This window comes from Vigna unguiculata, chromosome 11 (genome assembly GCF_037176805.1).
Source record: "Vigna unguiculata cultivar grain cowpea cultivar isolate G323 ecotype 2 chromosome 11, ASM3717680v1, whole genome shotgun sequence".
Taxonomy (NCBI): domain Eukaryota; kingdom Viridiplantae; phylum Streptophyta; class Magnoliopsida; order Fabales; family Fabaceae; genus Vigna; species Vigna unguiculata.
This window is the reverse complement of record NC_140802.1, coordinates 38,859,627-38,931,715: the sequence shown is the minus strand read 5'-3', so window position 1 is coordinate 38,931,715 and position 72,089 is coordinate 38,859,627. Positions and strand designations below refer to the sequence as shown.

The 72,089-nt window shown below is 31.8% G+C and overlaps 3 protein-coding genes, 1 long non-coding RNA gene and 1 pseudogene across 6 annotated transcripts; all 5 read left to right on the top strand.

Moving 5' to 3' along the window:
• The first annotated feature begins 20,233 nt into the window (after positions 1-20,233).
• LOC114169766 (BEL1-like homeodomain protein 1) lies at positions 20,234-24,853 on the top strand. 2 transcript variants are annotated; one of them, XM_028055064.2, is made up of 6 exons: positions 20,234-20,480; positions 20,832-20,910; positions 21,028-22,031; positions 22,742-23,115; positions 23,286-23,346; positions 23,538-24,853. In XM_028055064.2, exons 3-6 carry the CDS (start codon positions 21,075-21,077, stop codon positions 24,354-24,356), a joined length of 2,211 nt encoding a protein of 736 aa, XP_027910865.2. In that variant the 5' UTR covers positions 20,234-20,480; positions 20,832-20,910; positions 21,028-21,074; the 3' UTR covers positions 24,357-24,853. The 2 variants fall into 2 exon arrangements, with proteins under 2 accessions (XP_027910865.2, XP_027910864.2); XM_028055063.2 differs by lacking the exon at positions 20,234-20,480 and adding an exon at positions 20,489-20,703.
• Positions 24,854-43,201: 18,348 nt separating this feature from the next.
• Positions 43,202-46,888, top strand: LOC114168357 (coiled-coil protein). Of its 2 annotated transcripts, none has more exons than XM_028053140.2 (6): positions 43,202-43,559; positions 43,661-43,800; positions 44,391-44,639; positions 44,905-45,066; positions 45,811-45,900; positions 46,611-46,888. In XM_028053140.2, the coding sequence occupies exons 1-6, from the start codon at positions 43,300-43,302 to the stop codon at positions 46,799-46,801; spliced, it is 1,092 nt and encodes a 363-aa protein (XP_027908941.1). In that variant the 5' UTR covers positions 43,202-43,299; the 3' UTR covers positions 46,802-46,888. The 2 variants fall into 2 exon arrangements, with proteins under 2 accessions (XP_027908941.1, XP_027908940.1); XM_028053139.2 differs by having other exon boundaries at positions 43,207-43,559; positions 43,658-43,800.
• A 2,487-nt stretch (positions 46,889-49,375) lies between these two features.
• LOC114170387 (uncharacterized) lies at positions 49,376-51,409 on the top strand. The gene is made up of 3 exons (XR_014986100.1): positions 49,376-49,516; positions 49,633-49,820; positions 49,936-51,409. It is a non-coding gene; the product is annotated as an uncharacterized LOC114170387 (long non-coding RNA).
• A 14,513-nt stretch (positions 51,410-65,922) lies between these two features.
• LOC114170386 (cytochrome P450 703A2-like) lies at positions 65,923-67,626 on the top strand. Its single transcript, XM_028055865.2, has 2 exons — positions 65,923-66,849; positions 66,988-67,626. The coding sequence occupies exons 1-2, from the start codon at positions 65,923-65,925 to the stop codon at positions 67,624-67,626; spliced, it is 1,566 nt and encodes a 521-aa protein (XP_027911666.1).
• A 2,080-nt stretch (positions 67,627-69,706) lies between these two features.
• LOC114170028 (E3 ubiquitin-protein ligase PUB23 pseudogene) lies at positions 69,707-71,182 on the top strand (annotated as a pseudogene).
• Positions 71,183-72,089: the final 907 nt, after the last annotated feature.

Below are 72,089 nucleotides of genomic sequence, written 5' to 3'. Positions count from 1 at the left end.
AAATTAGATTGCTATAACTATTTATTTACAATAGTTTTATTACATTAAAAATGCATACTTTTTAGTAAATTATCCAAACTTTTTCATTACTCCTCGCCTGTTTAATACGTAAAAAGTGTACACAAATTAATGAGGTAATTTAAAATGAAAATAAAATGTTAATTGCTGACTCGTTTCACGATAATGAGTTTAAATATTCATTTAATCTTGTCGATAAATAGACTGCAGAATGAAAGAAAAAAAAAATAACATAAAGATTATAAAACTAAAAATATTCTTAAAGGAAAGAATAAATGTAACTGTTACTATCCTTTGTTCACTCGGTCCTTCATGTTTTTAGTATATTATTTTATTTCATTCCTCTTACTACTTTGTCATCAATGGTAACAAAACAATAGCAAAATTTTTCGCATGCACGAAATTTTTTTTAATTAGTCTTTTAATTCATGTTTTCATATAAAAAATGTTAAATATCCTTCGGTATTTTTAGTCGTAATTTTATCTTAATTTTTAAAAACCTAATGCAATTTAGTTATTTTTATTAACTCTATTGAAGTGTATCAATTATATTTTCATCAAAAATTGACATTAAAAATATGTTCAATACACCACCAAAACAAATCATCATTTAATTTTGACAAAAAATCATTGATTTCTTTCAAAAAAATTAATAAAAAGAATTAAATTGCATTAAATTTTTAAATTTAATAATGTAAATTATAACCCCTTAAAATATTAATTATTAATTATATTTCTATATATAATTATATCCTAAATAATAAAATCATAATAGAAATATATGTCATTTTTTTATTTTTAGTAATTGAATAGAAATATATTTAATGTTTCATTTATTTTAAATAAAATTACAAGATATTATATTTTTTATTGACATTTATAATACTTCATAAATATAATATTTTTATTCATAGATTTTTGCAAAAGATTATTATACTTGTAAAATAACTAAATTAAAAAATTATATAAATATTTATTTTATTATATTTTATATATTTATCTATAAAAAATAATGATTATTTTAAAGAATTAAATTTTACATTATTAAAAAGCTAATTAAATATAAAAAATTACAAACATTAATAATTTTATCTGCAACTGATAATATGGTATTAAAATTTGATTATTGTGAATAATATATTATATAACAATATTAAATTATTTACTTGTTTGAAGTTTAAATTTCTCGACATGAAATTGTTTTCTAATATTTTCTTCATTAACTAATTATTGAATTAATACTTATTAATAAATCGGAGAGAGAATATTGTAATACTCAAAAGTATATCGTAAAAAAAGTGGTTAATGATTCTATAATAAAAATTAAAGGCATGCATTATTTAATAATTTTAAAAAAGAAAATAAAAAATAGTCTATAGTAAGGGTGTAAGTTGAAGTTGGTTCATAAAAAAGTCACACAAATTTTCAGTTTAGTTGGATGGGCAATATTGCTACAATTAGTCCATCATATTTTGGATATTTTGTCCATTAAATAAAAACTTAAATAAACAATTTTTAATGAATAATTAAGTTATATTTTCTGTAGTAAAATTGTAACTCTGCCTATCGAATGAAATATACGTGTTTCATTAATCTGTTTTGTTAAAAACATATTTTCCCTTAATTTCCTGAAAAAGTCATTGAGAAGAAAACTATTATACTAAAATAACCAAATCTAAATACGCACCAAATCGACCGACTCAATGAAAATCTCATTTTAAATTAGACTCACTCAGCCTTTCAATTTTTTTAACAACCTAATTATAGGATTTTGGCATCTCGTCAATTTTTTTATTTAAAAAATGTATTCTTATTAATTTATTTGTATCAGAAATTAAATTTATTTTATCACAACTATAAACTATTTTATATCTTATCATAATAAAATAAATATTTTAAATCATATAACTAATAAACCATTTTTATTTAAAATATTTAATAAACTTTATTTATTATTTTTAATTATTATAATTTATAGGCTCTTACACCCAAACCCAACTTTTGAAATCGTTATCTAAATTTAATAAAAAGTTAAAAAAGAAATTAATGATAATTATTTTTCGTTAGTCTTTAAGGTTCTGTTCGCTTTGATGGATGATACTGTATATAATGATTTGAGGATGGATTTAAAAAAAATTTATGGTCGCATGGCATGATTTGAAAGAAAAATCAGAGATAGATTTGCAAATAACTTTCAAAAATTCATCCCACCTATTTTGCAATGATTTGAGTAGATCAGTAAACATTTCTCACTTATACCCTCTATAATTTTATATAAATATATATCTGCTAATATAATTATTAATCATAATATACTATTATTTAATCTATTTACAATAAATATTTTATTGTATGTTATTAATTATTAATAATTTTAATTATTTATTTACTACTATATTATATTTTATATATATACATATATTATTTATTATTATTAATTTATTATATAATATATATATATATATATATATATTATATAATAAATTAATAATAATAAATAATTTTATTTAGAAATGATTATTATATTTTTTTTTCTAATTAATAATTCATTTATTGAAAAAAAAATATATATATATATATATATATATATATATAATAATTATTTTTAATAATGTATATAATATTTAATAAAACTAAAATTTGTATAAATGTCTATAATAATTAATAATAGTAATAAAAATTTTGTTAAGATTTAATATTTTATTTTATTCAATAATAATATTTTTATTTTTATTATTGATGTTTTAATGTATTTAATAATTTATAATAATAAATGATAATATATTTGAACTTAATAATTAGTTATGTATAAAATAATAATTAATATTAATAATAATAAAATATATGAATATGTATAATAATTAAAATGTTGTTAAAAATAATAATATATATAATTATTATTATTTAAATTTATGTATAATAATTAATAATATATATATATATATATATGTATATGTATGTATATATATTAAAATATTGTTAAATTTTAATATTTTTAACTCTTCTAATAATTATTTAATTTTATTTTTATCATTAGGACTAATTTGGCAATTTTAAAATTTTATCTATTAAAACTTTTTTTTTATCTATCACATCACTCAAATCATTCACTAACTTTTATCAAATTTATCTTCAAATCTAATTATTTTAACCTCTAAATCTACTCAAAAAACCACATATATTCATCAACTCAAATTCATAGAAGTCCATCTTCACACTCTCCCTCAAATTCATCTACACATAGGAACACGGCCAAAAGTCTAGAAAATATCAATTGCAAAAAAAAAAAAAAACAACCACAATTTTTCGTTTAAACTTCGTTAAAAGTTATCTTTTAAAAAATAATATTACGTATCTTTGAGATTTAATGACGGATGAAGCTATAAATAACTTTGAATAAAGGTTCCTGAAACGACAACGGTTAATGTTATAACCTTGTTGTGTGTAATTTTTTTAACTTAATACATTTTCTTATATTTTAGAACCCTGAATTATACACTCACATTTGGACAAACAGTCACAAATTCACTATTCTAAACAAATGAATGAATCAGTACATGGTTATAAAATATTTGGCCCAAGTTGTTCTAACATATTTCCAATGCTTTTGAGTTAAGTAGTTATGAGCCATCGAAAAACATAATATATATATATATATATATATATATATATATATATATATATATATATATATATATATATTGAAGTTAACATAATCTAATGTAATTTATAAGCTTGGTTATAATAATACATTACCTTATCTTAACATATCTATTAATATCAACTTGTATAATGATCATTATTTACGGCATTACATTAAGTGTTAACTTAACTCATAATCTCCTATTTGTTTATTATTATAACTTAAAATAAGTATGATTAGATTATGAACCTCGATATAAAGGCAAGTGAGTCTTTATAATCTTTTCCTTTACCTCAATATATTATATTCAAATTAAACACTAAAATATTAAGATTTAAAATTAAAATACAAGTCATTATGCAAAATCTCAAATGAAATAATAAATGTTAAATAAAATTAGCTTACTAATATATTATTTGTTGAAAGTAGGTAGAAAAATCATGCCATGAGAAGAAGTGTGCAATATAGTATACTCATGAATCGATAGAATCAATAGTTCTCGTTCGATAGGAGTGACACCTAATAATGTCCAAAAAATTTTGTTAATTTGATATTGTGTTAAAAGTGGAGTTTAAACCTAATTCAACCTCACAAAATTGACTAGTAATGTGAGGTTTATACCTCATTTATATACTATGAAATTGTGTTATCTCTAGTCGATACGAAACTTCAAACAACTCTCTAAATTATTTAAATAAATTGTATCTTACAAAACAAAATTAACCTAACAACAGATATTCTAAACCTTTTATAAATATGGCACATAAAAACTTCAATTTGATTCTTTTTTTTATAGTTATAAGACTATGTTAAATTTGTCACCTATGTGGATGATTGAATACATGGAGCAGTGGACCACTTGCAAACACCCTTCAAGCACTTTAAGATCAAACGGTGCTTTGCCTGACACGTCTGACACATTGTTACACTTTCAAAATTCCTAGTTCTTACTAACAACATCACTCTGTTCAATTGCAACAATTCCATGTCTAAAAGAAACTTTGCTATATTTTTATGTCACAGTATTCATAATTTTAGGTTTGAGCCTAGATTCGTTTTTGGACGTATTTCTTTTTCCATGGTGAGGGAATGCCAGGATCAACCATCGAGGAGCTGCAAAAGTGCTTTTTTTGGCTGCAAAAGGGATTTTTTTGGAGAAAGCAAAAACACTACTACGATGAGTTATCGTCATTAGTTCAACATCACGCCACTCATAATTATATAGTACTGTTGCTTTCGAACTTTAGTTTATACTGTAACTTAACCTTAATGAAAAGACCATTTGACTTTGCAGAATAACCATCGTGGAAGAAAAGTTTTCGCTTCCTTCATCTAATTTCACTGTTTTCGAACCAAAGTACATTACTCCATTAATGTGGCTTCCCAAAAAGGACGAATCAGTTTGCCACACAGATATAATCCTCATTCCCAGAATCCCATCACACTTTTTATCCATTTGATACATCATTTTTGTTTGTTGCAAAAATATGTCCAAAGAAAGTGAATAAAATAATAACATATGAATTAGATATAGTCATTTTCTTTCAATGTTTAATATAAAGTGCTTTTATTTGTCTTTACACAAGCATGTATATATATTGCAATGATTTATGCTATATTTGATAGTGTGAAAGAAAAAAAGAAGACTACAAGAAGAAGGCAGAAGTTAAAAAAATTGTGCAAAGTTTGAAAACAATGAAAATTGTGCAAAGTATATATATGGTTAGATTTTTATTAATTATAAATAAATATTTTTATTGTATTTGTATGTTTATTTCTACTTCATAGATTTTATATCAGCATAATTTTTCATATTTCATGAAATATTTTATATCATTTTTGTTATCAGAAATTAATTTTTCTATGAACTTTGTAAAACCTTATAACATATTATCAGAAAACCTCTCTCAAGTTGAAAGTCCCACATCGATTAGAGATAAGATCAATTCACAATATATATAAGTGGATGTAATTCTCACCTTACAAACTGGTTTTGTGAAGTTGAGTTAGGCTTAAAGTCCATTTCTAACAAAAATATAGAAAATCACAATAGAGTTACATGCTTTTCTTCTTTTTCATTTTCATCTCTTCTATTGCTTGAACAAAACCCAAATAGATATCTACGTTACGAAATATAGATCAATCTCCAGAAACTAAACAGAAACTAATAATAAAAAGCTTTTATTTAAAGCTTGTCCAGAGTATACTAAAATCAAAGTGAAATAATTAATTAATAATACTCATTTTCCTCTTTTTTTCTTAACTTTTTAATGATTGTCCTAGCAACATTGATTATTGCAGCAAAAGCTAAATGCAATTGCGAGAAAAGTAAAGACTTGTTAGTAGATACATGCGCAGCAAGGACATGTTGATATATAATTGCAAGCCACATGCATATATATGTATATATCTGGCTATAGTTATAGTTAGGTACTTATTATTAGGTCAATTAAGCTAGGACTAGAATTAGGGCTACCTTTTTTGTTGTTATTGTTTGTTTCACAGAGTTTTTTTTCTGAGAAATATGCGTGTAGTTTGAGATAAGTGTAATAAGATGTGGTGTTGATGAATTAACAAGAGTTGAATAATGAAGAGGAATGCATGCTTGGCCCGCTACATATACGACCACAGCCGCATTACTCGGTAACTTAGGTTGATTCTCACGCGTTGCTTCATTAATACAAGGACGTGAAGACAAGGTTGTTTTTGTATAGTTATGGTGTGTACTGAGTAGTGGTGGTGACACTAATTAGGTTTCATATATATGTACTACGTTAAAGTCAAGGTTTTTCAAAACAAGAAGAAGACGAACGTGATGAGAGAGGCATGATTTACTCGTGCAATAGTTCTTCCATTTGGACTCTTTCTTTTGTCTTCTGGAGGAGGGATTTCATGCTTATATATATTCAATTCAAATATATATATATATATATATATATATATATATAATTGTTTTTCTCAACACTATATATACTCTTACAAGAATGTTTTAAGGAGCCATAACTAAAGTATCTGAAAACTACTTATAAATTTTGTTATGAAAAAAATTTGCAAGAAATTACTGTCATTTTTGTGTAAAATATTTTGTATAAAATACTTTTCACAACAAATTTTGTAAGAAATACTTACTAATTTTATAATTTTATAAAATAATTATCTACCAAATAAAATTCTTAGAAAAAATAGCAGGAAAAAGTCTTTTCTTGTAATTTTTTTAAAAAAATTTACAAGAAAAATAACATGTAATATTAAAATTTTTAGTAATATGATTTGGTCTTTGAAAATTCATATAGATTGAATATTTAGAGTGTAAATTAAATATTTATGAATGATATTTTTGTGTAAGAGTAAAATATGACATGATAGATTTAATAAATTTCAGTAAAATAAACTTTGATCTTGTATCATGAAACCTAATTTAATCTTGTAAAACATATTTGTAAATAAGATTTATATGCTATGATTTTAATTTTATTTGTAATGAATATATAGAATAAACATTAATCTGACTAATATATACTAAAGATGTGTAGTTGCAGAGTTTTAATGGAGTTTGGGATTGAGATTATGACATTGAAGCGTGGTGATAGTGAGTCCCACAATTTGTAAGCTTATGAATGAGCCAAGCGAACAACTACCTCAGTACCTCTGTGGTCCAATGGGCGTGCAACTACATATTTGGAACTAGTTAGGATATGGCTATTTTTTTTCCTCTTATATATGTTATATAGGCTACATTATTTCCTTAGTTTCTATTTTTGTTATTTTATTTTATTAAAATATTTGAAATTCGATTTTACTCCAAATTTTTGAGATGTTTGGTCATCAAACTTTTAAAATGATATAATCTGCTACGTTAATTTAGTTTTCTGACCTATCCAAAAGGATGATATTTGACTGTGTACACGATTTGAGATGAATCCGATTCAAATGTTAACCTCAGATATCATTTAACATATAAAGAAAGATAAAATCAAAACATTATATCATCTATTTTTTAAATTTGAATAAAATTGTATACAAATTTTAAAGTTTAAAATACATACAAATCTCAATTTCGCATCCAAATTTAGGACTACAAATAATAAAGGAATTGTTGTTACAATTATTATCATTTTAAAAACCTAATTAATAATTTGGTCCTACATTTTGTATTTTTCTGTTTATTTTGTTTCCTATATTTATTTTACTGAATCGTCCTTAAGTCTTTTTTTAGAAACATAGAGATTCAACTATGTAAAAGAAATAAAATAAAAAACAAAATGAATAAAAACTTAAATAAAAATTAAATTACTAATTTAACTAATTTTAGAATTTTAAAAATATAATTATAAAAATTAAAATAGAACGGTTAAATCTGAATGTTTAATTTGTGTGAATAATTAAAAAAGAGGATAATTGATATGTGAAAGCAGAGGATAATTTTTGAAGGAATGATGCGTTTTTTATGATAATTGATTTGAGGTACAGAAACACCTTTTGTGGACCAATAATACAATCATTATTTCGGCCACCATGCACATCACACTGTTATTGCTTCCTTCCGTAACCGTGACCACTGTTTGCTTATCCCTAATCACTACTCTATTTTTTTTATAATTAATTATGCTTTAAATCTTTTAAATTAAGCTGCATACTCGGTTCACAATCTTAATTATACAAGTTTTATCTTTGAAAAAATTATTTCTTTATAACTCAAAATATTTACTTCTCTGACTTTTATTTAAAGAGAAATGTTTTTTAACACGTAATACGATGCGATGCTTGACATTCACTTTTAAGAGTAATATAATTATTTAAAAAAAAAGAAGTTTAATATTAATAAAGAAGGAGATAAAGGTAAAAAAAGAAGAAGTGAAACTGAGGTGATGTAAACATTTGTGCGGTGTTAATGAAATGGAACCGTTATTTAAAATAATAAAATTTTCAGATAAGAAATTCAAATATATTAAATTTGAAATAATATTATTTTATCTTTAATTTATTTTATTTTTCAATAAGTCAACTTAAATTTAGGAAATTTAATTTTTTTAGTTAAATAAAATATTACAATTATTACCAAATTTAATTATAAATTAAAAAAGTTATTTAATGTTAAACAATCATAATTGATGTTTTTTTATTTTTTAATCAGCAATTAAAAAATTAAAAACAAGTTATTACTAAATAATAATATTATAATAAAAAAATCATTATATAAACTGAAAAAAAAAACATGAATTCAATAAAATAAAATTTAGTTCACATATGTCAAAAATAGTATAATTTACATTGGTAGCTAAATTCTTTCTGTTTTATTTTTTCTAAATATATTTATCTCGTTGTTTTTCATAGGTTCAACAATGTTAGGATCTTTAGGAATTTTGAACATAGGAGATATAATAGATATATTAGTTATTATTTTATTATTTTTATTCTATATAGAGAAAATTATAATAAAATATAAATATTTACAATATTTCAATTTTGATTTTTCTAAATCTAAATAATAATTAAAATAGTTTTTTTTTTTATGAAATATAATTTAAAGTTAATACTTCCTTCATCAAATTCAAAGTAGATCAATTATTTTCTTATGAACTTTGAATACTTATAAGTTGTTTGTATCTTTTACATTTTCCATTATCAATGTTTACTTTCAAAATGCTCAATTATGAGTCATATGGTTTGTACAACTATTATCTATAAGCCAACATTTTGTATATTTGTTTGTCGTAACACATGATATTGCAAGTAGTTTATTTTTCATTATTCCTCTACAATCTTGACATCTTATTTGAGATCTTGCGATTTGCATATCTTTTTCACATTTTTCAAATGATAACATCTATGGCGTTCTGCATCTAGCCGCCACCAACACTTGTTGTGTTGATAAATATTTTTCTTACAATAGGGACAAGATTAAAAAACTTATACATTGTTGTATTTGTTCCTTCATGTTGTTCTTGACTTCAAAAGTACCTTTACCAGTATGAAATATAAAGTACCTTCAACTACATGATATTCTCTTATTAATCTTCATTGCACTTGTGTTTGTAAGGTATGTATAGGAATGTCAAAAAAATTTGTACCAACGAGTATCTGCGGATAAAACGATACTTGTGGGTAACGGGTACGGGTATTTCTTATACCTGCATATTAACGGAGCGAACACGGGTATCATAGTATCTGTACGCATGGATACACGTACACGCTATACTCTAATTTAAATTTAAAAAAAAAATTAAAATATTAAAAAAATGATTAAAATATTATCACATTGATTTTGAATTGGTTATTTTTTATCATTTGGTTTTAAGAAATCTTCATCTATTTGTAAATTATCATTCAACACTATTTAAATGGGTTATGTGTACTTTGTTTGAAATTTATAAATGTTATGCATTGTATTTTTATTTTAATTTATAGTTAAAATTTGTCATTAAATATTAAATTTTTATTTTTATAAATACCCGTGAGAACACGTGGATATCCGTGAATTTTAAAAAAATATGCGGGTACCCACATAATAGATACCCGTACGGTATGGGTACGGGGGACTACTACCCGTACCCTACCCGCCCCGTTGACATCCCTAGGTATGTATCACTTATGTCAAAGTAGTTGTAGACCAATCTTGTGTATTTCCCAAAAAGCAATATGTAAATTTTCTCAACGAGTATATAATTTGGAGATTTCTTTTCTAACAATTTGTTTGAGTGTTCTTTAATGGTCTCAAACTCTTTTATTCTTCGCCTCAAACTCACATATCAAGTTTAGAACTTTCATGTCCTTAACCTTTTGATCGTTTCCTTCATATTCTCCTTTCAAATAATCCCAAAACTTTTTTGGGTGACTTCATGATCCTAGTAAGAATCATTTGTGAAACACCTATAAACAAGCATGATTTTACTTTTGTCTTCTTTGCCTCTTTTTTCTTTTGCATTTTGATTTGGACCATGGTGGAATTTTCAGACAACATATCATTGTTTCCCTCCACAACTTTTCGTAAATATAGTCTCTCTACATAATTTTACATTTTTACTAGTCATAACTACATCACTGAAGTTAAATAATGACTTGTGAAGAATTATTTTTCATTCTACAAATCTCTTAAGAACGATGACTCTTAACACTACTGATAAAATTTATAAAATTTTTGACAATATAAAAGATATAAGAGATATATTAAATGAAATAACTTTTTGTTTTATTTTTTTAATATATATATATATATATATATATATATATATATATAATTATAAAAAAATATAAAATATTTATGATATCTCAAACATATTTATACGAAAGATATTTCTAAAATAAAGATTTCTCATCAATGAATTTAAATATAAATGATATTAAGTAGATATTATCGATAAATAAATCCTCCTAGTAAGTTTAATTAGTTGTATGATTGGTGATCATTCTACATGCAATTAATGGAAGTAAAATAAATGGGATTTGATATTGTAAAGAACTAAATTGGATCCCTTAATTTGAATTAGTTATTATATTAGCATCTGTTGTTGGTGTCGTGTGCTTTTCTGAACTGTTTTCTTTTTTGATCATTGGGAGACAATCGTAAGTAACTCAGTGTCTTTCTTCATCATTACATTAAGTGTCGTTCTTAGCATTAAGATGGAAGCACGAATCATAAGAGTATTTGAAAACCATAAGTAACTCAATAGGTGAAAGCAAACATCATAACCTTTCCGCAACTGAATAGGTACATTAACATCACTTCCAAACCCATCTTACCTGTTTCTCTAATTTCGGTACAGCTATAGTACTATAGCAAATATTATTTTAATCATTCAAATGCTATGATTTTAAAGTTAAAAGTCACATTATTATTTCTATAACATTAATATATTCATACTTTAGATAACAACATTTTGTGGTCTAGGGTTTTTATACTCATTTTCTTTCTCAAATTCATTCAATTAGTTAAAATTTTCTCATTAATAATTAATTTTAGTGATCAAAAGTTATTAGTCACTGTAATGACCAATTTAGATACTAATTTACAAAATAAAAAAATGATTGATTACTAAAATAATCATTATTATGAATAAAAAATTATAATTAATTGCTAAATTGGTCACTAATTAATTAGAGACTAATTTAGAAACCAAATCCTTTTGGTAGCAAAAACTTTAGTAGCTAATGTTTAATGACCAATTTACTTTGGTAACTAAAATCTTAGTAGCTAAATTTTAGAAACTAATTTAGAGATCAATTATAATTTTTTATTTATAATGATAACTGTTTTAATAATCAATAATTTATTATTTTGTAAATTGGTATCTAAATTGGTCACTACAGTGACTAACAATCTTTTGTCACTGCAATTAATTGTTAATGAAACTTTTTCCAGTAGTGTAATTTCAATTACTAAAAATATTTTAATTTTTTTTTATTTTTTTCTCTTACTTTTTTTATTAGTTCCACTCTACCTTTTGTGTATTTAAACTTTCATAATTTTATTAATGTAAATAAAAATTTATAAGGACTTTTTTTTTAATATTAACCCGAAAGGGAGAAGATAGATTTATTTTTCTCTGCTTCTACTTTTTTTTATTACTTATGTTTTATTTATTTATATTTTTTATTTGAAAGTTTTTTACTATTTTCAATATTTTTCGTTTAAAGTTAACTCTCCCTAATGGTTGCTTTTATAATATAGTAATTGAATAATCTATATATTCTTTTCCGCATTCTATTAACATGTTTTCAGTATAAATGAGTCATTAAGAAAGTACATAAATACTTTATAGCAATAGTATTACGACTTAAAAAAAAAAAAAACTCATTACTATTTTTCTTTTGTAGAGATACGCAACATTAAAGGCAAGAGTGATGATTTGTGAATGAAAGAAGAGAAGTTGGACTACAAAAATCATAATTGCATTGCTTAACCGCTAATGACAATTAAGTCACGAGATTCATAATTTGATTAATTAATTAATTAGATATTATGGTGGGGTGGTGCAAAATGAACATCATGGAGAGTTATTGGTGAAAAAATATATTTAAGGAGGGAAAGTGACAAAGGTAGGTTGTGCCCATCATGGGTATCCTAAATTGAAAGTTCTAAGGTTAAATTATGCGACTAAAGACCTACAACTATCTTCTTTCAATAATCTTCCTTAATCCTGTTTTTAATAATGACTAATAGATTCCATCTCTTAATTGCCTTCTTCATTAGATATTCGATTTCAAAAGCGATGCTAACCATCGTTGAATAGTTGTAAAGTGAAACCACACCTGTCGTCAACCAATTCGAGTTTAAGACATCAATGGCGTACGTGGTTGTGTTTTAGGTTTTGTGGATCAGTTAAAGCATTCAATCATGTCTTTTTCTGTTGTCTCGTGTTGTGTTGTCAATGATTTATGTTATCACAGTTAAGGAAAATTTATAGTGTGTTTAGAAGAGGAGAAGATGTTTGAAGATTTACATCAACTAGAGATCATGTCAATTCATAATATGAGCGAGGTACAAACCTCACCTTACAAGCCGGTCTTTGTAGAGTTGAGTTAGGCTTAAAGTTTACTTCTAACATAGTCAAGTTAGAACTAAAGTGAATTTGCTTGGATAAAGATTTTAAGTGGATTTTCTAATTTGAATTTTCTATTTTAAAATAATAGATAAATGGTTTCATACATGATCCTTGAGGATCTTATAAAAATCACAGTTATTTGAATTATGAATTTCATAAATGATTAAAATGTATTTGAATGATTATATAAAAAGGTTTGTAAAACTAATATATAGTTTATATAAGTGATACTGTACTGAATTTTCTTAAATAAGGTTTAAGGATTATATTTATTGTGAATGAGGAGAAAAACTGTAATTAAGAGATAAGGTTTCATTAAAAATGGTCAAACGGTTTCTCCATGCTAATGAATACTTTGTATAAATAACATGGTTAGTCTAAATATATTTTTAAAACTGATTTAGTTTATTTTAAAATAGTAAATACACATACGCTATTGGATGTATTTACTTTTTTCATTTAATAAAAATTAATAAAATTATTATTATAAAACAATATAAAATTATAATTTTATTATATAGTTTTTTTATAGAAAAATATAATTAAATTTTGCAATTTTATTATAGATAGTATTTTTTTTTATTTTAAATATTTATTCTAATTTTAAAATATGGTTAAATTTGAAAACAAACGGTTATATTAAAGAAAAGTTATTTAAAGAATAGAATAGGAAATAAAATGAAAACTCCAAAAAGAGATAATTCTCTTTATTATATATATATATATATATATATATATATATATATATATATATATATATATATATATTAAGTCGAAGAAATTATTTATCACGTTTAATAAAACTTTTAAAAAAAATATATATATAATTATAAGCGAGGTAGCGTGATATGACCAAAAATAAGGAATATATGTATAACATTTTTTTAATTAGAAAAAGTTAGATCGTTGGAAAGTTTTGTGAGAAATATAAATATATAAATTTATTGAAAAATAATATTTCATGGAAATGTAATTTTTTTAATAGTAACAAAAAAAAAATCCTTACCAGACGTTCGTAACACTTAAAATTAATGATTCTGATTACAGTGGTATTCACTTATTTTCATATATTATGTTTCTTATAACCTATTCATGAAAATTTGATTTCGATCTCTTTTTCAATATTATTAAAAATTTATTTGAATAACAATAACACTGACGGATCTCAAACATTTGAGCATCTATATTATGAGTTTTTTTTTTTTCCTAAACAATTGTCTTTATATCAAGTGTTGATTTAGCTTATTTAAAAATAAGAACACAATAACGGACATGATAACAGGTAAACGGAATCTTCATTTCCTGTCATTTTCTCTCAATCATATATTTTAGCTTTTTCTGATATTTAATCATCATACAATTAATAACAGAGGTTTAAATAAATTCAGGAAAGTATCCTAAATGTAACATTTTTCTATCCTACATCCTTAAACAGAATGTGATAATTTAGATGCTGCAGATCACATTTTTTCAAGCTGTTTTAGAATAAAGTAATACATTCTAAGCTGACGGGTTTAGTCTTTTAAATAAAAATTTCTACTTAATTAATAGTATATACATAAAATATGAATTTAATTAAAATATATCGATAGTATATGTAAAAGTTGAATTTTTTTACTAAATATTGCTACTCAGTTGTTTAAATTCTAAAAAAAGCTAAAAACTTTCTTATCATCTCTAAGATAACATCCATATCCTTTACAAGCATATAAGTAAAATCAACTTCAAATATTTGTCCTTTAACAAACATCAAATAATCTAGATAAGCAGAAGATGAAATTACGACACAGAGGTTAGTATACATACCAATAGATTGAGTTGAAACTCTCACAAAGGCAATCTCAAATTTTCAACAGATAAATATAACATAAAGAAGTATGTTGCTTCAAAATTATATAATGTTTTCAATGTTGAACATGCAAAACAACATGTAGCTTGTATTGAGTTATTGAATTGTGAAGTCTCAACTCCACTAATGGTAAACACTTAACCTATATAAGGCTTTGCTCATTACTTTGTGTTGTCATAAGTGGAAGTAAATCTCTTATTAGATCTAAAATCTCTTCAAAACATTCATCTATATCTCATTGACCAAAACAATGTTTACTCCTTTTATTTTAGAAAAAAACACTAATGTCTAGCTTAACATTAGCAAAGAAAACTATACCAAATATGAGTAGAAAGTACTTATCACGTGTATAAAGATATGACTCGAGTTCAATGAGTCAATATTTTTAACCTTCAAATATGCATCGATTCAACTCACCTAGTCCTTTAACTTAGTTGGCCATAAGTTAAATTATTTGTAGTTAGAGTTACCAACTATCTAAAACACGGTTCAAATTATAGGTTTTTTTACGACCATTTATCATTTAAACAACAAAAAAGAAAAAGAGAGTTACTCAGATCCATTACAAAATAAATATTATATCTATAGTTGAACATATGCATATGAATGCAAGTTAAAGAATGAAAGCTCATAAGAGTTAATAGAATTTATAGTTGCTTCTTCTTTTCTTTTTTTCAAATGCATTTATGTATGTTTACATTTAATTTTTTTTTAAATAGTTTTAGTTTTTTGCATATGTATTATGGGTACGAATATTTAAGTATCCACTTGCTAATGAAATAGGTATAAATATCATGGTATTTGACATGCAAATACATGCTACTCATTTGTAATTATTAGTGAATTTTATTTGAATACTAACATGAAAGAATTTTCTAAAATTTGATTTATATAATCCTAATTTTTTTATTTAGAATGATGAAATCGAAGTTACTTTAATAAAGATTAATCTTTAAAAACTTTATATCTTAACGTTACTCATTTATATATATTTTTCTGAAAAACCAAATTTATTTGCATTAATATATTTTAATTAATAATTTGATTTACTTTTTTAAATTATTTTTTCATCCGAATTTATAGTTTTAAGATTTTTCTTAAATAATTTAATTCAAAATTTTGAAAAAATAAAATATAAAAAATATATGTGGATATTATGAATATATCGTAAATATGAAAGAATCAAGAATATTCAACAAAGAAATAAATATATTTTTTAGACTCAACGAATCGTGGATAAGTAATATCTAACCAACCCAAAATCCTACATTAAACTGAGTCGTATATTATATCTTGTTAAAACAAAATCATGTTTGTTTCAGTTAATTAATTAAGTAATTGATAGTAGATCAGGTGAGTAAAATGGACTCACTTTTAACCACCATTGTTTGAATTGTATGAACTCCAAGTGTTTCCAACCGTTAATTTCCTCTATGTCTCTTCCCAACGTAAAGGTATGTTTAATAAGTTTTTAACGCAAACTATTTAGCTTTATGTCATTTAGACAACGATGTTAAATAATAAGTTTTTTTTCTCACTATTACTGTATAATTTGTAAAGCAGATGATTAATTATCAAATAACTAGAGAGAAAAATGTAAGAAAATATATTTCTATAAAAGTGGTGCTTATATGAAATGGAAAATAAATTGGTTATAAATATATTTTACTAGTGCAAAATAGGCCTTTAACGTCAATTCAACAAACAATCAAGAAAAAAATGACCAGTGATATTTTCGAAATAAAATGTCAAAAATGACGTCTATCCACTTGAACCCGACATCAATCACCAAAATGATGACGTCAATGGACGTATGTGTTTGTAGCCTCGACATCAAATTGACGTCTGATAAGCACAACCTCGACTTTAATTTTGTTTTTACCTATAACAATGTGAGACTCATTCCAGTGCACTGTTCTTTCGTGGTCCTCTTCCCTGCCACTGCAGTGACAACAACGACCTTGTGCGGTGAGCTTGGTTCTTTTAAACTCAAATGTTTGTTGATTTCTTGCTTCACCATCGTTCTTGTGTTTTGAACTGATTGTTTTATGTATTTTTCATATTGCTTTAGGCTCCAACACTCCCTTTGTAGCAACGACGGTGACGAACCTTGCAAGCACCGGTGACAACGATAATCAACTAAGGTGTTCATTGAACTCAAATGCATGGTTTGTGGATGTTTTTGAACAAAAATTCTATGTTTTGAAGGCTAGTTTGTGGCGGTGCGACATCTCCTGTGGGCACCTTTCCGGTGGCAATATGATTTTGAGTTGTTATTTAGCTTATCTCCTTTTGAGTTTTAGTTGAGCTATCATCCATATATTGGTATTTCGATATATGTATAACTCAAGGTGAAAGATATTGTACTTTTATACAAAGATTATATTCATTCATTTTTAAAGTTTGAAGACTAAAATGTATAAAAATTTTAGACAGTAACGAATTTTAATTTTGCGTTAAATTTCATAGACTAAAAACATATTTAATATTTTATCTTGGCACCCCCTAAATTTCATCTGAAGATCCGCCACTGTCCACACTCTCCCCAAATTCATCTCTTTCAAAGGAACACAACCTTAGACTTACATCTCAAAACCATATCAATTATGTTAAAAATGTTTAAAAAAATATATAAGTACATGTAAAAACTAAACAAAAATCATGCAAAAACAAACAATTTCGAAAAAGCAAATCAACCAAATATTTTTAAAGAAAACTAAAACTAATAGCAAGAGGCAAAACATAAACCAAGTTTTTCTTTTATCACCAAAAGCATAAAACCTAGTAAAATTGTGTCTATTAATTAACATTCGCAAAACTAAATAAATTATCCACATATCGAATGTTTTCTCTATAAATGTGTTTAAAAGTAATATTTTTAATACATCTCAACCATATATCCCTTCGAATTCAATCAACAAACAATTTATTAATATAACATTTATGAATCAAATTTGTAGACTTATAAAAATGACATTTAATTTTATTAAAATTATTATTATATATTGAGTTTAAAAATATTTACGATATATAAGACGTTCGCTTTAGCACTTCCTTGCTTAAATTTCAGATTTCTTTAGTGGATTAATAATTTTTGCGCAAGTTATTTGTAATCGGTAAGAGGTCCACTTGATCTAAAATTCCACATAGAAAAATCAAACAAAATATTTTAGTTTTATATTTTTGATTTGGTAAACGATGAAAACATCACATTCCATTCATTCAACATCAAGTAATGAGCTTCAACAAAATTTCTTCGATTTTTGTTGTCCTTATTTCAATTTCACTTTTTTTAAATTAAATATTTACGTATGATTAACTCCAATCAAATCAACTATTGTTTGTTGAATTAATTTGAGTTAAGCTTTTCGTTTTTAAATAACACAAACTTCATGCAATCTAACCCAATCAAATTATTGGATTGAGTTATGAATTTAACTGAATTCAAAGCAACTCGAGTAGAATTAGTGTTAGTTAAAAGTCATTAAAAGTTGAAGTAATTTTGAGATATGTTTTGTGGTAATTAATTAACTAGTTGCTGGATATTTTAGAGACCGACAAGGCAATTAAACAAATGTGGCCCTAAACTCTTTGTAATTAATTGAGACCAACTTTTTATTTACCTTTCCAAGCAAAGATAAGAATTCATTGGTGGGTGATGGTTCATTAAGTTCGACACAGACATTTTGTGGGGACAATTTTGTTGTTCATATGTTTCTACAAATACGATTTTTCGTTTACATATTTCTGTGGCACATGCTAAGTCCTTAGTGGTGTCTGTACATGTATAGTGCATAACACGAGCATCATTAGTGGTTCTATAAGCATGCCTTCAGATATTAATTACAATATTTCTACATCATCAAATGCCTAATTAATCAATTTAATTTCAACCCCATCTCAAATCACTCCTATTCTTTCTCTTAATATATTCCTTTTTAATACATAATCTTCTATTTTAATTCAAATAAATTTAATATCTATAACTTAATATAACAATTATAATTGTTGGTTACGAATATAAAAAAGTATAACACATTTTAATTAAATAAAAAAAATTACATATAAAATGCATTCTCAATTTTTGTCTTTTCGTAGATACACTCGATCTTAATTAATCATCTATCTCATTTGTCTACTCTTCATTTCTAATATTTATGTAATTTTTCTTTTTTAAAAAAGACATGAACTTTTCATTATTTGATAATTACATAATATCGAAAATGTAATTTATACACTTAAATACACATACTTATTATGAAATTTAATTTTAATATAACTCATGTATGAAAACTATTTTCATAATAACTTTAATTATATGATAACGACCTTTCAGTTTGTATACTACGGTAGGTACATAAACTAGTTTGTTCCTGTGTTCTTTTGGATTATTACACCATTGAGAGTGAGAACACACATGGTTAATGCTTCCTATTAGTTTCTAATTATATCATTTTATCTTCTAACTCTTGTTTCCAACCACACAATAAAAAAAAAAGGGAAAAGGAACATTGACTTAAAACTACGAATTTAGAAAAAAAAAAGAGTAAATGAGAAAAAGAAAAGTAGTAAATAGCAAAGGGTATAAACTATGCTGCTAAGGTTCGAATACCAAGGGCCAGATTTCGATCATGATCTACCCTTTTCTTACTACTTGCTTTTTTAAGTCTTCCATAGTATATGTACAAATATAAATATATATATATATATATATATATATATATTTAGATTCTCTTATTTATAGAATTTCATGAATTGGTTGTGTGAATTAAACTATTGTACGAGGGGGTTTGGTTCATAAATTATTTATACGGTCACTATTATGTGGATATATATATATATATATGTAGGTATTAATTATTATGTAAAAGGAAAGGAAAAAAGAAAAATAAAAATTGTGGAGGATATAAGATGCAGTGAGGTATAGCTAACACAATGGCGTGAGAGTAGAAGAAAAGAAGAAAATTACGCGCGAGCTATCTATATATATTATTGTTGATAAATAAAGTAATTAGGCAGACTAATTAATTGTCGATATTATTATTAGAAACTATAAAACGGACCACACTTTATGATTAAATTAATCTCACATCACTCATCACTCATCCACCAGCTGTCTTTTCTTGGAAATAAATAATATCTTGAATAAATATTTATATAACGAAAATAGAGATGAAGAAAATGCAGAGAATGGAATACTGAGAAAGAACAGCAGAAACTCTCCAAAGTTGGAACCCAATCCAATCCCCTTTGAAAGCAAAAGGGTGGCTAGCTTTTGCTCCCCATGCCCCGCGATGATGGACACTTTGTCTAGTTAGACAGCACCCTTTTATCTACCACCCTAACTAGCTTCTTCATTTTCCCTCCCTCGTGTCACAAACCAAACCTTGTAGCAACCTCTTCCTTTGTCAATCATTAACATCCAATGGTACGGCAACAATGAAAATTGTTCGGTTTAATTTCATCTTTTCGCACCCGAGATAATAGATACATACATCTACATATATACCACTTTTCATGCCATCTTTCGTTTTTACTTTACTTTATATCATATTCTCGTTTTTCTCCCTTTCTTATAAGATCTTCTGTCACTCTTTTCTATCTCTCTTCTCTTCTCTTCTCTTCTCTTCAACAACCCCCTCCTTCTAAAGGTTCTCTCTTTCTTCCCGGTGTTCCTATATTTCAAGTTTTCGCGTTTCCTTTTCATCTGGGTGCTTTTTTTTTTGGCAATTTAGCGGCTTCATTAACTGAAATAACTGTCTTCTGGTGTGTTTTTTAGGATCTGTCACTAAGGAACTAGTATAGCATCGAATTAAGGAGTTCAGATCGAGAAACACAGACAAGTTGAAAAGAAAAAGGTTTGATACTGTGATTGTTTGATTTGTTTTGTTGGCTTGACCCGGTATTTTGCATAGACTTTTGAGAAAGAAAGAGTAACTGTATATGTTGTTATGTGTGCATCATCATTGTGGCAGGTTTTTGTCGTGCGGTCACGAGAAACGGAATTTTTTGTGTGACAGACATGGCGACGTACTTTCATGGTAGCGCTTCGGAAATCCCTTCCTCCGCTGAAGGGTTGCAGACACTTTACCTTATGAATCCAAACTACGTACCGTACTCTGACGCGGCGCAACACCCAGCGCAAAACATGCTCCTCGTCAATCCCAATAACGCTAGTAACACTAGCCCCACTTCCGCCAACGCGCTCAACTTGGGTAACTTCACCCACGCGCCTCCACCGCCATCTCCCAACAACCACCGTGACCACCACCACCACCACCTGATTGGGCTTACCATTCCCTCTTCAAACATCATCGGATCGAATACCGCCGCCGGAGATCACGCTCGCCCATCGTTCCTTGGACAGCATGAATTCTCCGGCTTTCACGGCGGTGCTGCCGCGGCGGCAACAACAGCGTCAACTTCTCGTTCTAACTATAACCTATGGGGTTCCATATTCGATCAATCTGCTTCGAATATGGTGACAACAACAAACACGCCATCTGAAAATATAGGGTGTGTTGCTTCTGCTGTCAATCCATCGACCCAGATTGGTTTCCACAGGCCGAATCATTTGTCGCTAACCCTTTCTTCGCAGCAAACACCTTACAGGTCTTTATCCGGGGACGTTCATGCTATATCTCCGGCGAGCCTCGGCGGCGAGGATATGAGGGGTTTGCAGAGCGGGGTTTCTAACATGCACAGTGTTGTTTTGGGTTCCAAGTATTTGAAATCAACACAGGAGCTTCTTGACGAAGTTGTGAATGTGGGGAGGGGAATCTCGAAAGGGGAGGAATCTATGGAAGGGGCTAAGAAAGAGAAGATGAAGGGGAATATTGAATCAACTTCTGGGGTTGGTGATGGTTCGAGCTGTGGAGGGGAGAACAATGACGGAGGGAAACAAGGAGGTGAACTCGGCACGGCACAGAGACAAGAGCTTCAGATGAAGAAATCGAAGCTTGTGAGCATGCTCGATGAGGTATATCGTATGTTTGTTTAAATCAATAAAAATGCATGCACGTAGTAATGATTAACTTTCCACTTAATGATGCTTGGGGATTTGGTATTGATTTCCAAGAATTTATGATTCGTGACTCTACAAATGCATTGGTTTGATCTTGCGGAAAGTACTACTGTACTTGAGTGTGTTATCGCTTCCTTGCGGTGCGGGGTGGGTTATGTTATGTTACGTTATGTCACACTTGCTCATCAGTCCAACAGCATGGTTGATTCAGTACTTGAATAAAATTTGTATGATTCAGCTTTTGACTGTGGGACTGAGGAAATAATAAAGAATGTGACAGTGCAAGAGGGACTGTGAAATTGACAGGATTGTCACTCATTATTTGATCTTAGGGAAAGGGAAACTGGTAAGAAAAAAGTCACATTCCGTCTGATGAATGTCAGAGAATAATTTCAGTTTGGGCCCATTTGGGTCTGTTCCCAGTTTATATCTGAAACTCCGAACCCATTATTGATCACTTCCACTGTTTACATAATAATATTTCTTTCATTTTACACATTTTTTTAATCATACAAATTTTTGCCCTTAAAAATTGCATGAACACAACAAAAGGGTAAAAAGTAAAAGTAAAAAAAATGCACACATGCATTGGGACAAATCAAGAAACTATAGCTATTACTATGATTAACAAGTTTTTTTTTTTTCTTTTGCTACGAATTGTTTAGGTGGAGCAAAGGTACCGACAGTATCACCACCAAATGCAAATTGTGGTAACATCATTTGAACAGGCTGCGGGTGTTGGAGCGGCTAAGTCCTACACAGCCCTTGCGTTAAGGACAATATCAAAACAATTTCGGTGTCTGAAAGATGCTATCTCTTCGCAAATCAAGACAGCGAGCAAGACCTTGGGTGAAGATGATTGCTTGGGAGTTAAGGTAGAAGGTTCAAGGCTTAGGTATGTGGATCATCAACTGAGACAACAACGTGCGTTGCAGCAGCTAGGAATGATCCAACACAATGCTTGGAGACCCCAAAGAGGCTTGCCTGAACGTGCTGTTTCTGTTCTTCGTGCTTGGCTTTTTGAGCATTTCCTGCACCCGTAAGTATTTCCTATCCAACATCATACGAACTAGTTCCAAGTTCTCATGTTTTACTTTATTAAAACTTTATTTTATTTTCTATACATATCAAATTTAAAGAGTATTTTAATACTTTAGTTTCATGTTACTTCTGTTTTTTCTTACTCAATTTTGCATTCGTGACTTGCAGCTATCCTAAGGACTCCGACAAGGTTATGCTGGCAAAACAAACAGGACTTACTCGAAGCCAGGTAGATATACATATATATGAAGTAATCAAAAAAAAAAAACGTGATACCATCAATCACTTTCTATTTTCTCTTTACTTTTTTAGCTACTGTATTCACTGTTTCTACATCCATTCAATAGTTTTGTTCTTTCCTTTCTTACCAAACGGATCCATGAGGATGAGATGAGTTCATATGAGTTTATAATAACGCAGGTGTCTAACTGGTTTATAAATGCTCGAGTTCGGCTATGGAAGCCAATGGTTGAAGAAATGTACTTGGAAGAGGTGAAGCAAGAACCTAACAATGGCTCACAAGACAATAACACGAATAGATCAAAAGAAAACAACAAGGAGTTATGGTCAGAAGCTAATGCTGCTACCCAAGAATCCGGTGGCGTGAGACTTAATCAGATTAACGTTCTCCAATCAAAGGCAGAAAGTTTCAACAATAACAACCAAACCACTTCCCCAACAGAGATCTCGAATTCTAATTCACTCTCAACATCTCCAATGGGAGGAGGAGGTGGAGGAGGAGGGTCTCTTCAATCTGGTTTCCATCTTGGGGACATGCAAAGTCCAAACAAACCAAGAAGCACTTCTGAAATGCAAAACTCTCCGGGTAGCATCCTTTCAGTGGACATGGAAATGAAGCCTCATGGAGAGACAAACACCAGAGAAGGAACCAACACAAAGTTTGGCATCGAAAACCATGGAGGGGGTTTTGGAGCATTTCCCATGGAAGACATTGGAAGGTTCCATCATGTGACTGAACAACTGGCTCCAAGGTTTCATGGAAACGGAGTTTCTCTCACTCTTGGACTTCCACACAGTGAGAATCTTACTCTCTCAGGAACTCAACATGGATTCCTCTCACCGAACATGCACTTGGGAATGAGAACAACCAACGAAAATGAGTTTTGTGGTACCATCAACACCCCAACTTCTTCTCATTCAGCCACCAGTTACGACAACATCGACATCCAAAACAGAAAGAGGTTCGCCGCGCAGTTGTTGCGGGATTTCGTGGCCTGAGAATTCATATTCTTAACTCGCTAGCTAGTATATATAATGAGATACCCCACAAAGGATATGAAGAATTTTCTTTTTCTGATGTTGCAATCCACACACCACAATGCAGTTCAGAGTGTTTTCTCACGACACACTAACTTAGCAGAAGAAAAGAAAGTTAGCAAGGAAAAAGAAAGAACAAAAGAAATGGAGAAGCATATATGAATGTTTGTTCAAACCCGAACACTGCTTCGTTAAGTCACGTGCATGTCCTAGCATGGGAGGGAAATAAATTGCTCCAATGTATAAAAGTGGAAACTGCTCTAAGATTATATATATGAACTTGCAGGGGTTCAGTTTTACATGCATGTTCTGATATGAAATAGTTTAATTGAATTATTCAAGTTGAGTTGGGGAAGGTATATTGTTGTATATGGTATTGGAAAGTAGCTAGGTTCATACAAGGAATTTGATGATTTGTTTGGATAGGTTATATGAATATATATATTGGATTTTGTGTATGCTTTTGGAAATGAATTATTTCTGCATGTAGTTTCTGTTTCATGCGTAAATGTATCTGCATTTGTGGTTACTATGTGATAACTAGGTACCATGCATTACATAAATTTTGTGGATGTATATGCATAGATTAGGATCAATTATTATGGTGCTTGATTTTGATAACATGTTATAGTGTATTTATGTATAAATAAACGTTTAGATGGGATTTTTATTATTTATCAAACTAGTGATTTTTTAGTGAAATTTTTCTATATAGATCATTTAAAACGAAATACATAAATGAAAAAAAAAGTTAATAATGTGAAATCAAGATTTCAAAAAATGAAGAAACACTACTTTATACCCCACAAGTTCTCTTCTATTTTTTTTTTCTTTACATTTCATACAAATCACTTCTTGTTTCAATCTTTTTTGTATAAACATATTTTTATATCAAATTGATTTGAAAAATTTGATTAATGAAGCTTTTAAACTCTTATGTTTTTTATTATTTCATATATAATCATATTTTATTTTATTTTGAGATTTTTTTTAGTAATTTGATTAGTGAATTAATTTTTTTTCTCTTAATTATATATATATATATATATATATATATATATATATATATATTTGTATTTTTTGGAATAATTTAATTATTAAAATTATATATGTAAATTTTATTCATTAAAAATATATATCTCAATATTTTAAAAAGTATAACAATATTTTAATATTTAAATTTCAATTAATTAATGAAATTATGAAAAATATTTAAAAAAAATGTTTACCCAGAAAGAATACATCTAAAAAAATTAAAAAATAAAATAAAATGGAATTCATACAGTTAAAGTAGGACTCTCTTAAAAATAAACAGAAAATGTGAAGTTGTGTATTCAAAATTTGTTGTCCATGCAATTTTCGGAAGCGTTTTTACCATGCATTCGTAAGAAATAAGATAAAAATTACATGAAAACACCATTGATAAAAACACATGACTTTTCTTACTTAAACCACTGAAATTTTTTTACTCATGAGAGTAAGCAAATACATACATAAAGTAATCTAAATAATTGTGATAAATTTAAATTAAAGAAAAATGTATTTTAAACTATTCAACTATATAAATTTAGATTTGTCATCATTTTTTTTGTTAAAAAATATTGTTATAAAATGAAATAATTTTATGTTGGATAAATTAAATAAATAATTTTTGTTTTACTTTTATTCGTGCTTTATTTTATGTACACGACTTTTTAGTTGGTACTATCTACATCAAATTGTTAACCGATGTAATAGCTTCTGGATAGTCCAGTAATACGTGATGCTTGTAGTAGTGATTTTTTTATTTGGTGGTTTGATTTTGGTTTTAAATATCATGAAAGTAAAATAATACAAATTTTTGTATTTACATATTTTTACAAACAAACACTACAAAAATATCAATGTATTTATACAAACAAATGCCGAAAACAAAACAAAAGAGACTTTGATAAAATTCATGACGGAGTTTTCCAAATAGTGATAGTCCCAAATGGAAAATGAAAGATTATCAAACAAATCTCAACGGTGTAAAAATGAACCTGTAAACCCTTACTATTTCATCACCAGTGATCATATTTTAATTACACGAACATTTTCGTTGTTTTTACATAATGAAAAATGAGGAAGAAATTTGTTCAGATACATGAAAAAGTCTTTATATCAAAATTTTTTTGTCTGACGTAAAATAAATTATTTTACATCGAACACTTTAAAGTATAACATAAATTACTTGTCCACGTCGGACAATAGAATATTTGAAATTAATTACTTCAACTTTCTTATAAAAATGTCACCACATTTTTTTTATGTGACTTCCTCAGTGTTAATCATAAATTAGGTAACATAAGTGTTCATTTTTGTGTTAGTATAACGATTATAACAATACAGGATTCAACCATTCGTGTGTTCAATCCACAATCATTGCACCATTTGTGGGATTTTTCTAGAAAAAATGCCAGGGATATTCAAAACCAATTAATATTCCATATAACAAAATTAATAGATTGCTTTCAACTCAAAATATTACCTTAAAAGAATGAATATGTGATATTTTTTTTCCTTATACGTTGTTCTTTAGGTTCATTACCAACCAAATTTATTAAAATTCTAATCACTTTCTTGTAAATATTTTAAACTCATATTTTTTTTATAATTCGATCAATAAATATCAATTTATCTAATAAATTAAGATAATGTTGGAAGGAGAAAAGTCCAAAAAAAAAGGTAATAAATGATTTGCTTTGCGTTAAATGGAATTATTGTAACGCCCCATTTAATTTAAAGCGCAAAATTAAAGGAAACCGGGCACACCACTATGCCAAGGGAACACCAAATAAAAAAAAAAAATCTGACAAAAGAGAAAAGGGTAGCAAGGCTTTACATGGGCCGTAGCCCTAACGAAGAACATGAAGGAAAGAAATATAAAATCCAACTCCGATGGCTAAGCAGCGGAATCGCCATTTTCTTGTTGACCGCGGGAACCTCGCTCATCTGCTCCCATCAATTAAATTGATGATCATCACATACAATACAACCATACAACAAAACGGGTAAGCTAGAGCCAATAACATATTCATCATACAGTCAATTATATTTTCACCATCCCATACTTATGCAACAACCAAGCATGTCATGACTCTTCATTCAATACACTACGACTCGACTCGACTCGTCCGGATACGTATAACCTGGTCGGATTCAGCAGATGCTTGCACTTGTGGTGGATACCTCTGCTCACCCCCGAGCTATGTGTTACAAGTGTTACGATGGATCAATTTTCCCTCACCACAAGGTTAGCCCTTATGAATTTCAGGCCTCCTACTACTCTCACTACAGGAGTCAGTCCGCTCTAGGTGAGACTAACTGACCCCTTAGAGTATCAGGATGCAACCTTAACTTGAATCCTTACCTAGTTATACAAATGGGGCACCACCATGGACACCCACTACCAGGGGCCATGGGATTACGTTCCGACCACTGAAGCGCAACCCCGAAGATCTCACCTAGAGACCCCAAGGAATTTACACGCTGACACAGACCAACATTCATAAATCAGAAATAAAAGAACATTAAATCATATTTACAATTCCATACCAACCCCTGAGATTAATTCCTCATACGTATCACATTTCGAATCCATACCTCTGATCATCACCACCCCATGAGTCTAGGGCCTCGTCTCATATCAATACCATGTTCCTTTAGTTTCAAACCACACATTCATCTCACATGCCAAGTTTCCCCCAACACCCATCATTCATCATTTATGAATCATGTCACGCATATATAGCAAACCATTAGGCATATATCCATACACATGTACATGCATCTCATCATGGTAGTCATACCCAAGCAATTCCAATCATAAGTGAGTAAATACACAACCCAACCCCACACTGTCTCGCCCAATCCCTCGCTCGGGCTGAAGGGTCTCGCTCAGGCGAGACAGTCTCGCTCAGGCGAGTCCCCTTCGCTTAGGCGAGGGCTCGAAAAGAGCATCAGGAAGCAATGCGGGATCTCGCTTTGGCGAGACCTCTCTCGCCTGGGCGAGATGCTCGCTCGCTCAAAAATTTGAGTGGGTCGCCTGGGCGACCTCTCGCGCAAACTGGTTTGGGCGAACCCCCGTTTGTCTCGCCTAGGCGAGACTGGCTCGCTTGGGCGAGATTAACAGGTCTCGCCACTGTTTCACCTGCAGCAACCATGTTTTTCAAACAAACCAAACACACAAGGTATTCTCACGCATCAAATCGAAGGATTAAACCATACAATCAGCAACCAACTCAACACAGACCAAAACGACTGGAATTAGAAACCCTAACTTCCCGTACCTGGAAAAGGGCTAACAGAACTTCGACACGAGACCTCAGAGCACAACAACTTGAAAGACGGACTTGTAGAACTAGCGAAACAGCGGAGGACACGATTATTTTCGAACTTTAATCGGTGGAAAAACGAATGTAAAACTTTAGAAGGTAAGTACAGTAGGTTTAGAGTCACTTACGTGGAGTAGAAATCACTACTTAAGCTCTTGGGACGAACTGGTTCGAGACGGGAACAAACCCTAACAGAGCTCTAGCGTACCAGTTAGGGAAACGGCTGAAGGTTCTGTGAATGCAAGGAACATGGAAGCATTAGGGTAACTGAAGCAAGTTTTATCAGTTGGGCCGGCTCTAGGCCCAAACACAAGAGACAGCCTTTTACTTTAGGGTAGAAGGTAATAAGCCAAAATTATTGGACCTTACAATTGTTGTAATAAAAAAATTGCTGGACAAATATAAATTTCGCTCCAAAGATTGGATGTACGGAAAATTGATTTTTGTTGGCCAAATTTCAAGGATTCCTAAAAAAGTATTTCATCGCTTCATATTATATATATATATATATATATATATATATATATATATATATATATATATATATATATATATATATATATATATAACCAATGCAATTTTATCCGTAGATGAAAAGAAATTATAAATAAACTAGAATATTTGTTTCTTAATCTTTATTTATGTATTTTATTTTCTTCATGTATATTGAGTTAAAATAGAAAACCTGCAATTAAATACCTGCTGAAATTGTATAATATTGACAAAATGGATTAGACATCTGAGTGAATCATATTATTATATTATTAGTAACAGGGGCGTGTATATATATATATATATATATATATATATATATATATATATATATATATATATATATATATATATATATATATATATATATATATATATATATATATATATATATATATATATGTGTGTGTGTGTGTGTGTGATTTTATTTATATTTATATATTAATTTTTTATGTGTAAAAGTTTTTTTACAATTCTCTATAAATCTTAGCTCATTAATTCAACTAGAAGATAAGATGTTGGTTTCATTAAATTAGAAAAAAATTGTTAGCACAAACAAACTTTATGCAAAGATTTGATAAAACATAATGAAATTATTTTAAACTGGATTTCAATAATTATTCTAAAAAAGATATAAGAATATATCATAATTTAAATTGTTTATTATAATTCAAATTGTAGTTTATTTAATCATAGCTATTTTCATTAAAAATTTAATATATTTATAAAAACATAATGAATAATAAAAATATTAATATTATTTATCCGTCAGAATTAAGCACTTATAAATCCATATGTTCTTAATTCAAGTAGAATCTTCAATGTTAAGTTACTTGATAAAGCCTTAAATTGAAAAGGAAAAAACTTTTGAAAGTTGTTTCCCCATGTGCATGTACAATGACCAAGATGGTCAAAATGACTATATTTTTAACAATTTACCAATAAAATGAAATTATATAATAAAAAGTTATGATATCTATTGATTAAATCTTCAAGCACTAGAAAAACAATAGTGTATTAGTGATGAATATAATTTATCAATAATTTAATTTTATTGATAAATTATTAATAATAAAAAATCCATTGGACAAATAGTAGTTAATAAATTTTATAAATAAATTAAAATTTGTTAAAAATTATCAATGATCACAAATTTAGCGATACATATTTATGAATAACTAATTATTGTGATATCCCATTTAAATAGATTAATCTACTAAAACAAAACATCGCATAGTTATAATATTAATGAGCAAAACTGACAAAAGAAACAAGAGTTAAAGAATGTACTTTAACAGTCATCCTTAGGAGTACTTAGAGGGAAACCTGGGCATACAACCATGCCCTAACAAAACAATTCTAAAGTTTAACTGTTGTGCAAAAGGAATGCTCTAAGAGCATGGAATTACGAGGCACTAGGGCCATAGACTGCTCCTGAGAGTCACACAGCAGATTCCTTAAGCGGCACCACTGCTACCACCAGTCCTACTCCCAGAGTTTCCTCCATCTGCTCCCACCAAGGGTGATCATCGCAAAAGGGAAACACAACCGGAACATAAACAGAAAAAAATACAAGGGTAAGCTAGTGCAATTTAATCATATTATGATACAACAGACAAGTGCTTAAACATTCCTTAACATGTAACACAACAAACACAGGGCATCATATTGTAGCAAACAAGCAGGACACTATGACTCAATTATCCGGATAAATATATTAGGATCGGATTCACTGGACGCTTGCACTCGTGGTTGCCTCTACTGCTCTGCAGAGCCATTACCAATGGGTTTCACCCTACCACACACAAGGTTAGCCTTTAAGCGTCTAAGGCCATTATCCTGCCATAGACTAGGGCCTCCCGCTACTCTCACCACTTGGGTCAGTTTGCTCTACATGAGACTCACTAACCCTTTAGAGTTTCGGGATGCGGTCCTTACTTGAATACATATCTTAATATATACACTACACACCACCATGAGATCTCCCCACGAGACTCATGGAATTACGTCTATCACATACAAATTTCATGTTTATCACATCCCAACCACCACTTCCATCACATACATTAAATTCTCATTTCACCCAACCATAACATAAGAATCCCATGTCATTACTCATACCAAACATACCAATCCCAGTGCATATAACTCATACAGTTACCCCATAATCGTACATGTTCGAGATAAATAGCTACACACAATGTAAATGGAGATGTAACACATAAATCTGCACAATTCTCGCCCAGACTAAAAGTCCTCGCCTAAGTTACAACAACTGTCTCGCTTAGGCTAGGCCTTCTCGCCTAGGCGAGGCCTGGAATAGTGGCACTCTGCGAGCATCTCGCTTGGGCGAGACCAGCTCGCCTGGGCGAGACCGTCCTTCGCCCAAAAATAAAACACCTCGCCTGGACGAGGCTGCGAACAGAGCACACCAGCTTCTCCTTCGAGAACTCGCTTGGGCGAGGTACTCTCGCCTGAGCGAGACAACGCATCGCTCAAAGACAAGGGCCTTTCGCCTGGGCGAGTTGCTCGAGTAGAACCTGGGTGAGTCTCAAGCGCTCTCGCCGAGGCGAGACGAGCTCGCCTGGGCGAGATCGACAGTTCTCGCCACTGTCCCCACACATGCAGCAGAGTAACAGTTCAATCCAACACCCAAAAACACATGCACCCAGTTTCAATCAATTACACATACTTCTCAAGCTTATAAACATGCAACAAACCAAAAAGACACCCAAAAACAGCTTTGAACGGTTAAATCTAGCTTCCCTTACCTCTGTTTTGAGTACCAAACGCAACAGACCCTAACTAAGGGAATACCACTGCTCCAGAACTGCGAGGAACGTGCTGAAACGTGATTACCAGGATAAACGAGGTAAATACATGGAACCCTAACCAACCAACATGCTCAAACAGTGAAATGAGGGAAAAAGAGGACCAAAGGCTCTAGAGTTTGACTTACTAGGAAGTACAGGGTCGATTGTGTTAGCTCAGGGTGGAAGAAGATTGTGCCCTAGCAAAGCTCTTGCTTCAGCCAAGAGTGTTTGAGGAAGATGAGTAGCTCTGGAAAACAGAAGAGTGAAGAATGAGTGAGTTGGAAGGGTATTTGGGTCCTACAGTAGGGCTGGCCTTGGGCCTCCGAAAAGGCCAGGCCCAAAACTTTATAACACTGAAAAAGGGGCTTACAATATCTCCCCAACAACAAAATTTTTTGTCCTCAAAAAATTAGACTTACCAGAACAGATGTGGGTATGAACTCCTCATGTCCTCCTCAAGCTCCCAAGTCGAGTCACCTGTCCTCTGGTCCCAGATGACCTTCACAAGACTACTGGCTCTTCCCTTGCGCTCCTTTACTTGGTGATCCTCTATAGCCACGGGCTGTACCACTACCTGGAGATTCTCCTTGACTTCCACATCCTCCGCCTCCAACACATGTGACGGGTCAAACACGTACTTCCGTAACTGTGAAACATGAAAGACTGGGTGTAGATTAGCCAACTGGGGTGGCAATGCAATCTCATAAACCACGGGCCCTATCCTCCTCAAGATCTGATACGGACCCAAGAACTTAGGAGACAACTTCCTTGAGCGGATAGCCCTCCCCACACCAGTGGTTCGGGTCACCCTCAAGAACACATGCTCCCCAGTCTCAAACTCTAGGGGCCTCCTTCTTCGGTCTACATATGCCTTCTGCCGACTCTGAGATGCTTGCAATCTATCCTTCACCAACTGCACCTTCTCTGTGGTTTGTTGCAACAACTCAGGTCCTACCAAAACTGACTCACCGTCCTGGTACCAACATAAAGGAGTCCTACACCTCCTCCCATACAAAGCCTCATAAGGCGCCATCCCTATACTCGCTTGGTAACTGTTGTTATAGGTAAACTCTACCAGCGGTAACACCTCGTCCCAACTGCCCAGGTGATCCAAGATACAAGTCCTCAGCAAGTCCTCCAAGGACTGAATCACTCTCTCTGACTGGCCATCAGTCTGAGGATGATAAGCAGAATTCATCCTCAGCCTGCTACCCATAGCCTCCTGCAGTGCCTGGCAGAACCTGGAAGTGAACCGGGGGTCTGTGTCAGACACTATGCTACTAGGCACTCCATGAAGTCTCACTATCTCACGGATGTAGAGCTGGGCCAACTTGGTCATAGACATTCTGAGATTCACTGCCAAAAAGTGAGCACTCTTCGTCAGACGATCCACCACTACCCATATAGCATCATGCCCTCTCACGGTGCGAGGCAAGTGGGTAACAAAATCCATGGCTATGCTATCCCACTTCCACACCGGAATATCTAAGGGCTGGAGCGTTCCACCAGGTTTCTGATGCTCCACCTTAGCCTTTTGACAAGTCAAACAGGCCGACACAAACTGTGCAACTTCCTTTTTCATGCCCTGCCACCAAAAGTTCTCCTTAAGGTCTTGGTACATCTTAGTCATGCCAGGGTACAGACTAAGACGACTCTTGTGTCCCTCTTCAAAGATCAACTTCCTCAACTCAGCATCATCTGGTACACAAACCCTGCCTCTGAACCTCAACACACCGTCACTGCCCAAGGCAAACTCCTTGGCCTGATCTGTCCCCAGTAGTTCTTTCACCTTCTGTAGACTAACATCCCTTGCTTGTCTTTCTCTGATTAAGCCCGGGAAGTCACTAGATATAACCAAGGTATTACACCTAATGAATTCCGACTCCAACTCAAACTGTAGCTTCATGTCTCTGAAGCTCTCTAGCAACTCCATCTCTTTTATCATCAAGTGTGCCACATGCACTGTCTTCCTACTCAGTGCGTCTGCCACCACATTCGCCTTCCCTGGGTGGTAGAGAAGTTCGAAGTCGTAGTCCTTCAAAAACTCTATCCACCGCCTCTGCCTCATATTCAGCTCTTTTTGATCAAAGAGGTACTTCAAGCTCTTATGGTCACTAAACACACGAAACTGTGCACCATACAAGTAGTGCCTCCATATCTTCAAAGCAAAAACCACCGCTGCTAACTCTAGGTCATGAGTGGGGTAGTTCTTCTCATGAACCTTCAACTGCCTCGAAGCATAAGCCACCACCTTCCTCTCTTGCATCAAGACACACCCAAGGCCCTGATGAGAGGCATCACAGTAAACCTCAAAGGGTTTACTCACATCTGGGATTACCAACACTGGAGCACTCGTCAGCCTCTGCTTAAGCTCCCTGAAGCTCTCCTCACACCTATCCGTCCATGCAAACGGTTGATCCTTCCTGGTTAGTTGTGTCAGGGGTGCCGCTATCTTGGAGAACCCCTCTATAAATCTCCTATAGTAGCCAGCCAAACCCACGAAGCTCCGAATCTCAGTCACTGACTTTGGACATTCCCACTGTATCACGGCCTCTACCTTAGCTGGATCCACAGCTATACCCTGAGCTGATATCACGTGCCCCAAGAACTGCACCTCCCTCATCCAGAAGTCGCACTTTGACAACTTGGCAAACAGTTGTTTCTCCCTCAAGATACCAAGCACTATCCTCAGATGCTCGGCATGTTCCCCATGCGTCCTGGAGTAGATGAGAATGTCGTCTATGAAGACCACGACAAACTTATCTAGAAACGGACGAAAGATCCGGTTCATGTAGTCCATGAACAAGGCTGGAGCATTGGTCACACCAAATGGCATAACCACGTACTCATAGTGCCCATATCTGGATCTGAAAGCAGTCTTCTCTACATCATCTGCCTTCACCAGAATCTGATGATAACCTGACCGAAGATCAATCTTGGAGAACACTGACGCCCCATGTAGCTGATCCATCAAATCATCTATTCTTGGCAAAGGATACTTGTTTTTTATAGTCAGCTTGTTCAGCTGCCTATAGTCCACACACAACCTTGAGCCGCCATCCTTCTTCTTTACCAACAAGACAGGCGCTCCCCACGGCGAAGCACTCGGCCGTATAAATTGTTTCTCTAGCAGTCCCTCTATCTGTTTCTTTAATTCCACCAACTCTGCTGGGGCCATGCGGTAGGGAGCTATCGACACAAGGCCGGCTCCCGGTACCAAGTCTATGGAGAACTCAACTTCTCTCCTTGGGGGCAAACCTGGTACCTCTTCGGGGAACACATATTCAAATTCCCTGACCACTGGTATCACGGTGATCCTCTCTTCCTTCTCAACCTCTATCCTGGCAAAAACCATAAAGCACTGTGCGCCGCCCTGGATTTCCTTCATAACCCCATGAGAAGACAACAACTCAGGCTCCTCTGAGTTTGAGAACAACAGCTTCTTCTCCCGACAGTCTATGAGAACATGATTGGCAGAGAGCCAATCCATTCCCAAGATCACATCAAGCCCTTGCAGAGGGAGGCATATGAGATTGACTTTGTATACGCGCCCCTCTACCTCAACTGGACATCTAGCACACACAGAGGAAGTCCTAACCACGAGGTCAAACGAGGTCAAACGGTAGCTCACACACCGGTAGACCCAACTCCCGCACACACGACTTTGACATAAAAGAGTGTGTCGCTCCAGAATCAAAAAGAACACAACAGGACTTGCCAGATATCACACAACAACCAATCACAAGGTTACCTGAACCCGCTGCCTCTGACCCGGTCATCGCAAAAACTCTGCCTGTAGCCTGAGGCCTGCTGCCTCCTCTTCTCTGCTGAGTCTGACCAGACGTCTAGCTCGAAGTTTATGGTGAGGGTCGTGCAACTGTCCTCTTCAGAGTAGGACAATCCCTACCAAAGTGGCCCTCCCTGCCACAATGGTTGCACCTGCGGAAACCTGATAGCTGTGGACAGAAATTCTTCCCATGCGGCCCTCCGCAATGATAGCACTGGATCCTACTGGGTGGGGAAGGAAAGCCTCTAGACCCCTGTGGCTGTGGATGAGGCCTAGCATACGACTTCTTCTTTTCATCAACTCTCGGCCTGGACCCGGATGGTCCGCTAACCCTCTGTGGTGGCTGCTGGGCTTCCACTTCTACCTTCATACGCTCCATGACCCTGGCCTTTTCCACCAAGGCCGCAAAGTCCTTGATGGACAGCGGGGCCACCATCAACTGAATGTCTCCTCTGAGACCATTCTCAAACTTCCTACAGCGCCACTCCTCATCGAGCGGCATGGTGTAGAAACGCCCCAGATGCTTGAACCTCTCGGCGTACTCTGCTACTGATTTGTTCCCATGCGTCAGCTGGAGGAACTCCACCTCCTTAGCGTACCTCACGCTATCAGGGAAATACTCTGAAAGAAACCTCCTCTTGAAGGCTTCCCATGTGATATCCTCATGTTTCTCTTCCATCACTAGCCTCATGCTGGCCCACCAATGCTCAACCTCTCCGGTGAGCATGTAGACAGCGAAAGCAAGCCTGCTCTCATCGGGGCACCTCTTGGCATCAAAGATGCGCTCCATATCCTTCATCCACTGGTCCACCTGGTCGGGACTCGTCTTGGCATCAAACTTGGCTGGGCGGTGCTTCAAGAAGTCTTCCAAACTCCATTCAGGGGGTGGAGGTTGGGGATGAGGACCATGCATCTGAGTACCAACAGCATTCTCCCCTAACTGACGGAGAGCATCCACATGCTGCCTCTGAGCGTCCTCTGCAGCCTGCCTAGCAGCTTCCATCTGCTGCATCATGAAGTTCTGCTGCTCAAGAGAGGCTTCCTGGCGCTGCATCGCCGTCTCGTGCTGTTGCATCATAGCATTACTTTGCTGGGTCAAAGCAGCAGCCATGGCCTCGATTGCCCTGGCCAGATCCTGCCCATCGCCCTGACGGGGTGGAGGAGGAGCGATACGCGGGGGTGCCATAACACTGGACACACAGAAAGAACCATTAGAACTCGGTTAGATTGGAAACTCATCTAAACATGACAAGAAAGACACAACGAAAGCTAAGCAAACACATAACCCACCGACGCTTAGGAACGAAGGCTCTGATACCATAAAAATGTGACATCCCATTTAAATAGATTAATCTACTAAAACAAAACATCGCATAGTTATAATATTAATGAGCAAAACTGACAAAAGAAACAATAGTTAAAGAATGTACTTTAACAGTCATCCTTAGGAGTACTTAGAGGGAAACCTGGGCATACAACCATGCCCTAACAAAACAATTCTAAAGTTTAACTGTTGTGCAAAAGGAATGCTCTAAGAGCATGGAATTACAAGGCACTAGGGCCATAGACTGCTCTTGAGAGTCACACAACAGATTCCTTAAGCGGCACCACTGCTACCACCAGTCCTACTCCCAGAGTTTCCTCCATCTGCTCCCACCAAGGGTGATCATCGCAAAAGGGAAACACAACCGGAACATAAACAGAAAAAATGCAAGGGTAAGCTAGTGCAATTTAATCATATTATGATACAACAGACAAGTGCTTAAACATTCCTTAACATGCAACACAACAAACACAGGGCATCATATTGTAGCAAACAAGTAAGACACTATGACTCAATTATCCGGATAAATATATTAGGATCGCATTCACTGGACGCTTGCACTCGTGGTGGCCTCTACTGCTCTGCAGAGCCATTACCAATGGGTTTCACCCTACCACACACAAGGTTAGCCTTTAAGCGTCTAAGGCCATTATCCTGCCATAGACTAGGGCCTCCCGCTACTCTCACCACTTGGGTCAGTTTGCTCTACATGAGACTCACTGACCCTTTAGAGTTTCGGGATGCGGTCCTTACTTGAATCCATATCTTAATATATACACTACACACCACCATGAGATCTCCCCACGAGACTCATGGAATTACGTCTATCACATACAAATTTCATGTTTATCATATCCCAACCACCACTTCCATCACATACATTAAATTCTCATTTCACCCAACCATAACATAAGAATCCTATGTCATTACTCATACCAAACATACCAATCCCAGTGCATATAACTCATACAGTTAACCCATAATCGTACATGTTCGAGATAAATAGCTACACACAATGTAAATGGAGATGTAACACATAAATCTGCACGATTCTCGCCCAGACTAGAAGTCCTCGCCTAAGTTACAACAACTGTCTCACTTAGGCTAGGCCTTCTCGCCTAGGCGAGGCCTGGAATAGTGGCACTCTGCGAGCATCTCGCTTGGGCGAGACCAGCTCGCCTGGGCGAGACCGTCCTTCGCCCAAAAATAAAACACCTCGCCTGGACGAGGCTGCGAACAGAGCACACCAGCTTCTCCTTCGAGAACTCGCTTGGGCGAGGTACTCTCGCCTGAGCGAGACAACGCATCGCTCAAAGACAAGGGCCTTTCGCCTGTGCGAGTTGCTCGAGTAGAACCTGGGTGAGTCTCAGGCGCTCTCGCCTAGGCGAGACGAGCTCGCCTGGGCGAGATCGACAGTTCTCGCCACTGTCCCCACACATGCAGCAGAGTAACAGTTCAATCCAACACCCAAAAACACATGCACCCAGTTTCAATCAATTACACATACTTCTCAAGCTTATAAACATGCAACAAACCAAAAAGACACCCAAAAACAGTTTTGAACGGTTAAATCTAGCTTCCCTTACCTCTGTTTTGAGTACCAAACGCAACAGACCCTAACTAAGGGAATACCACTGCTCCAGAACTGCGAGGAACGAGCTGAAACGTGATTACCAGGATAAACGAGGTAAATACATGGAACCCTAACCAACCAACATGCTCAAACAGTGAAATGAGGGAAAAAGAGGACCAAAGGCTCTAGAGTTTGACTTACTAGGAAGTACAGGGTCGATTGTGTTAGCTCAGGGTGGAAGAAGATTGTGCCCTAGCAAAGCTCTTGCTTCAGTCAAGAGTGTTTGAGGAAGAGGAGTAGCTCCGGAAAACAAAAGAGTGAAGAATGAGTGAGTTGGAAGGGTATTGGGGTCCTACAGTAGGGCTGGCCTTGGGCCTCCGAAAAGGCCAGGCCCAAAACTTTATAACACTGAAAAAGGGGCTTACAATTATTGATAGATTATAATTATTAATAAAATTTGTCGATAAAAATTATAAATTGGTCTTATTTTTCTTCTTTCTTCTTTCTCTCTTTTCTTCTATCCTCGTTGTCACGCTTCACGGCACCACAGTCACCTCATCATCTCTTCCTTTTTTTACCTTTTTTTTTATTATCTTTTTCTTCTTCACCTTCTCCTGCTTAGGCACCACTACTACCATCTAGGGGTGGCAATGCGGGCTGGGCTGGCCCATTTAGGCCCGGCCCGCATAAGGCCTGCACAACGCGGGCTGGCCTGCCCCGCCTCGCATACTTTATGCGGGCTGAAAACACTGGCCCGTCCCGCATACTCCTTGGCTCGCGGGCTCGCGGGCCGGCTCGCTTTTTTTTTTTTAATTTTTTTAATTTTTTTTAATTTTTATGATAAAACTTTCAATGTTTAAAAATTGGGAAACTTTAAGAAGTTCACAAAATTAAGTAAAGACTTTGGGGATTTAGATGATAAATTGATAATTCAACATTTTCTTTATATTCATACTATGACATACACAATGTATTCTTTAAATTTTAGCACATTAAAAATTACATAATACTTGTCTTTTCCAGTTATACAAGAATTTGAAATGTTAATGCAAGAGTCCATAAAAGAAGTAATTAATATACACAAGTGTAAGTTTTTTTTTTTTAATTTTATGCGGGCTTGTGGGCCGACCTGCTGGCCTATGCAGGCTGAGCCCGCGCGGGCCTGTGGGCTTACTATCCTGGCCTGTCCCACGTTTTTTCTGCGGACCTGCGGACCCGGCCCGCAGGCTAGGTCCTAATTGTCATCCCTACTATCATCAATTTTAGAAACCTGTTTTGCAATTAGTTAAAATTAAATTTATATGATTTTATTAAGAGATTAATTTTTGAAGTTTTATTAATATAATTATTATATCTAAGGATTCAAATTGCTTTTTTATTTACGTGACTTAAGTATAAAAGAATCACGATATCTTTTGAATCTACATTTTTTTATATAACCGACATAATGTAGCCCAATATAACAATGGACTATCTAAGAAAATCTCAACACGTGAAAATATGGCAAAAAATCATTTAATTACTCATTTTATTAAATAAATATTTTTTAATTTATTAAAATATGAAATTATACATTAAAAAAGTTACATGTCCATTTATATATTGATACAGAGTAAACTTATCATCGTAATTTTTTTTAATTAAATAAATAATCAATTTAATATAACCACTGATATATTTTATTTTTTATATAATTAAAAATGTGAGATTCTTTTTTTCTAAAGAGTTGGGTCAACTTTGGTAAAAGGGTCCAAGGGAATCCCACTTTGTTTTTCAAGACCTGACATTCATTCCTTTACTCTCATTTTATTCCCTCATTTGGCCACAACTCACTCTCTTTACTTCATTGTCTGAAACAGAAAGTTCTATTAGGACTTGAGCTACTTTTTCCTTCAAGCTTGTTGAATGTTCTCCTTCCGCATAAGTAGAACTCTAACTCTTGTCCTTGCGTTTCTTTTTTGTTTGGTAGCTTAAGTTCTTTGTAAATCTCTGTTGTGATCTCAGTCTCGTCTGTTTGTGCTTCTATTTTCAGCCCCTTAAGCTGTTCTTGGTTCTGGTGCTTCTCCTTTAAGGGGTTCTTGAGTTAGTTCTCAGTTTTGAGGTAAGGAAAACTAGGGTTTTGAATGTTTTAAGTTATTTTGGTCTATTTCACATCCTTGATGCGTGAATGTTGTTAATTGTGTAAAATTATTTTGTTTGTGTTTCTGGGTGTTTGATTTGGATTGTTTCTCTGCCTTGCATGTGTGAACAATGGTGAAGCCTAGTATTCTCGCCCAAGCGAGAGTAGCCGAAGTTCGACTTTTTTGTATTTAGGAGTTCTTTTAAATTCAAATTTGTAAAAATGGGTCAGTTGAATTTTTTTTTTTTGCAAAATAGGGTCAAGGACGACATTACAGGTGAAGTCGTCCTCTACCGTGCCGGTTTCCTTTTTTTTCTTTTTCAAAAAGCAAAACTGTGCTCTGGGAAGCCGGATTCCATTCACTTTAAAAGTGAAGTCGTTCTTGGGCATGATAACTTCACTTTTTTTTTTATGTTCAGCTTTATATGTATATTTTTAAATATATATTATTTAGTTTTTTTTAAATATTTGTTTATAGTAGAGAAACAAAATGATATCCTCCTTTCATCCAATGACGATTTTTCTGCCAATTTCTTCCGATTTGGTCAAAGCGCCCTCTACTTCTCCATTTGATTTTACAAATTTAGTATTTTATTAAATGATACTTTTTATTTGATAGTTAGTAGACTAAATAAAACACAAATAAAATAAACCTAAACAAATTAAATATTCAAATATAATTATTGAAGGATTTTTTAATATTTTTTAATTTGTATCATTTCATCTTTTTAATTTTGTATTAAGATTTAAAGATTAAGTATTTTAGAATTTTTTAAAACTATTTTTTTATATTTTTACTGTAGACAAATATTAAAAAAATTAAATAATATATATTTAAAAAAATATACATAAAGCTGAACGTAAAAAAAAAAACAAAAAGTGAAGTCGTCATCTGGCTTTCTAGAGCACGGTTTCGCTTTTTGGAAAAAAAAAAAGGAAATCGGCACGGTGGAGGACGACTTCACTTGTAATGTCGTCCTCTACCATGACGACTTGACCCTATTTTGCAAAAAAAAAAATTCAATGGACCCATTTTTACAAATTTGAATTTAAAAGAACTCCTAAATACAAAAAAGCCCTGAAGTTCACTTCTAGTTTCTGCTCGTATTGTCGCTCAGACGATGAGCTTCCGTTTTTGAACAAGGAGTTATCTCGCTCAGGCGAGATTGTCTAGCTTAAGCGAGAACACTCTATCGCTTGAGCGAGGGCTTCTAGCTTAAGCGAGATAGGTGCATGGACACGTTTTATAAATTGTTCTCTGTTATTGTTGGCTGTTTAACTCATTAATGACATGATAAATAATGTTGAGCATGTATATTTTATGTGATGTGATGTGATGAGACTGAAATTGATGTGTTGGTATGAAATGAAACATGACTTGGTTGGTTGGTTGTGCATTGGCATGCGATTTTAATGCTTGAGATGGAGATGTCTAAATAAAAGAAGATATCATGAACTTTAATAATTCTTCACACTTATATAGAGTATAATGATTTATGTGGTGTGAGTGACAGGAGGTCCTAGTATTTGGCAGGATAATGACCTTAGGTGATCACGGGATTAACCTTGGGGTGTGGTTGGGTGATAACCCCTTGTGTCTGAGTTAAGGATCTTGCATTGTGTGCCTTCACATGCTTTGTGTGCTTACTGAAATGCTTGTTTAAAAATCTGCTTGTATACTTGTATGATGAAAATTATTTTATCTCTAGCTCACCCTTTCTTTATGTGTCTGTGTGATTTTCTTTTTGCGATGATTATCAAATTCTTGGTGTGAGCAGATGTGGAGCTCGTAGTGATCGTAATGATGATGGAGATGCTACAATTTAGTTATGCTCGTTGAATTTTGCTCTACGAGTTTAATCTAATTTGTTATAATTTAAGATAACTTTTAAATGTTAATTCTAATATACTCTTTGTGGTTGTTCTATTTTATATTATAAACATGCGACGTTTTATTTATTTAAATTATTATATTAAATTAGGACATTAGAAAAAAATTTATAATTAAAATTTAATTTCATTAGTTTTGTGTAAATTTCATTAATAATTAATATAATTAAATACATATTTAGTCTTAATAATTATTACATGTTTATTAAATAAAAAATAACATTAATATATAAATCAATATTAAATACTTATTTGTTTTGCCAAAAGTTTTAATTATTTTTGTAAAACTAACTACACATTAACGATCATACGTCCTTAATATATATATATATATATATATATATATATATATATATATATATATATATATCGTTTTTTAGTCCTTTTTAATTTATCATCATAGAAATAAAAAAGAAAAATATTTCACTCATCTTAAACCTTCAAACTTTCAAACAGTAAAAGATTTGTTTATCTATCTTTTCACTCGTTAGTTGCAGCACAAGGCGTGTTGATTTTACCGGTTCGGTGAGAGTTTGGAAATCGGAATCGCAATGGAGAAAGAGAAAGGAATTGAAAACTGGAGCGAAAAGGTGGAAGACCTAGTAGACGCCGGCGACGTGGAATCCGCAATCTCACTCCTCGAATCAGTAGTCCAAACCCTAAACCCTTCCGATTCTACTTCGCAACTTCCCTTGGCTTCTGCTCTCTCCGACTTGGCCGACCTTTACTCTTCCAAAGGCTTCTCTCTCAAAGCCGATCACCTTCAATCTCATGCTTCTGTCCTTAAACAACTCCACAGTTCCAATTCCTCGTACCTCTCTCTCTCTCTCTGTATTTTCTATGTATTACAATTGTTTCATAATTTCCTTTTCTTCGACTCACGAATTTGTTGATTTTCAATTCCCTTAGCAGCGAGCAAGTTCCAAAAGAGTCCAACGAGGACGGAGTCGTTAAACCGACAACGTTTGCTTCGCGTCGTTCTGATGGAAGGGTTGAAAAGCGTGCGGAGTTGACTGCTCAGACCTCCGCCGCCGGTGGTTCTTCCGATGAAGGTACGAGATGTTTTTTGTCACTGTCTCAGATTACACATGGACTTGCCGTGATAGTTTATATAAGTAGAGACATTACTTAGAGTTAGCTTTTGGATTTAAATTAAGTAAAAACTCATTCTACTGTATCAGATCATATAACTATTACTGATTGACCTACCGTATCACAAAATTCACATCGTCGAAATGGAGTGAGCTGAAGATTTCATATTAACTAGTAATATGGATAAAACAATGTATATAATTAGGAGATAACTCTTGAAATTAGATTAGGTCCAAATCCAAATTCTCATAATTATCTCAAAAGTGGGAAAAATTTGTGCGGGATTGTTGGACAAAATATAAGCGAACCGTAACTAGTTAATGAAACTATTCTCAAAGTACTCTTCATTTTATTGAGTGTATTTCGAATGTTTTTGTGCCTTCAGTGTGAAATAAAGAAAGGAAAGTTAATGATAGAAAGTTGTGCGAGAGTCTGAATAATTATTGGAAGTAATGATTGAAAGTCATCATCGGAATAACTGTATTTATTATTACAATCATGTGTTATTGCAATTGTGCAATGTAAATGATATTGTGAATTGTTAGTACAGATTGGGAAGCAATAGCTGATCGTGAACCTGATGAGTTACTTCCCACGGTATCCTCAGATATTGTATCTGGAAAATCAAATCTTAAATTGGAGAATGCCAAAAGTGGAACCCCAAAAAGGCGTGGAAGAGGAACATTCTCTTATGAGAAACAAGAGCTTTATAGTGATCAGTTACTTGACAGACCGGTCGCTGATGTTGAGCAGGCTGAGACACGCTGTAATTCAGAAGATAATAGAGATGTACAAAGCAGTAAGTGACACATCATGGATTTTCAATCTATGATGAAAAAACCAGTTATATGCGTATTTTTGTGCCACGGCAACTATTTTGTATATGCAATGGTGTTTAGCGTGCTTGTTGGTTTTGATTGCTATTTGCTTCCACTACACCAGATCATCATTTTTCCAGAGTTTCCGTACTCTTTTAAGATGTAATCTACCCTTCTGCTAGGTTTAGTCTTTACAAGATATTGTATTAAAACGCTTGTGTTATGATTATTGGTTGGTCATTTCAGCAAAATATGGTACAAACCATGTTATTGTTCTGGCTGATTTTTCACCAAGTACTAGGACAACAGAGCTGGAGAAGCTTTTTGAGGACTTCAAAGACCGTGGATTTGTGATTCGTTGGGTTAATGATACGGTTGCACTTGCAGTATTCCGAACACCCTCAGTTGGTAATAGCAAGTTACCTGATTTATTATTGTTTTTCCTATGCAATACTTGTCATGATATTTACATAAATCAGGATGTTTTTCTGAAGGCATTATGATGTTGAACTAAGGTTGCGTGTAGCTAAAGTTGGGTTTTAGATAAGATAACCATTGAAATTGGGGGACTGATGATACATTTATCTTTATGAAAATGAACATTTATATTTGGTTGTTTGTGTAAATAACTTTGTAAATGGTGAAATCTGAAATTTGCATTGATCTGATGAGCATGGAAGTTGAAGATTCACATTATTTAAATGATGCTACGATCATTCAAAAGAAAGACATTTTGAATTTTCTCCTTGACTTTGCATATTGAAAAACAGAGTATGGTTGCGGGTTCATGTAACAGTTCTTCAAGATAGCTATCATGCTAGTCACTTTTGTAAAAATATGAGATGATATATGCACTGTGTGTTAAGAAGAGTTTTAATTAAAAGGATTCTCCCTTGAACGACATCTTTGTCATCGCCGATCACCAACAAATAGAAGCTAGGTATAACATACTGTTATGACCTTTTCCCTTTCTTCTTCGGATGACTGGCTGAATTGGCTTTAAGCTAATGATTTCTACATTATTTTTTCAAAAAGAAATAAGTCCCTGTGATTTACTGTTAATACTGCATCAGTTTTGGTAGATTGTCTACTCTTTCATTTGATCAGTTGGCCATTCAACACCTTTAATATTACCTTTAATATACAATGCAGCACTTGAGGCTCTAAACAGTGTTCGTTGTTCATTCACCACGAGGATACTTGATGAAGATGATACTCTCCTTACTTCAATTAAAGCAAGAGGTACGTACTTAACTGTTTTCCTTTCAGGGTGGTTTACCAATATATATAAAGATGATATCCATGTTTCATGTACACATTTTTTTTGACGTCTTTGTTCCTAAATTTTACTGTACAACATTATTTATACTATTTAAAGGATAAAATAGGAAATAATGTGAACACAAAATATAAACGACTACAAACAAAGTAACTCTCTTAGAAATGATTATGTGCTATTTTTACCCAAAAAACTGACAAACTGTTACAATTGAGTGTGCCCACTGTGCTCTCTCAAGTAAATTTTAGAACGAAAGAAAAATAGTAAATAAAAATGTGAACAGATAGGCGCGCTAAAATTGTATTTCTGCCAGTTTACACTAAAATTCTCTTTGTTGTGCATTTACTTTCAAAATTGAAATGCTGGAAACCTGATAACAGTCATGTTAAAAGGCTATGAAGCTTTTATGAATTCATAATATTAGTGTGCTTTGCCTATATTGTGTGATTTCTTCTATATGGTAGTATTCAATTGAGTTGATCTAAGGATTGATTAGTGATTTCAAGTGTATTAATTTAAACTTGTTTATTATGTAACTATTTTTTATCATATTAAATCTTTACATTTTGGATGACGAGAAGCAAATTACGTGTTTATTGCACTTTCTATCAATTAATGGTAAGAATTATGGATTTTGCCTTACATGTTTTAGCTGTGTTTATTGTTCATCCAGACCTGGAACCACCACGACAACGGCCGAAAACTTCAGCCCAAGCAGCACAGAGGCTTATTGCTCATAGTATGGGCTTAAAATTGTCATCCACAAGCGGTGGGTCCCGAGAATATAGAAAGCAAGAAATTGATAGGAGGGAACGTATTGTGACCAGGCAAAAATTGAGAGACGAGGCTTGGGGAGACGATTAATATCTTATAATTTTACTCCGCTTTAGTTGTTGTACCACTCAAATTTCCCAACCTCCTATTCAAGGAATTTCTTATTCACCCTCTAAATTTCTAATTGCTTTTTATAAAACGTACTTCAAAGTATAAAATATAAATACTCAATAATTTATTTCATTTTATCGTAGAAATCAAATCAGTAATACTTACATATATAAGACTCGATTCATCGATTTTTTATATGAAAAAGTAAATTAAGAATCCATGTCGCATACAGAAACTAAATTATACATTTAGTCTATAAAATCAATAAATAATTCGAAAACCAACAAAATTCAATAAACCTTGTATGATTAAGAATTGTAGTGTGTCTGCGCAATCATTCATATATGTCTCAGTTGAGGTCCTGACCTGATATTTAAAAATAATATTAAATGTCTTAAAGACTATGGGTCCAAGAATTGGATTTAAATTCGTTTTATATTTAGTTTAAAATTTATCATGGCTTAAATATATATTAGATTCTTATTTTTGTTGTTTTTATTCGATTTTTATTTTTGTTTTGTGTTCAATTAGATTCTCATTTTCATCAAATTTTGGTTAATTTGGTCTTTTTTTACTAATGGTGTTTAAACGGTTAACATTTTTAAATAGTTTGCCACATGTAAACTCTTGGTTTTTTTACTTTTCTTTAACTTTTCTAAAAAAAAAATTTAATTTTTTTAATTTAAAAAAAATTGTCCATGTCAAGTCACAATTGTGTTACATGTCACTTTGTGATTGTGTTTTTTTTTTTTCAGGTTAGTCTTTATTTTCGTATTTTTGTTCAATTTAATCTCAATTTTTGTTAAAATAAATCAATTTTGTCCATTTCAAATTGACACCAAATTTAATATCTTTTATACAAATTATATTAATACTTTTTCTAAAATTGATATTTTTATTAATTATTTTTTAAATTCAATTATAAATTATTAAATTTAATTATAAATTGAATATAATGTTTATATTTAATTGTTAAATAGAATATAATTATTTAAAATATTATAAAAATATAATTATTAAATATTTTTTTCTAATATTTATATTTTAAAATATTTTTAAAATTGATAATTAAAAATATTTTAAATATTCAAAATATTTTAGAAAAGTAAATTAATATTTAAATATAAAATGTTTTAGATTTTAATACCTAAAAGGGTTAAATATGTTTTTGGTCCCTCAAACTTCAGTGAATTTTGGAATTAGTCCCTCATCAAAACTTTACACCAATTTAGTCCTTCATCTTTCAAAATGCGTGAATTTAGTCCTTTAAACCAAATTTTGTTAAGTTTATCTGTCGTTTCAAGCACATTTCATGATAGTATTTAAGTTAACATTTAAGCAAAAATGTGTCAAACAATGTAAATAATTTAAATACTATCATGAAATGCGCTTGAAACATCAAATAAACTTAACAAAATTTGGTTTAAAGGACTAAATTCACGCATTTTGAAATATGAAGGACTAAATTGGTCAAAAGTTTTGATGGGGGACTAATTCCAAATTTCGCTGAAACTTGAGGGACCAAAAACATATTTAACCCTATCTAAAATTCAATAAAAATATTAAATATTTTAGGTTTAAATGTCAATTTTACAAATGTTAATATATATTTTTAAAATTTTAATAATATATAAGCGAATTGCGATTAATGCTACAGAGAAGCATGCCTGTTTATTCCTTTCAGTTTTTCACAAAGAATCATGCTCAGGGATTTTTTTTATACAAATAAAGACATATATAAAAATATATATAGTCGATAAATATATTATATAAGCTTGTAATGTAATTCGTTTATCTTAAATTTGACTTTAGTTTTTTATATGGTTTCTTTAAATTTAAATTGACTTAACTTTTTAAAACAATTAAAAGTGTTTTAGTGCTTTGATTCCACTAAAAACGTTATACAAAGTGAAAGAAAAAGGCTTACTTTTACTTTTAATTAAATTTATTTTAGTGATAAATACAATATTATTTTCTCACTTTATACACACCCTTTCACTAAACAGAAGTTAATTTAAATCTTAATGTTATAATGAGTACGTCTACAATATTAGTTAGCTTGGTATGTTCTTATGTATATTATTAATATCATCTGTTGCCTTAACAGCCATTTCACAACCTTTTTTCTTTTCCTTTTACACTCAGCCCACAACATTATGTTTGTCTTCGCTATATAATTTCATACCATATTCTTCAATTCTTTGCATGTTAAAATAATTCAAACTTATTCATTTTATTTAACTTGTTTATTTAAATAAATAAATTCGTATTTTAATTTTAAAAATTAGATCTGAATAGATTAATTTTAATTTCTGATGTATGTAATTTTTTACTTGCCCATTCAAAAATTAAATTTTATGAAAATAAACATAAGCTAATAAATAGAGAAGAGGAACAAAAAAGTGCAAAGAAAGGGTGAAAAAGGGGGAAACAAAGGAAGGATAAGATAGAAAAAAAGAGTGAAGATGACACAATCCACTTGAGAGAAACAAGTGTTGGCAATGTTATGATACACAATTTTGTTGTACCATATATGTCTTTTCAAAAACTTAGCTTGAACCACATGTTCAAAAGTCTTGCACTCCCAAATGGGAATTAGAAGCTGCCAAGAGTGCTGCTCCAATTCCAGAGCCATCATTAGAATACTCAACAACAATTGTATCAGATGCTTCATCTCCCAACAACTCCTTCGGTGTACTCTCCAACGAACTTCTGAATTCAGCATAGTTTTCAAACAATCCTCCATCCAGTGCTATTACTGATTTCTGTTTCTCCCCATCTTTTGTTGTGTCTCTTCCTATTTTCTTTAGGATGCCAGAAATACCAGCAGTAGAAAGACGCGCTCCCCGAGTAGCAACGATATCACAAACTTCAACTACAATCTTCCTTTGCACAAACAGAATACATGTTAAGGATACTGAGGTTGTGCACTTGAAAAGAAATGTATCAAGCTTGATTCAGAGACCTATCAAAATACCACAAAAATGCAAGGATCCAAGTATGTTTTATGTTCCCTATGTGATAGGAAGTACTAAGTTTGATAATACCATGTTAGATTTATGAGCTTCTATAAATATGATACCTTTATCATTTTTTACTTATCTTCATCTTAGACCTCTTAAAACTACAAGTGTGGTCATTCAACTGGTCAACCGTAGCACAGTTAACCCATGCAAGTGTGCTTGAGGATGTACTTATCCATGTAGACAAGCTGATTTTTCCTACAAATTTCTACATCCTGGACATGAAAGATGATGAAGGAAAGAGTTTGACCACTATTATCTTGGGAAGATCGTTCATGATGACAGTACATACCCAAATAGATGTGCATGCATGATCATTGACTATGGAGATAGGAGATGAAAATGTGCAGTTCAATGTGCTGGAAGCCATGAAACGTCCGACTAAAGACCATTCTTTGTTTTGTATTGATCTACTGAATGATGTAGTTAACAATTTTGTTTCCGGTTTTTTAGACGTTTTTTTCTAGTTTTTCTTCTTCTTTGGATTTCTTTTTTTCGAATATGTCGTACACGATTTTAGACGAAAAAGAAAACTGTAAAACAAGTGATATTGAGGACGCGATGTCACTAGATGATACCTTTGTGGCGTTTGAGTATGATGCTGAGGTGGCTGAAATTACCTTAGGCAGTAAATTGTTGCCATCTGTGCAATAACCACCCCCTTTGGAGTTGAAACCTTTACCATCCCATTTGAAATATGCTTATCTTGAGAAGGATAGGAAACTCCTTGTTATTGTATCTACCTTGCTCACTGACGATGATATGCTGGATGATGGCAGATATTTTTGGTATCAGTCCTTCTTTTTGCACACGCATAATACTTTTGGAAGAGGATGCTAAGCCAGTAAGGCAATCTCAGAGGAGACTGAATCCTTAGCTGATGGAGGTTGTGAAGAAGGAAGTCACTAAGTTGCTACAAGTAGGTATTATATATCCTTTTCTTGACAACACTTGGGTAAGTCCTGTACATGTGGTCCCCAAGAAATTTGGGATCACTGTGGTTAAGAACGAGAAGGACGAGTTGATTCCTACTCGAATTCAGAATAACTGGAGGGTCTACATTGATTATAGGAGGCAGGTCACCATGAAGGACTACTTTCCCTTATCATTCATGGACCAAATGTTAGACCGATTGGTAGGTAAGTTTCATTACTGCTTTCTTAATGGATTCTCTAGGTATTTTCAGATTTGTATAACCCAGAGGATCAACATAAGACCACTTTTACTTGTCCTTTCGGTACATATGCCTATAGGAAAATGCCATTTGGTATTTGCTATGTTCCTGAAACATTTCAACGATGTATGATGAATATTTTTATAGATTTATTGGAGCATTGTATTAAGGTTTTTATGGATGATTTTAGTGTATATGGTTCATCTTTTGATCTTTACTTGTCTAGTCTTGCGAAAGTATTGGAAATGTGTGAATAAACTAACCTTGTTTTAAATTTTGAAAAATGTCATTTTATGGTGGAACAAGGTATAGTTTTAGGTCACGTTGTTTCCAAGAATGGTATATTTGTAGATCCTGCTAAATTGATATTATTTCACAGTTACTGTAAGACCCGCGGAATTTAATTAATTAAATAAATAAATAATTAATAAATGCGGGTAGTGACAGCCTTTATGATATTAAATTTTGATTGGTATGACGTAGAAAAGCATTAGCTCAAATGGTTGAAAGTACTTTAATTGTGTGAGAGGACTTGAGTTCAAGTCCTATGTATGCCAATTATGTGTTATTTAATTGTTATTGTTTTAACATTATTATTGAACATGTTGACTGATGACATAATGATTGAATTGTATTAGTTAGCATGAAATATGAATTGGTTTGGTATTGATTTGGCATTGCATGGTTGTGGGTCCAAGTTTTGGAGAACTCAAATTAAACTTTACTTTTGCCATTTTGGGTTTTTGGTTTGAATGTGAAGAGTTGAAGGAACCCTAGATGAATGGGCAGCCTAGAAGTGGCTGAAAAATAGTCTATAATACAATTTATTTCATGAAATTCTGCATTTCTGGAAATTTTCCAGAAACCGCCTGGTGGGTGATGAACCACCGCCAGGCGACACATCTGTTTCGGGCTGGTTCTGGGTTCTTGGAGAAGAACTGCCTAGCGGCACATTCCCGGCCGCCAGGAGACACATAGAAAATCAACCAATTTTTCTGGGTTTGGATGAAGCGCTTGGCGGTAGCAAGTGACTCTCCAGGCAACGCGAGCTAAATTGGCTCGTTTTTGTTATTTCTGGGCTAAATCTGAGCGGGGGAAAAGTTAGCTGTGATCCTTAAAGGATGGTTCAATGTGTAGAGGTAGGTATATTAATGAAATGGAGGGAGAAATTAAATGGAACAGTGGCGAGATACTTTAGGGTTTAATGATTTGGGAATTTTGGCCTTTGGAATCGAATAGAGGTAATTTAATTGAGTAATTTTATTATTGAAATGGGCTAATCATTTTGTTGTGGTTGCTAAAAAGTTGGAAGGGTGCGGTTAATCTGCATTGGGGAAAACTTAGGAGAAAAGAGAAATGTAGGTGCGGGGGTTCTGGGAATTTGCCCAGAACTGTATGCACCGCCTGGCGGCACGAGTCTTGCCGCCAAGCGCCATATCAGAGTATTGGGTTCAGGTGTTTTCGTACATATTGGAAATGGGGGAATTAATCTGCATCATATGGAATGGGAACTTTGAGGAGTTTGGAATATAGGGGTGGTCGTCGAGGATAGATATGTGATACAAATATTATCAAATGATGATGGGAATAATTCTATATCATATTGAAATATAGGAATTGGACATAAACAGTGGCAGTTGGATGACTAATAAGATGTTTTAACTTAAGTGATAATGAATGAGTAAGTGGAAAAATGGTTCCTTGAGAGTATTTGGGAAAATTCTTGTTTATAGGAAAGGTAGATGGGACTATGGTGTGAGATAACAGTAACTTTTTGAATGCCAATGTGGGTAACTAGTTCCATAAGTCCATAAAATTGGTACACATTTGTGAGTGGTACATCTAGCCTTAATTTTTAGCTAATTGATAAGCATATGTATGAGGAAGTGGTGGAAGGGAATATTTTGGAGATGCAGTATAAGTGTTACAAGTACAAACGTTTGGATAAAGATCTGCAGGGCCTGCAGAAAACCAACAATGCAAAATCACTAGTATGTCGCTTGGTGGCGAGCTAGGTTCCACTGGGCGAAAACTTCAAAACAGAGAGGATTGGAAGCTTGTGACGCCTGACAACAGGGATAGCTCCTCCAGGCGATAGCTGCTCAATAGAGGGCTACTGGGACACGTGCGCCTGGTGGTGAGGGTCTTCCCGCCAAGCGAAACCTGCATCGTGACTGTTTTAGAGGCGTTACGCATCACCAGCCAGGGTCTGAGGCTAGCAGCGCCTGGCAGCACGTGTCCCTCGCTAGGCAATTTTGCTGCTGCAACCTTGGTTCTAAATGTCTGAGTGTGTGATCTACAACGCTTTTGGTGATGCTTCAAAGTTGGGATTGTTGGTGTTCCTTGAGTTGAGCTCGGAACGTGCCGAGCTCGGGATAGGGGTTAAGCACATGGCATTCCTCGAGTTGATCTCGAAATGGCATCCCTCAAGTTGAGCTCGGGATGGCGGATGAACACGAGAAACCCTTGAGTTGAGCTCAAGTTCGTGAGTGTTGCTGGTGTGAGTGTGCTAGTTGTGGCCAATACGGATGAGTCCAGATGGATTGCCCTCCTCAGCAGATAGCTGACGAGTTTGGTAGTCTTGGAACGTTGCGAACTATGTTCGTATTTGGGAACTCCACCTGGCGTTACGGTGTATGATCCGTAGTAATTGTTCCCGCACGTGCTCTATCGATTGTGGCTGATAGGTATGGCAGCAAGTCACATTGGGGTAATCACTAAATGAGGTAGAACACGAATGACCTGGTTGTGGCCAGGTGATATGGAATTCAAGGAGGGATTTTTATTTGGGGTGTTTGCATGAAATTTATAAGAGACTTATATTTATGTATAGGAATATAATTGTATGTTGATGCTATTAAGCTCACCCTATCTGCTTATGTTTGGCGATGATCGTCTGCGCGGTACACGTGAGCAGTTGATGCTGATGCAAATGGTGATGGTGAGGCTTAGCCACAGAGCGGGGAAAAGCTTGGGAGTTTTATGTATTTTCATGTTTTATGATTTTGGCATAAGTTGTAAACTCTTATGAGATATCTTTGGGTTATTCCACTTTTGTAATTATGGATTTTGGTTTTATCCTTTGAATTTATAAAAATTTAAATTTTCCGCACTTTTGGGAAATGATGTATTATTCATAAATGAGATGTCTTTATGATTTTATCTATTTTATTTACTTAAAATCCGTAAAATCCTGACGGGATGTTACAGTTACCTTACACCTCTTATGTGAAAAAGGTTCGATATTTCTTGGACATGCAAGGTTTTGCAAGAGGTTTATCCAGGACTTTAGCAAAATAGTTAATCCTCTCTCCAACTTGTTGCAAAGGGATGTCCCATTTGACTTTAGAGAGGGGTCCAAAGATGCTTTTAATATTTTGAAAAATGCGCTCACCACCATTCCTATCATCCAGCCACCTGACTGAACATTTCCATTCGAGTTTATGTGTGATGCACCAAACTTTGCAATGGGAGTGGTGCTTGCAAAAGGAGATGGGAAGCTACCACATGTGATATATTATGCTTCCAAGACACTAGACATAGCGCATGCTAACTACATCGCAACTGAGAAGGAATTATTAGTTCTTGTTTGCCTTGGACAAATTTAAATCGTATATACTTGGTTCCAAGGTAATTATTTACACTGATCATGCTGCATTGAAATTCCTTCTGAATAAAGCAGATTCCAAGGCAAAGTTAATTAGATGGATGCTACTGCTCCAAGAATTTGACATTGAAATTCGAGACAAAAGTGAGACACATAACTTAGTAGCTGACCATCTTAGTAGGATTGAAAAGGAAGAAGATGACAGTCTTATCCAAGATAACTTTCCTGATGAAGTCCTCCTAGCTTTAACTTATGTTAAATGTATGTTTCCTGAATCTTGGTTTGCTGATATTGTTAACTATTTTGTTGTTTGTGCTATTCCTCTTTCCTTCTCCAAGTCTGAAAGAACCAAGTTGAAAAGTGTGGCAAAGCACTATGTATGGGAAGATCCAATCTTATGGCGCATTGGTAGTGACCAAGTCATAAGGAAGTGTGCTCCAGATAACAAGATACCTAATGTGCTAGAGTTCTGTCATTCGTCTCCTTGTGGTGGACAATATGGCACACAAAGGACAAGTAGAAAGGTGTTGGATTGTGGTTTGTATTGGCCTACCTTTTTTAAGGATGCAAGGAGGGTGTATGTGAACAATGTCAGAGAGTAGCTAGATCCATTACTAACATGCATGAGACACTTCAACAACCCAAATTATTTTGTGAGGTATTTGATATTTGGGGTATTGACTTTATGGGTCCTTTTCGTTCTTCTTCTGGGTTTACTTATATTTTGCTTGTTGTAGACTATATCTCCAAATGGGTGGAAGCCATAGCTACAAGGACTATTGATGCTCGAGTTGTCATGAGTTTTGTCAGGTCTAACATTTTCTATAGGTTTATGATACCACGAGCTATCATCAATAACCATGAAACTCATTTTTGTAATAAGTTGCTTGAGAACATGTTGAAGAAATATGGGGTGACACATCACGTTGCTACACCATATCACCCCAGACTAATGGACAAGCAGAGATATCTAATAGAGAGATTAGAAAGATACTAAAGAAAATAGTGAAGCCAAACAAAAAGGATTGGGCCATAAGATTGGATGATTCACTTTGGGCACATAGGACAACTTATAAAGAACCTATAGGTATGTCACCTTTTAGTGTTTTTTTTTTTGGAAAGGCTTGACATCTACCTGTAGAGATTGAGCATCGGGCCTATTGGGCCGTGAAAGCTTATAACTTGGACTTGGAAGAAGCAGGAAAATAATGAAAACTTCAGTTGCAAGAATTAGAGGAGATTAGGCTTGTGGCCTATGAAAAATCAAAGTTCTACAAAGAGAAGACCAAACAATTTCATGACCAAAATCTTGCTCCTAGGAAGGACTTTAAGGTAAGCCAAAATGTTTACTATATAAGTCTAGGTTAGGTCACATGAGTGGTAAGTTACGCTCTAAATGGGAAGGGTCATTTATTGTTATAGAAGTATTTCCTTATGGAGAAGTGGAGATCAAGGAAGAATATTCAAATAACACTTTTAAAGTTAATGAACATCGTTTTCGGATATTCAATGAAAATCAAGATATGTTGAATAAGATGATTGATGGGATGAACTTGACTTCTCCTGCATACCTTCCGCCTTGAGGAGGTAAGTACCCTTCATACTTTTTCTTTACATTTTATATATATTGAATACATTGAAACATTTTATTTTGTTCCTCCTTTTTCTAATTTTGTTTTCTGTTTGTTTTGTTTTTCTTTTGAAAAAAATCTGTGATTTCTTTTTGAGAAAATTGTGAAATTATTAACTTTCTAGTGAAACTTTTAAACAATATGTCTCATAAGAAATTCAGCAAAAATATTTCCTTGCTTTCAATAGAACATATTTGCATGGATTTTAGGATTTGGTTTAGTAACTGGGATGATCATAATGTTGGAAAAAATAAAAGTCATGTACTATGAGTGGATTATTTCTATGATTTACTAATTGAGTTGATTTGAGAATTTCTGAAATAAATATTTTGTGAAATAGTTTTGACCTTGTGAGTTTTGGACTTTATTGTAAAGGATGGACTATCATGTGTCATTTTTATTTTTCTTGAGTGACTTACTCGTGTTTTGTTTATAATCAAATATTTAACTTGATTCTTTTGTTGTGCAACTTAGGTGAATATGTATAGTTTGATATGACTAAGACATTTCTTGTTTTTAGCTACTTGGCCAAATAAGTTAATCTTGATATTGATTCATTGGTAACTCCTTTAAGCTTTAAACTTCTTTTTTTTTTTTAAATCCATTATAAATTCTTAAAAAGAAAAGACAATATTTTTCCTTACCTTAAAAAGAAAAAAGGAACTAATGAATTATGATAGGATTGGTTGTGGAATAAAGTGTGTGGATAAGTATCTCACTCATAAATTAAAAAAAAAGTGACAAAAAAATGATGAAAGAATTTTGAAAAAATATAGACAAATGATTGTTTTGTAAATTTTTCTTTTGTTAAATACGAGAATGGAGACATGATAAGAAACATTGCTTTAAAATTACTATCAATAGTTTCAATCACATCGATCAAAATTAAATTCATATAAAAAATATATTTCATTGCGTTAGTTTGACTAACACTAAACCGTTTTAATTAAAAATAATTTAAAAACTAGTAATAAGTACACCTGGATTCAACAAACACTACTTAGAAATAATCTTAAAAAATTGATACAATAAATTATTGTCCATAGTTTTAGTTCGGTTTGCACATCTGAGACACAAATATGATGTTATTAATTAATTAGCATCTAGTTTTACTTTTAAACTGATATCTATTTTTTTAATGTAAAATTTGATTTATTTCATCCTCATGAAATTAACTATCTTCACCACTTTTAGTTAAATTAATTAAAAATAAATAAATCTAATTATAATTATAATTATTGTTATTATTATTTAACTTATTATTCAAACGATTTAAATTTTACTATCATCCTAAGCACGCCCATAATTGAAACACCCTTTTACACTCATCCAATCAAAATAACTGAGGTCATAAAATATTAACAAACTACGATTTATGTGATTTGTGATTAGAGAAGGGGTAAAAGTGTTTTACATGCAGACATTTCAAAAATTATTAAATAATTTCAAATTTTTCACTCTCATTTTTTTTAATGTAATTTAGTATGATATATTAATTCTTTTAAAAAAATAGTAACACATTAATCAATAATTTACACTAGATTATATAAAAATAAAAAATGAGAGTAGAAAATAAGGATGTAATATTATTCTGCATACATTATTTCGTGAGAAAAGGGCTTCTAGAAATAAAATAGCTTCCAAAAAAGTTAATTCTTGTAATGAATTCTTTGCTGTTGCTATCTAAAATAGAAATTACGAATGAGAAGTATATTTTGACCCAATCGTTTCGATGTGGGTTTAAACTTTTCAGGTTTCAAATTGAGATTTGGTTTGAATTCAACCTAATCACTGTGACATCAATGGCTGCAATGTCGGTTTACAGAAACCAAATTAAATTAACAAAGCACAAAAGTTAATCGGTGCTATTGCTATATACAATGTTATCCAACTTTGATTTTTCTCTCATCTTACTTTCTTTTTCTTACATTCTTTTTAACACCATTTTTTTATTTTCTTTGTCACATCACAATACTCATTATTTTGTATTATTGTGTTGCAACTTTTTTCTTTCTTTCACTCTTCTGGATGCTAATCACCTTTGAAAATATGAGAGACTGAACTAAGTAACACGTGGTAGCCAAAGAAAATTAAGTTTAGAAATTGTGATAAACACGGCATTTGAGTCCACATCATGTGGGCCTCTTGTGGTGGGGTGTGGGCCTCACAATGATAGACTAGACACCATTTTCCATTGAGACCTAATAAAATTTAAATTTTAGGTTTATGAAAAAAAAAACATGTGATTCAATTTTAGGTTTGAGTCTTCATCTAATCTTTAAAATTTTCCTAAGTTTAAGGGATTATTATTTTTCAAATTAGAGGATAAAACTATATTTTTTTAGAAAAATGTAGATATATAAAACACAGTTAAGTCTCTTTTTTATTTTTTTCAATTCACTGATTTGTTTTTTTGTGTAGAACTTGCACATGAAAGACATGCATGCATGCTTTATACGATGGTTGTTAAAAATGGAAAAAAGGAATGGAAACAATTAACAATGGAGACTTTGGGGGACGCCGTAGGCTGAAATAATCCAATAGACCATTTATGCATTACATTTTAGTAACATATGCTCAAATTAACAAACTTCTTTTACATGTTAAGTTCTCACTGCATACGGATGCTAAAGGGACTTTTTGGTTTCTCAATTTGTTAAAATTTGGTAAATCAAGTTAGGGCTTTTAACCTTTTAAAATATGGTTAAATATTTTTTAGTTTCTGAATTTTAATGCGAAATTGAAATTTGTTATTGTAGAATTTTGATATATTTTGGTTTCTGAACTTTGAAAATGAATTGATATACTTCTTTTAATTCAATTATCTTATTTCTTTTTTAGTATAATGCGTTTCATACTAGCATTTGACTTACATGTATCATTTGACGTGTTTCAGTTTCAATGTTAGCTGGAAAACGTGTTTGACATGTCAAAGAAATTAACCTAATTGAGTTAAAAGGACTATGTTCATTCATTTTTAAAGTATGGAGATAAAAATGTATAAAAGTTTTTTATAGTGACAAATTTCAATTTCGCATCAAAATTCGGGGATCAAAATCATATTTAACTCTTTAAACTACTATGAATGGGGACGAGATGAACTAATCTACCTTTTTTTTAAAATTAAAAATAAAAATAATTTAAAAAGTAATTTTTTTATATTACACTACAAAGATAAAATTATAATAATATTGTAATTTAAATCATTAATATTTATAAATTAAATTATAATTATAACACAAAAATTTAATATAAAAATATAATAATTATTTTAATTAAAAATTTAAAAATACTTATACAATTAAATATGTTTCTAATATTAATATATATATATATATATATATATATATATATTATCATCAAAATTGATTATGTTAATTATACCAACGAAACAAATCATCCATATTAACAACTTCAATTTTAATAAAAAGTATTTGATTCATTTCAATAAATTTAACGGAAATGATCAAATTGCATTAATTTTTCACAAATCAAAATCAAATTGTATCAATTTTCATAAATTCAAACTAAAAAAAATTAGAGAAACAACTTGAAGTTTTTAAACAAAAACAATAAAATGAGTAATTATATTTTGTATTTTTAATTTGTCGCTCTAACTTTATTTTATCTTAATTTGACTCATGTTTACATACATATTTTCACAACAACAAAAACAATCAGTATTATTAAACTTTAAGTCCTTAATAAATTTAGTTATTTTAAATTAAACCCTATTACAAATTTTCATTTCATTATGATCTAAAATATTTATATGTTTTATTAATTCACTATTATATGTGACTGTTTGATTATACAATTTCAAATACAATATCATAGTTTTGAATAAGAAATCATAACTTTTTTTTTTTTGTAAAATAGGACATCATTTTATCTTTTTAATTAAACACTAAACTAAAAATTTAAAATAAAACACTAAATATGAAAATGTTGAATTACCCACATATAATTACCCATGGAAAAAAAGTTAATCTGTAAAGTTTTGTTATTTACATATTACTCATTGATTTTATTAATATTAATAAAAAAATAAAAAATAAGCAAAGCTATATAGTTGCATAATAAACTTATCTACCATGGAAAAGAAAATCCATAAATAAACTAATTAATTCATGGGTAAAAAAAAATTAATTAAAAACAAAAATGTCAATATGTTTCCCCCAAAATTCATCACACGTCCTGAAAATTTTCTAAACCTTTCCTCCAAACTCTTTCCTCCAATCTTTCAAAATCTCTCAAAACCTTCAAATCTTCTAAAACCTCTAATGATCTCAAGTGAAATATGATGGTGAGCCAAATTTGTGAAAAATTTGTCATGTCGTCACTTTAGGTCGAGGCAAAGATGAACCTCACATAAAGGATGAACTGCACGAACCACAAAAGAACCTCAAATGAAATTTGTTGTTAACGAACCTCAACCATGTCGTTGATGTTGGGACGAACTTCAATAACGAAGGATTGTTGTTGTTGGTACGAACTTTGGTGACGAAGGATTACTACTGCGGCGATGTGAGTGTTCCTAGACAAGCAAAACAAAGGACTAGCAATACTCAATGACGAAGTTAAACCCTAAATTCTCAAATTTAGTAGTGTTAAATTGTAAAATAAAATAAAATTATATTTTTAATAAAAAATTATATTATGATAAGTTACACACAGAGTATTTTTGTAGGTAATAATTTTTAAAATAATTTTTATATATTTTTTGTATTATATTTATTTTCTACGCCAAATTGTGTAGGTAAAGTTTCATAAAATAAATTACTTATGAAATTTTCGTATGTAATTGATTTTTTTGTTACCTACGAACTCTTACTTTATCTATGACCTTTTTTTCGTAGATAAAATGAAATTATCTACGAAAATTATTTCGTAGATAATTCTCATATTTCTTGTAGTGTCAGTCCTTGTGAACCTGTCACGCCGTCAAGCTCTCGTGTCGTCCAATCAGGAAAAACACCTTCCAGCTCTCACATCGTCCAACTCTGTTCTTGTTGTCGTCAATCTCTCGTGTCATCTAGTCTTTGCATCAAGAACCCTTCACGTTGCGAGTCCTAATGTCGTTAAGACCTCTTTTTGACAAAAGTTACCAATGGAAGGTGGTCGTATGTATTACCCACAAAATTTAAGTGGTTGGTAATTACCCGCAGACTGTGGTCCATATGTATTACCCACAACGTGACATTTTTCACGAACCAGAAATCCATTAAAATTTACTTATGCCACCATTACACACGGATTTAAAGTCATCGATAATCCGTAAGTAATTTGTAATTACCACCAAAGATGGTTATTTCTTTATATATGTAGTTGTATTATTATTATTATTATTATTATTATTATTATTATTATTATTATTATTATTATTATTATAGTTAAACACACATTTTACATTTATTTACTACGAGATCATATCTCAATTACTTGCACTTTTTATTTGTTTTGTTGTTCATTTTATCTTTACATCAGTGTAATTATTTTAATTAAAAAAATAGTTACTAAAATTATTAAAATGATAAAATGGACAAATAGTTTTTATTATGAATAATTATTTTAATGTAACAAATAATAATTAAGAGGATAAAATTGTATGAACAAAAGAGAAAAAAATGTGCATCTCTTTGTATATGCAGTTATTGTATTATTATTATTTTTATTACTACGACATATTATTATAATGGTATTATTATTATTATTATTTTTTATCATTATAAGTGTATTTTTTTAATTATAAAAAATGTTATTATACTAAATACTTTTGCTAAATAGAGTTTTAATCTTTTAAAATTTTTAAAATTTAAAATGTAAAATTTATATTAATATTATTATTAGTACTTTTAATGGTTAAATAAATATAATAACAATTATATAATTATTCTAAAAATATTTAAACAAAAAAAAATTTCGTACGGATCATAGACTATTATAATTATTTCGTAAAATAAATTAAATGTACTATATTGTGATATCAATTTTATTTATTATATTTAAAACTAAAATTATTATTGCATCACTTAAATTTACTATTTCATTACTTTAATAACAATATTTATAATAATATAACTTAATTTTCATAATATTTTATTATATAATATTTTCACTATTTTATTATTTTAATATACAAAATAAATAAAAAATACGTCTCATGCGTATGCACGTGTCAATATACTAGTTTGTTATCAAATATTTAACTTTCTTATCTCTATCCAATATGAGATTTAGCCAAATACAATATCAATGAGACATTATTTTAATCTACATATAAAATATTAACTTACCTCTCACTCAAAATCATAAGATAACAAGTTTATGAGTTTTATTTATTATTAGGTATTTAACTATTTCTTCTTCTTTTTTTTTTTTACTTTTAATCAACGTGGGAGTTAAACTTAATTCTCAACAAGTAAGTATGTGTATTTTTAATGTATAGATAGTTTACATAATATTTTACATCATTGTTTTTTAACTAATAGTTATATAGTCATTTATCTATATTATTATATAAAAAGGATTATCCATTTTGGTGTACAAATTTATTTTTTAATTTTATCCTTAAATATACGTTTTAAGTGTTTTTTTTTAATTTAACAATGTTTTCAAATTTAATCATTTTCTAATATTAAAATAACTGTTTATAATAAAAAACTTTACCTACGAATTAAACAAAAATATCTACAATAAAATTATAAAAAATATTTATATCTATCTATACTATTATACAAAGAAGATTCTCCATTTCTGTATGTACATTCTTTTTTCAATTTTTCCTTTAAATATATGTTTTAAGTGATTTTCTTTTTAATTTAAGGATTTTTTGAAATTTAATCATTTTCTAAAACTAAACTAAGTTTTGATAATAAAAAAATTAGATAAGAAATAAATAAAATTATCTACAACAAAATTGTAAAAGTTTTTTTATTTATTTATAATTATGCTGAAAATTTTGTTACTCTGTTATTATAACAAAAATGAACAAAACAGATATGTTTTCTCTTGTTATTTTAAGAAGAGATGTCTACCATATGTTTTATTTAGAGTTCTCAAACTGAGTTGGAATTTGCGAGCTAATCCGACGGGTTGAGTTGGGTTGGAAATTTTTTACAAATTTTAATATGAGTTAATTTTTTACCCGACCCACCTAGAATTCGGTTCATCCGAGTTGAACTTGTGGCGAGTCAGATTGGCTCACCAACCCGCAAGTAAAGGGTCACATGTTTTATCTTAAGTTGAGTTTTTCATTTTGGTCATGTTAGGTTATTTTTCTTTAGCAAACACATAGATAATTTGTATTTTTATAATTTTGGTTTGTTTGGATTGTATCAAAGTTTATTTAGATTTTAATTAGAATTAGAATTTATTTTGACTAAAAAATATTGTATTTTTTTTAATTAAGTGAGTCCGTGAGCCAACTCGTTTAACCCACCGACCCGTGGTGGACCGGACTGGATTCAATTTGTTTTGGCTCGTTAATAAGTGAGTCAGGTTTGGTTAACTTACTAAGTGATCAATCTATGGTTGGTCAAGTCGAACTAGGCCGAATTACCTGTTTTTACAACATCAGTTTTATTTATCGATAGTAATTTTTTATACTAATAATAAATAAACAAGTATATAATGAATAAAATATCATTTTATTTATTTAATTGCAATACATTCGCATTACAAATATTTTATATTGTCCTTTTCAGATTAAATTGTCTTATAATTGAAAATTTTATAACTATTATTGGTTAATATGTATTAAAATTAAATTTTCTTTTTAAATATGATGAAACTAATCTATTCATGATGGATATTATTAAAATCATAGAATATCTATGACAAATTAATTAAAGTAAATAGAAAGAAAATAAATGAATTTAATTATATTTTTTAAGAGAGAAGAAAGTACAATAATATTTAAAGCTATGAGATAGTATAATAATTTGTGTGTTTATGCATGTTTTTGATAAACAACACATATTTGGGAAAAAAAATAAATAAATCACGTTGATGTGTTGAAATATAACAAAAAATAATAATATGAATATTACATTCAGGTGAGAGTAAGAAGATGCACATGAATTTCATATTCAATTGATAGATGTCAAGAGAATGAAAAAAGTAAAATAAAGTCAAAATAGAGACGCTATTCATTGCAGAATGAAGTGTTAACAAACATGATAAAAGAATAAAAAATATAATGAAGATAAACATACACCTTATAATAGAGAAACTAATATGTCTCTTTTGTGATTAGGTAAAAATAATATAACTTAAATAAAATGATTTAAATTGTTACACTATTATAAAACTTATTAAACATTAATCTTGAATGTTATGAACAAAAATAATGGGGTTTACTTTCTCTTTTCTCTTTGATTGAATGAATAAGAATTTAGGATTTATTGAATACTTAGTTTGTTAATTTAGCCTTATATATATATATATATATATATATATATATATATATATATATATATATATATTATATTTAAAATGAGGAGATACAAATGTGTTTGATCTAATATAATAAATTCATTTAATAGATTATTATAGGTGATTTTAGTTTCAGTATTTTTTTATTTTTTCTTGCGTGTTGCATTATAACTCCACAAAACAATATAAGTTATATTAATTACTTTAATTTTTATAAGTGAAATATACTAAATTTTTAAAAGTAAAAGATACTGATGTTTAATATTATAAAAATAATTTAAAATATATTTTAGTTTACCATTCTCTTCGGTTAGTTATTAATTGTAATTGAATTTTATTAAAAAAATTAAAAAAAATGGTTAAAAGTCAGTTAACAACAATTATATCATAAGAAGTAAAATAGGAATGTGAAATATCTAATTTTCAATTAATATCTTATTATATAATAACTTATTATCACATTCTTTTATATTTCTAAGATATTATAATAATAATAATAATAATAATAATAATTTATTATCTAATATTTTCAAAATATTATGATATAATAATTGATTATATAATATTTTCATAATATAATACTTTATTATCTTCAAGTAATTACTCTCTTTAATATTTCTATTTACTTGTGATCTAAGAAGTCATGCATACATACTATCATAGGAAGTATAATAATTATTTGTGACCTAAGAAGCCCATACATACATGCTATTACAAGAAGTATACATGCTATTACAAGAAATATGATAATCTCATAACTACTAAGTAGTTAACCTAACAAAATATCTCTTGATTTCACAACCAAATGGAGATCATGCATATGTAATCATTATAAAAAGTTGAAGTAGGAGAAATGCAAAATTTGTGTCTTTAACAAGAAAGAAACTTACAACAAAAACATCATGCCCATCATGTCCTACCCAACATACATCACTCTTTTACCTTAAAAAAACAGACTTCTCAACAAGAAATCAATAAGATAAAACAACAACCAAGAACACAAGATCACATAAAGATTGTGAACTATTAAACTACCTTAGCATTAAAAGGTAACTACTTTCATCATCTTAAATATTATATAAAAAGCTTCAAACCATAACTGAAAACAGGGCAACCATTCAATTCAACGTTTGCAAAATGCATCTCAAGATCATTGAAACCAAAGGCTGTTCTTGAAACAAATTTCTTTGCTTTGATAAAGCATTTGTTTTAGATAAAGCACTTAGAAAATGGTTTTGGCAACGTTTATTTCAGCCCTACTGCTAGCTGCATTAGCCTCCAAAATCGTTAGACATTGGCTTATGAGAAAGTCTCTTTCTTCTCACATGACCAACGGGCTTCCTCCAGGCCCACCAAGGTGGCCCATTGTTGGTAACCTCCTCCAATTGGGCCAACTTCCACATAGAGACTTAGCATCTTTTTGTGAGAAATATGGACCCTTGGTGTACCTAAAATTGGGCAACATTGATGCCATCACCACCAATGATCCTAAGATTATACATGAAATTCTTGTTTCCCAAGATGATGTTTTTGCCTCTCGACCACAAACTCTTGCAGCAGTTCATTTAGCATATGGGTGTGGTGATGTTGCATTGGCCCCTTTGGGCCCACATTGGAAGCGCATGAGAAGAATTTGCATGGAACATTTGTTAACAACAAAGAGACTTGAGTCCTTCTCAAAACACCGTTCGGAGGAAGCCCAACACCTTGTCAAGGATGTTTTGGGCCGGGCCCAAGGTGGGAGACCTATTAACTTGAGGGAGGTTTTGGGTGCTTTCTCAATGAACAATGTGACTAGAATGTTGTTGGGCAAACAATATTTTGGGTCCAAATCTTCAGGCCCACAAGAGGCTATGGAGTTCATGCATATAACCCATGAGTTGTTTTGGTTATTGGGTGTGATATATTTGGGTGACTACTTGCCAATGTGGAGGTGGTTTGATCCTTATGGTTGTGAAAAGAAAATGAGGGAAGTGGAAAAAAGAGTGGATGATTTCCATTCCAAGATTATTGAAGAGCATAGAAAGGCAAGGGAATATAAGGTGAGAAGAGAAGAAAGTGATGGAGATATGGATTTTGTTGATGTTTTACTATCTTTACCGGGTGAAGATGGAAAAGAGCACATGGATGATGTAGAAATCAAAGCCTTGATTCAGGTATGATCATTTTTTATTCAATGAATTTTTCTCCTTTTATGCTTATAAATTGAATAAATTATATAATCTTTCTAGCTATATTTTCAATTACAAATTGAATAAATTAAATAAATCATAATGATTGGGAAAATTGTTTAGGACATGATAGCTGCAGCAACAGACACTTCAGCGGTAACAAACGAATGGGCCATGGCAGAGGTAATCAAACACCCACACATTCTTCAAAAGGTCCAACAAGAACTGGACTCAGTGGTTGGCCCAAATAGAATGGTCTTAGAATCAGATTTGCCACACCTCAATTACCTACGTTGCGTCGTACGTGAAACCTTCCGCATGCACCCGGCTGGGCCGTTCCTGATTCCGCATGAGTCTCTCCGCGCCACCACCATCAACGGCTACCACATCCCGGCCAAGACACGTGTGTTCATCAACACCCATGGACTGGGCCGCAACACGGAGATTTGGGACAACGTGGGGGAGTTCAGGCCCGAGAGACACTGGCCCAGTAACGGAGGTAGGGTTGAGATTAGTCATGGCGTTGACTTCAAGATTTTGCCTTTCAGTGCTGGAAAACGCAAGTGCCCTGGTGCACCGCTTGGGGTGAATTTGGTTTTGATGGCTTTGGCCACACTCTTTCACTGCTTTGAGTGGACCCCACCGGAGGGTTTGAACCCTCAAGACATTGATACTACAGAAGTTTATGGAATGACTATGCCCAAGGCTAATCCTTTGTTTGCTGTTGCTGTTCCAAGGTTGTCAAAGGATTTGTATGGATGATGTAAGAAATTATTTTATTAGGTTAAAGTTGGAATGAATAATTTTAATGAAAAGAAGATTGTTTTTTTATTTTATTTTATTTAGACTTGTAATTGTTGTAACTTTGTTTTTTATATTTTTATATTATCTTGAGAGCAAGAAAACTGGCTTCAATGACGACGGATGAGATGCACACACATGCTTCAACCTTTAAGCCACACACCAGCCTCCCACGGTGAAGAGGAAGAAAGTGAGGGAAAGTTAGGATTAAATAATATATAGGTATAATTACTCATTTAGTATCCCAATTTTTTTTAGTTAAGTTCAATTTGGTTCCCGTGTACATTTGGTTTGTTCAATTTAATACTCTAATTATCTAAAAAGATTCAAGTTGGTTTTCTCTGTTAGGTTGGAGTTAGCATCATGTCAAACCATAAAATTATTTATTTTTTTAAAAAGAAAAATTAATTTTTTAAACAAAATTTAATTGTTTTTTTTTTTAATTTTAAAATTGTCACATGTCAATTTACTATCGTTAGACGAGACACGGCCACGACAAAGGAAAGCAAAGCAGCACTGCACTTGTTTCTAAAACATTGAAATTTACAAAAGAAATAAAATGAAAAAGTTAATTAAAAATTGAATTTTATTGGGGTTCCTTAAAAAAACCCCGTACTTAATTGGGGCTTTTAAAACCTCTAGTACATTAGATTTTTCTGGAGATTATTATAACCCCAACTAACTAACCCTTGTTAAAATTAAATATTTTTGTAGTGCATAAAGGGAGACTTATTCTTATTTTTTAATTTTTTTTAATCTAATGATTTTAACAGCAATCGAATTAATTAAAAGAAATTGAAAGATAAAAATGAAAAAAAAAATCGTTTAAAAGAATTTTAAAATAACTTAATCCATCCTTTTTATTATGTTATTCGATCAACTTTAGCTAATTGGTCAACTTATCCCTTCTTGATTAAGACAGATGAAGCATGTCCACTCACCTTATTATTCTTGTTAGAGCATCTAGTAAAGTTTAAATAAGTTATTTAATTTAACTTTTTAGATTTTATAATATTACATAAGTTTAAGTACCAAATACAAAAACCATTACATTGGTGAAATTGGTAAGATGAATAACTTAAATTTGTGACTCCTACAATTGAATTTATAAATTAATACTTTTTAAAAGTTATTATCTCCTCAATTTCTCTCCTTCAAACTCTTAAAATATTTCTTTTATTTTGTTTTAAAAAGATTTTAAACAATGCTGTTTGTAGTATAAGCAATATACACCAATCATAATTTTGGTTAAACAATATTCTTCAACTTAAAATAATCTTTTTAAACAGTAATATTAAAGATAATCTTATAAGTACAATTTATTTAACACACTTATCGAAATCTAATTGGATTAGTTACTATTTTATTGATTAAATATTCAATCTTGTAATTTTGTTTCCACATTTTTACCCAATTAAACCTAAAATTTTATAATAAATAAATATGTGTATAAACTTAACTAATTTAATTTACGCATCATGATAATTTATAATCAACAGAAAATAAAAAATTATGAATTTAATGACGTTATTTGTAGTACAAATTTATACTGTTGCAGTTTTTGAAAACTGAAAGTATTATTAACATAGAGAGAAATTCAATAAAATAAATAAATAATATTGGATTTAATCATTAAAAATGTTTATAATCTCGGAATTTTTAAAAGGTTAAAAAGAACAATAAAAATATTAAAAGAGAAATAATGAAGGAGCATTATTTTAGCGTGAATTTAACTCCCCACCACCGAAATTGAGAAATTTCGTGACGTTGCTGGTTTGAATCAGAAGCAGGCAATGCAGCAGAGTATTAGAAAAAGTTGACCAAACAAACAAACGGCCATTGGGAAAACGACACGTGGCAATGCATGATGCACATTGCACACTTGAAAGATTCATTCATGCATCTAAATTCAATTCAAAACCCACAAAATAAAGTAGTCGATGCAGTTACTACACACACAAATTAAGGTTTGACCATCCAACACAACATTGACAAACAAAAAGTAGTGATGATGAACATATATGACCATGACTGGTAAAACCAAAGAAAAAATGAGCCATGCTTTTGCACATTCTCATCATCATCATCATCACTTTATCGTTATAATCTGTATAATATATATAAACCTTCTCATACCTTAATATTTATTCAACACCAATCTCTTACCAAAAGAAGCAACTCCTTTTCCTGTTCTGCAGAACCATCATTCAGTTCTGAACAACTTTTAATGGCAGAAGTTGAAATCCCTCAGTATTTTGTTTGTCCCATTTCGTTTCAGATCATGGAAGACCCTGTGACTACAGTGACAGGGATTACATATGACAGAGAAAGCATTGAAGAGTGGTTGCGTAAGGCCAAGGATTGTGTCTGTCCTGTTACCAAACAATCACTTCCAAGAAGCTCTCAATACTTAACCCCTAACCACACGCTTCGAAGGCTTATCCAAGCTTGGTGTTCAGCAAACACAGCCAATGGTGTTGATCCAATTCCAACCCCGAAAACCCCTTTAAGCATGATCCAAGTTCAGAAACTCGTGAAGGGTCTTGATGCTCCTCATTCTTTTGGAACATCGTTGGAGAAGTTGCATGCTTTGGCTGCACAAAGCCAGAGGAACAGAACCTGCATGGCTGAGGCTGGTGTAGCCAAGGCCATGGTGAAACTGATTAACAACAATTTCAAAGATGGAAATACAAAAACCAGTTCCGTGGAAGAAGCTTTGAGAATTGTTCATCTGCTTTGGAACAACAACCACAGCAGCATGAAACCACTAGTTGGTGAGAGCTTGGACTTCATCAACTCGTTGACTTGGGTTTTGAAGCTTCATTTGGATGACAGCAACATCAAGATGGTGAACGAAGCAATGCCCCTTGTGAAGTTGACAATCGAGGTTGCTGATTCAACCCTTTTGGGAAATTTAAGCCTTGACTTCTTCAAGGAAATGGTGAGGGTATTGAAGAAAAGAGCACTATCTCAGCAAACTATAAAATCTGCTTTGCATGTTCTTGTACAAACCTGCGTTTTGGGTAGAAACAGAACGAGGATCGTTGAAGCAGGTGCAGTGGCAGAAGTCATAGAGCTTGAGCTTGAGAAGCCGGAGAAGAACATGACAGAGCTCATATTCAACCTTTTGGCTCATCTGTGTTGTTGTGCTGAGGGAAGAGAACAGTTTCTAAGACATGCTGCGGGCATTGCAGTGGTTTCAAAGAGGGTTTTGAGGGTTTCTGCTCTCACGGACGATAGAGCAATTCATGTGTTTTCAGTGATTGCTAAGTTTTCAGCATCGAACGAGGTTGTTCTAGAGATGTTAAGGGTTGGAGCTGTGTCAAAGCTTTGCATGGTGATGCAAGCAGATTGTGCTGGTTATTTGAAAGAGAAAGCAAGAGACATCCTTAGGTTGCACTCCAAAGTTTGGAACAATTCTCCTTGTATACAACTGTATTTGTTTACTAGACACCAACGGTGATCAAAATTGAACACCGATGTCGTTTACATGAAAATGTTATTATATGATCCAAAATCGTTAGTCTCCACAACATGTAACTTGTAGTTGAGTATTATTAACGTTTTTATAAATTAAAAACCTAGATTACATGTTATGTGAAGATTAATTAGAAGCATGAACATTAGTAGTGAGGAATCATGTACATAAACTTTGGAGAAATTCTAGTAGATTAATCCTGAAGTTGAGAAAAAAGAAAAGGTGAGCAAATCCAAATAGTACAAAAAAATTATTTTTCTTAGAACATGAAAACCTAGCTAGGTAAAGAGTTTATCATTCGGATTGAGCATAAACGAATGAAGTGTGTAATTTGAAGAGAAGAAACTTATCTTTTATTTCAGATGAAAAAATCTTAGGTAGCTTAAAGATCAAGATTACCATACTTGGTAAATGAAAATATGATGTTGACATTAAGAAATGTATATATTGTTAAGTGTTATTTCATTGATGTGTATAGAAGTTTTGTATAATGGATGAGAAGGACACACGGAGAAATATGGGAAGACAAATTACATTTCCACACTTTCTTAAATAAAACATCCACTTGATAACTTTATTTTAATAATATCATAATATATAAATAATTCAATTTAAAAATAAAAAATATAATTAAAATATTAATATAATTAGTTAGCAAATACTTTATTCATTATTATACACTGTCAACTCACCAATGTTTTCTTATAGAAAATTACTAAATATAGAGTTAAAAAAATTGGGGAATACGTGACTTGATTTTTCTACTCCTTACTTTTCTGTTTATTTATTTATAAGAATTATAGAGATTAAATGTCATATAAATAATTGGATCTATGGCTCTTTTTTTTTTTTTAATAATACACAGTGGCGGATCTTGCCCAATAATATTGGGGGAGCCAAAAAATATACTCAAATTTTATATTTTTAATTATTGTCACTATACAAT

Excerpts from the sequence above, each read along its gene's own strand:
- LOC114168357 (XM_028053139.2), top strand. The coding sequence starts at position 43,300 with ATGGAGAAAGAGAAAGGAATTGAAAACTGGAGCGAAAAGGTGGAAGAC. Across the intron at positions 43,560-43,657 it reads CTCCACAGTTCCAATTCCTC|CAGCGAGCAAGTTCCAAAAG; the intron begins GTACCTCTCTCT and ends CAATTCCCTTAG. Across the intron at positions 45,067-45,810 it reads ATTCCGAACACCCTCAGTTG|CACTTGAGGCTCTAAACAGT; the intron begins GTAATAGCAAGT and ends TATACAATGCAG.
- LOC114169766 (XM_028055064.2), top strand. The coding sequence starts at position 21,075 with ATGGCGACGTACTTTCATGGTAGCGCTTCGGAAATCCCTTCCTCCGCT. Across the intron at positions 22,032-22,741 it reads TTGTGAGCATGCTCGATGAG|GTGGAGCAAAGGTACCGACA; the intron begins GTATATCGTATG and ends CGAATTGTTTAG. Across the intron at positions 23,116-23,285 it reads TTTGAGCATTTCCTGCACCC|CTATCCTAAGGACTCCGACA; the intron begins GTAAGTATTTCC and ends CGTGACTTGCAG.
- LOC114170386 (XM_028055865.2), top strand. The coding sequence starts at position 65,923 with ATGGTTTTGGCAACGTTTATTTCAGCCCTACTGCTAGCTGCATTAGCC. Across the intron at positions 66,850-66,987 it reads AAATCAAAGCCTTGATTCAG|GACATGATAGCTGCAGCAAC; the intron begins GTATGATCATTT and ends AAAATTGTTTAG.